Below are 72089 nucleotides of genomic sequence, written 5' to 3' on the forward strand. Positions count from 1 at the left end.
ATGGTTCTGAGATCAGTCATCTCTCTTTTTTTCAAAATGAAAAGCTTATGCAAAGGAAGTGGAGAGAAACTACTCATGTTATTGTTGAAGATGTGAAGAAAAACAATACTTCACTAATAAAAAATAGGGATAAGGGTGATACATTTGAAGACTATTACACATTAAGAAATTTATCACATTCCAACCTTGATGACAAGGTTGTTTTCGAGGGATGTGTTTTTTAGGATATAGTAAAGGCTGATTAGAGTAGTTTAAGTAGTTAAGAAGAACTTTTTTTAGGATATAGTAAAGAACAAACTAAGAGTTACTAACTCTACGATACCATTCAGCATTTTCCACATTTTTTAGGCTAATATGTTTAAATATAAAGGATTCTCATATAAAGCTAATATTTTTTCTTTCTCTTCAACGTGCACACATATGCATGCAAATGTGTTAATATTAATTTTGTGACTTTACATTTAATATGCAGATCTGTGTATCGGAGACGATGACTTGAAGAACCTGTGTTTGATTCAAATTGAAATGCTGCTTCAGGAAAACGGACGGTCGCTTACTGACTTCAAATCTATGCCCAGGCCAAACGCAGCAGACATGCCAACTTTAACAAACAAGCTTATCGTTGATGAGCTAAATTACAACTAAGATTAACTGGAAAAGACACACACTGATATGCTACTGATGTTGACTGATGAACAAAGATGTGTGCATGACAAGATTATGGAGTCTGTTGGTTCTGACGACGGTGGTTTCTTTTTCTTATATGGTTACGGTGGTACTGAAAAAACTTTTATATGGAAAACATTGTTGGCTGTTGTTAGAACGATGGGATTAATTGTATTGAATGCTGCATCCAGCGGTATAACGGCTCTTCTATTACCAGGTGGAAGAACCGCGCACTCGATGCTGACAGTCCGTATTGAAATTATGGTGCGTGCTGCAAAGTTGATAATTTGGGATGAGGCTCCAATGATGCACCGATGGTGTTTTGAGGCAGTTGACCGATCAATGCGTGATATCATGTCCAAGAATGATCCCTTAAACGAGTTTAGACCTTTTGGTGGAATGACAGCAGTTTTAGGTGGTGATTTCAGGCAGATATTGGCTGTTGTCCAAAAAGGAACGAGGCAAGATATTTTTGATGCCCCAATCAATTCATCAAAGATACGGGCTTATTGTAATGTGTTGAGGCTTACTGTTAATATGAGATTGGGTGCATCTTCGGTACCTGTAGAGCAGGAAGAAATTGCTAATTTTGGCAAGTGGATACTCTCAATTGGAGACGACAACGACGCTTCGGATGAGAATGGTGAAATGAAGGTAGAAATTCCTAAAGATTTGCTCATATCGGACACAACAAATATGTTGATGTCACTTATAGACTTTGTGTATCCCGATTTGAATGATACCCTTCAAATTCAGGCGCATGCAATTTCCATTGACGCTTTGTTTTGCAATGACGATAAATAAAAGTCAGGGTCAATCTTTATCTCGAGTGGGAGTTTGTCTTCCTAAGCCCGTGTTCACGCATGGACAACTCTATGTCGCTGTCTCTCGAGTTACTTCTAGAAAATGTTTGAAGCTGCTCATCTTGGATGAAGATAATAATGTTTGGAAGGAGACCACAAATGTTCTGTATTGTGAAGTTTTTCAAAAAGAATGATTGTTGGTTATGTTTTAGAATTTGTTGTTGCTATAATTTAGAAAACTAAAGTTGTGTATTGTTTGGAAGTCGTTTTTTTTAATTTCTTTGTAAGGCGTACATGACATGCAATTTCTATATAAGCAGGTCCTCCTGCCATTGACTTTTAATTGATGCACTTTTCAGTTATAACAATACGCGAAACTTTCTTTTTTACATCGTTCTTACCCTAAAATACAATATTTACATTAGACCATTGGTTTTGTAAAAAATAAAAACAAATAACAATCGGCGTTTCTGTAGCCCAAACTATATTTATACACAGCCGCAAAAAAAAATTAACGATTGCATTCACAGACTAGGTGTATACATCTGACACTGACTATTATATATAAAAAATACAAATTTTTTAGTTTAGTTTTTATGATTAATAAAATACATTATGTCAACAAATAATAATATACAGTACGTCGGCGTATTTTTGCAAAACTATTACATATGCTAAGTTTAACAATGAGTACATCTTATACTACAAATAATTAGTATAAGTATAAATCCAAATATTTTAATCGTTATGTGCAATGTTTAGATATTTCAAAATATATACAAAATTAACAAAATTAAGATGATATTTTTTTTCCATATCAAATTTAAAATATAACCACATTTATAACTTTAAGATAACATAATATAAAATCTATACATTTGATCAAAAAAGTTTTTTATTTTCCCGTGCTTGGCACGGGTCACTATACTAGTTTTAAAATTTAATTAGCACTTCTCATTTGCATAACACTATAGGAAAAAGACAACTTTTTTAGTGCTAACATAACCAACAAGTGACTTGTTTTTCCCATTGAACCTTTTACATGGGATCTCCAATCATAAAGGTTGGGTTCCCATCACTTGTCGTTTTCGAATGGCGTAGTCTTATTTCCTTCTCTTTCTTCCCGGGATTTTTGTCTATGAATTTGTTAAATTCACAAATATTGACTAAGACGTCTCTAAGTCAATTAATCTCATATTTCGTCGAGTCTATAAAAATAAACTCGGTTTTCACAATAAATTTATACAAATTTGCTTATACGAAGTAAGCAACAACACATTCATCAATAAAATAAATCTATTTATTTTATTGGATCATATCCAATTATCATCAATGTATTATTTTAATACAATGGTTTGTCATCTTAATTTGTTTCCAAAAGGTACAAGTATGATGTTACATATGAAGATAAGTTTATCAATTAAGAGTATGCATGTAGGTAATTGATTCTCACGTGTTTGGTTGTTCTCGAGCAGAATTGATTCTACATGCATAATTGATTTTATTTGAAGTATTTGTAGTTTTTAATTCAAAAATTGATTTTAACACGTTAATTTATAATCTAACTCATTTTTACATGAATGTGTCTAAACACGAATCACTTTCGATCAAAATAAATTTTAACGAAAAATCAATTTTACATAATTCTTTTCATCATAATCAATTATTTCCACCGCACAACCAAACAGACTTTTATGTGAAGTTTTGTTTTTTTTCCTAAATAAATCTAAACATCATTGATTTAATTCAACATAGCAATAGAGCACTAGTACCAACTTAAAAGGACGAGCAGTTTTGCACATATAAGATCCCCGCGTCCAATCATCCATCCATCACAAGTCAATAATACATCTTTCAAATGGATTTTGTGGGCAAATGATATCAATCCCCAGCGTAATTTTAGGTCTCTCCTTAGACCATGTCCAATGGCAAAAATTATTCAATAACCTTCAACACCCACTTTTTCAATTCCCAACACTCCACATCATTTTCTCTCTCTTAATTCAACACCCATTCAATTTTTACCACTCCAATAGTTTTCATTCAACACCCTACCCCACCACTTTTTATTTCTTATTCTTATTTAATTTTTGTTTTTATAATTGCATAAAATTATAATTATCGATTATAATTAAATTAAAATAATACAAATAATTTTTTTAAAAAAACAATATTTTTTTAAATAATTTATTTTTATTTTCTTAACTTAAAATGCAATACAACAAACTAAGCGCGCGACACACGATTAGCTTAAAATGCAAGACAACAAACAAGCACACAACACACACGTAATTTATTTAGTACGATACAAATGATCTTCAAACTCAAAACATTCCAAACTTTGTCCATATGTGCTTCACTAGATCTGCCTGCAATGCGTGGTGAACATTTGGATCACGCAACTCGGATCTAGCACGCACATGATTTGCAAAAGTGGGTAACACCTCGGTCGAGTATGGTTGCGGTGTACTAGATCCACTTCCCTCAGATTGCTCAAAATCGCTCCAACGTTGAGCATATGTATCTCGTTCATCCTCAACAATCATATTGTGTAATATGATGCATGACCTCATGATGATACCCAAATCGGCTATGTCCCACAAGCGAGCTGGTTCACGGATGATTTTAAATCGAGCTTGAAGCACTCCAAAAGCACGTTCGATGTCCTTCCTACAGCTCTCCTGTTGTTTTGCAAATAACTTATCGGGTTCACTTTGAGGAAGTCTAATTGATTTGACGAAAGTTGGATAAGAAGGGTAGATACCATCAGCTAGATAGTATGTCATATTATAGGGACGTTGATTCACGAAGAAATTCACCCTTGGAGTCTTTCCCTGTTCCACATCATCAAACACTGGTGACCGGTCTAGAACGTTTATATCGTTCAACGTTCCCGGACATCCAAAAAAGGCATGCCAGATCCATAGATCATGAGATGCAACTGCTTCAAGAATAACTGTGGTGGTTCCCTTATCCCCCCTGGTAAATTGACCTTCCCATGCTTTAGGACAATTTTTCCACTCCCAGTGCATACAGTCAATACTCCCGATCATCCCTGGGAACCCCCGCATTTCACTAACATGTAGTATTTTTTGCAGGTCATCTTCGGTTGGTGCTCTCAAGTACACTTGCTCATACAGTCGTATGATTCCTTTGCAGAATCTAAGTAAGCACTCTAATGCTGTACTACTTCCAATTTTGATGTATTCATCGACCGCATCTGTTGCCACACCATATGCTAACATTCGCATTGCTGTGGTACATTTTGCTAATGGTGATATACCTTCTTTGTTGGTGGCATCAACTCGCTGGGTGAAGTAGTTATCACTACTTGAAAGGTCTCCAACGATTCGAAGGAAAACGTGTTTTTGCATCCGGAACCGACGACGAAACATTGCATCGTCATATGTAGGCTCATTGGCAAAGTAGTCGTCAATGAGTCTTTGGTTAGCTGCTGCATGATCTCTATTTAAATATTTTTTTTTACGAGATCCACTACCTGATCCACTACCTTCCTCTAGTTTTTTTCGACGCTGAATAAATCGGTTGACCATATACGTGTCTTCAGCATCACGTTTTTCGAAGTAGGCTTTCATATCAAAACCAAAAGGATCCATTGATAGTGTTTGGAAGTAGATATTGGAAGTAGATATTGGAATGCAATTTGAGAAAGGAAATAGTTTAAACAATATTCAAGCTGGAAGTAGATATGAATGTTATTCAAGTCCCTATATATATAAGCAAATAGGTGAAGCACGGGGAGTGAAGCAATACCATGGGTTTGTAGCAATACCATGGGCTAGTAAAGTAAAGCAATACCATGGGTTTGTAGCAATACCATCACGATATATATTGGAATGCATAATTAAAGCAATACCATGTGATGTAACACTGACAAAATAGTGAAAAAAGTTTGTGAAATTAAAGCAATACCATGGGCTAGTGAGGAATACCATGGGCTGTGAAATTAAAGTTTGTGAAAAAAGTCACGGGACAAATATTATGCATAATTATTTAAAGCAACATTGAGGACTAGACAACACTGACAATTATTTAAAGCAACATTGAGGACTACACAACACTGACAATTATTTAAAGCAACATTGAGGACTACACAACACTGACAATTATTTAAAGTAAACATTGGGGACTAGACAACACTGACAATTATTTAAAGTAAACATTGGGGACTAGACAACACTGACAATTTTGACCGAATACAAACAAATATTAGTGAATTAATTTCCAAACAGCTCACGCTCCAAGTTTTCCACCATTTTTTTTTCCTGTCATCGAGATGCTCTTGGGAAGTTAACTTTATGTACATGTCCATTTTCTTCAATTTGTTTTTCTCTTGTTGCACTGCGGTGTACTTTTCCATTTTTTCGGTGTACTCTTTAAAGTGTTCCATCTCTTGCACCTTCATTTCTTTGAATTGAACCCACTCCTGTTCCACCTCCTCGAAGCCAGCGTCCTTGCTTTTCTTTTTTCCTTTTCCTTTTTTTTTAGCTGCCTCCCTACCCATTGGACGAGCACTAGATCCTACAGAGTCATCGTGAGATCTCTTAGATCCACTACTTCCTGAGCCAACACTTCCTCCCACTTGACTGCCATAACGAGGTTGATCACGGAGAGCACGCCATTCTTCCTTTAAAGTAAATTGAACATTCTTCCCACCTGCATATATTTCTTGGGCTTTTGCCAAAACATCATCTTCCGACCAACCGCTTGCTTGCTGACGCTTAGCGGTATCATAAGCACCAACCCATTTATTTATTAATTTGCTCATATAATTAAAACGGTTTCGGCATGCAATGACATCGCGTGGAGAATCGAATGAGCAATGGTCATTACAATACTCAGCAATTTTACCCCAATATGATTCACTTGTCTGGTTTCTCCCGACAACACTGCATGTTCCATATTTTATCCACCCACTAATTAACACCAAATTTTGTTCGGTGTTCCATGATGGTTGCTGGTTTCTCTTGCTCTTAGGAGTTGTATCCTCTGGAGTGACTTCATTAGATCTTGTCATTCCACCACGATTTATTTGTGATGAAAATTCGGGATATTCACCAAGACTCTGAGAATTTTCATTCATCATCGGCATATAACCATTATATGGGGGTGTTTGAGATGGATATCCCATCATAGATCTATAATATGGATGAAAGTTGTTTGGAACAGAGGATGGGTGATTGAAATTTGAGGCAAAACCAAAATTAGGCATGTTTTGAGGAGTTTGGTTGAGAAATTGATTTGGGTTTTGAGGATGTTGGTTTGGAAATTGATTTGGGTTTTGAGGATGTTGGTTGGGAAATTGATTTGGGTGTTGATAATTGTTGGGATTTTGGTAGTTAAGTGGGTAATCAGAAGAATTTTGGGTGTTGAATTGATTGTTATTGGGATCCATTTCACTAATCAAAGACTAAAACTTCAAAAGAAATGCTAATAATAAGATTAAGAGAGTGAAAAACTTGATTTTTTTTCTGTGTCCAAATCAAATGATCCAAGTCTCTATTTATAGAGAAAAAAAAATCATGAATTTTGGTAAAAAAAAAAAAAAAAAAAATTATTTCCATCGAAATAATTGAGGACAAAAAATGAAGATAATTAAAATCCAGCCAGCCAATACAAACGCGCCACCTGTCCCTTATCCAACCAAAAGTCTTTCTCTCTCCCACCTCCCTGCAGCTGACGCGCCCTGTCGGCGCGTGTACTGCACGCGCCAATTTTCTCACAATGACAGCGCGCCGCGTGGCTCCCTTGTGCAGAATTCAACTTGTTGAATGAATTAATCACCCAACTCCTCCATGTCACTCTCAACAAGCAATTCTCCAATGGTTCAATAGCTTTCAATAGGCATTCAATAACCCCATTGGGGATGGTCTTAGAAAATATACTACACACTTTCGTTTATTCAAAAAAAAAAAAAATACCAACCCTTTCGTGTTAAAAAAAAAGTAAATTTTAATATTATTATCAATGTTATATTAATATTTTTTCTTGCTCAAAAAAATATTAATATTTTTTCAAGATATTTTTTCAAGAAGCTAAATTTTTTTCAAGAAGCTAAATTAGCATAATCGAACCTGAGACCTCAAGAAGAAGCACACTCATAAGTCTCAAGTCATTACCACCAAATCAATCCAAGTGGATTAATATTGTATCAATATTAATTTTTATAATAAAGAGAATAACTGATTTTTTAATTTTTATCTATACCCTTAAATAAATTTGACTATTAATTTTTTTTTGTTGATAACATTCAAAAACATAGTAATTTATATTATATTTATAATATTGGTAAAATCATTAAGAACTATATTTATTACAAAGATGTATAGATCTTATAATTTGCGGGGGTTTCAAACCTCCTCTTATATTGTTGTGTCAACTTTTTTTTTTGGTGGTGGCCGGGGTTCGAACCTCGGACCTTGCATATTTTATGCATTGTCCATATCAACTGAGCTAAGCTCACGAGGACATATTGTTGTGTCAACTAAATAAATATCTATAATTAATAGTCTTACTATAAAAAAAGCAATTAATTCATAATTATAGCATATGTAAAGAGAAATGATACTTGTAAAATCATTTATGACAGTTTTTTTAGACAATTTTGTATTTGAAATTCACATTATGTTTTCACTCTTTCAATCACTCTCTCTTTTCCTCTTTCTCTTTTCTCTCTATTATTTTTGTCTCAAAAGAACAAGAAAGAAATGGTTATCATAAATGTTGTCTAAAAAATGTTAAACAAATATCATTCTTCTATAGTAAAAGGTTGGAGAGAATTCGTTATTATGAAGTATCTAGATTTCACCTGTATTTGATTTCACATTTAAAGTATCTAGAATTGATTCTCAAAGAGTAAACTTAAATTTTACATTATTGAATGTTTTCAAGAATAATTGATTTTTCCGCTAAAATTGTTTATGATTTATGTCTTTTACATATACACATTTTTAAACATTAACCACGTTACATTCAAGTTCAATCCACTTTTAAATGAAATTAATTTTACAAACTCAATTAATTTAAAATCAATTTTTATTATCCACAACCAAAAACATACACTTTAGGGTGTTTGAAAAGAAGAAAAAAGGTAAATGATATTTGAACATCCATTTAATGAGAATTTTTGTGACAACTTTCTTTCTCATATTCACATTATTTTTTACTTTATCTCTCTATTGCTATGGTTTTTATGTCAATACTACTTTTTCTTTGTAAATTATAGCTGTCAAATAAGTTGTCACCAAATTGATTGTTCAAATAACACTCATCAAGAAAAAAAAAAACATGAAAATTTTGACATGATGAAAAAGGATGAATATACTAAAAAATTCCTTATCTGCATCATAAAGACAGAGCGCCGTATGTTCAGAAAGCAGCGACAACACAATAGAGATAAAGATGAGACAAAGTAAAGTATTGGACCACTCACTCACTATCACTCACTACCTCCTTATTTCCAGCGTACCCCCCACACCCCCTCCCTTACGTACGCTTCCTAAATAAGAGACTTCACCTTTGCCTCCATCAATTCCTAGGATATACCTACCTCTTAACCTTTCCTATGTAACCCATCCATCTAATCTATCACAAAATATTTACATTACTATTTCAAATATACTCACATATAGTAGTATATTATTTGTGTATAAATTCATCCTCTAGCTATCACTTGCTCTCACTTTGTTTTCATCTTCTATATTCTATCTTTTGTTTTTGGTTTGAAAAGTGAACAAGAAATTTAGTAGAATAATGAGGTGCTTCTGCTGCTTTGAGCCACGAGTGGTGTTTGTGCATGGGAAGAGAAAGTTGAGGAGCTTGTTTTGGAGGGTTAGGGCTGATTTTAAGAGGCAAATAATGAAGAACAAGAAGAACAAGAATTTCAACTATGACCCTTTTAGTTATTCACTCAACTTTGATGATGGAAACTTTGGCTTCTTTTGTTGAACAAGTTGCGTTACATTGCACCATTTACATCACAATATGTTATGCTGAAATGAAATGAAAAACTAGCTAGCTACATGGTCACTTTTTATTTTTTATTTTTTTTATAATTTATGGCTTTTGATTATGTAATATGTAGTCTTAATTCCTTGTCATGCTTGTGATGAATGATGATGTATCAAACCAAATTAATGAAGAGAATGATATTTATGTTTTGCTATCTTATTTGTGTTATGTTAAACAAGAATGTCCTCGGTTCTAGCAGTGTTTTGAGATTCTCACATTCTTCCAATGAATGCCATTAATTCTATTGTTTCATTACTATTATTCTTCAGAATGAAGCTTTGGTCAATAGGATAATAATGAATCTACAGTATACACAGAGGAAGTTGCAGCAAACGGTCCGTTCTAGCACATAGCAGAAACAGAAATGCAAGAGAGTCTTGAGATGCGGGAGTAAGTTAAGTCCATTGACACTGACCAGTCATAACCTACTAACCCTAAGAAAATTAACAGCCTTTTCAAGTCAGTATGCTTCAACGGGTATAATGATGTAGCGTTTTTAGCTTCTCATTTGTGATGATGTTTCAATTCAATTGATAATATATGTTTTTTAATTGCAATTTAGAAATCTTTTGGTATACACTAAAAAAATACTGTTGATCTTATAGGTATTAGCCAGGTACTAAAACTGAATTGGAGGTATTTGGATTGGATATTAATATTCATACAAGAGAGTTGCTTTTCTGACAAAGAATACTTCCAATTGACACATGGAAATGGCCTTAATACCCCCAGCGGTAGTTAACAACCGCTGGAAAACACGCCGGTAGTTAACTACCGTTGAGTGCCAGCGGTTGTTAACAACCGCCGAAGTTGAGTGTAGCGGTTGTTAACTGCCGCTACGTGCTTAACATTTTTCCAGGAGCTCATTTCCATCTTCCTTATTTTGTGTTTTTCCTAACCAATTTTAACTTTCATTTTCATCTAAAATTTTTATCAAATAACCAATTGAAAAATCTTCTAAAATTTTCATCTAATAATACATAAACATATTCATCCAATATTTAACAGGAACATGGTTAAATTAAAACGCAAGAAATAATATATAACGAACGAACGTACGTATATGGCATAAAAATAGGAAAATGTACGGAACATGTCATAATAATACATCATGGTCATCATACTCAAAAAATACATAAAAAAATCCTAATACTAATCAGCTCTGCCTAGCCTGCCTCTGCTGCCCCCTGCGCCGCCTGGAAATCTGATAAGTAAGGACAGGCTCAGTAGCACTAACTATCCGCAAGACCTCCTGGACAACCTCCTCTTTGGTCATCTCGCCATGCCTAGCCGCAATATCTCGGGCTATGTGCGCCACATCCCGGACGATCGTCAATGTGTCAGGCATCCCCCTGGCATGCTCCTCCTCAATCAGCTGCTCCACATTCGCCGGCCTGGGAGGGGATCCATCATCAGGTGGGAGAATGCGAGGGTGAGAGACTGTGGCATACCAAGCCATGTAGCCAGGAACATGATGTCATGGTGTCTGACACCCATCTACCCAACCACCTACTAACCATGCAGCAGCGTCCATCAACACAGTAGTCAACATCTGTGTAGGCACCTGAGGGACAGCTGAAGGATGTCTGGGAATGTCCTGCACAAAGGAGGCCAGACCCCTCCACAGGCTCCCAAAACCATCTCAAAGCCTCATCCGGCTTATCAAGCTCCTTCAACCTCTTCCCTGCGTTTACGCACTTATAACCCGCTTGATCATGCCACATCTGAAATTCAAGTTAAATAAGACATTGTCACTATTTTAAATGATTCAAAAACTTACGCTACGTTATATTAATTAATTAAATCACTTACGCTACGTTATATTAATTAATTAAATCACTTACGCTACTTTATATTAATTAATTAAATCACTTATGCTACGTTATATTAATTAATTAAACAACTTACGCTACGTTATATTATTTAATTAAATCACTTACGCTACCTAATATAATTAATTAAAACATTTAAAGAATAAAAAACAATTTAAACACTTACATTATTGTGGTTCACCCAAAGAGGGTTCGCCACGTGTCTCGCGTAGTCGGACAACAATGCCAAGGTCTGAGGTCCTCCAGGAAAGGGAGCCTCTCCAGCAGGATAGGGCGGTATCCGCCGAACACGACCACCTCGTCGTGGCTGACGCTGACGCTCAGGCTCACCCTCGGGAATAACATTTTGTGCCTCCATATAATCTGCCACTACATCCTCTGGCACCCTCTCATCATCTCCCATCTCCTCATCCTGTGCCTCGGCCTCCGGCGGCGGCTGATAAAACATCCTCTCCTCCTCCATCCGATCATATCCAGCAAAACCCTCATCCGCATACCCAGCATAATCATGCACTGGTGTCGGATCAACCACCTGGGAGGAGTCATCCACATGTGCCTGTGAGCCCTCTCCATGTATCATCGGGTCCCTGCGCCTCCGAGTCTTAGGGACATACGGGTCATCAGCCCTCCTTTCTCTCCGAGCACTAGCGGTACTTGCCTCTTTACCTCTCAGCATCCTATCCTCTCTAATAACCCGCTGCTGCTCCTCCGTATCCCTAGCCATATCTGTACAAAACAAATTTTAAAAAACATAATTACGTGGAACAATGGTTCTAATCTAATCTAACTTATGCATTCATCAAACCTAATCTAACGACATTATCACATATGATTATTCTACATTATGATTATCATTATGCCAAATTTATGGAACAATGGTTCTAACCATTACATTATCACACATTAAACTTAAGCATATGAAAAATTAAACTTAGGCACATTATGTCATTCATCATTACGTCATTCATCAAACTTGCCAAAAAAGCAAAAAAAAAAAAAACAAACTTATAAACACCATAACATATATACATTACATAATTTAACATTTTTGCAAAAAAAATTACACAAAAAAACAAGATTCTCTCATTTAGGCATTTCATCAAACACCTTAAGTGCTATTCAAAATACTAACACAATTGGTGTTATTTCAACATCAAATTCAACTACATTGTACCTACATTGTTTCTAAACATCAATTCCAGCATAAACAATCCATCAAAGCAACTAAATCATGCATAATTTGCAATTTTCTAACCCAACCTAAAACTACCTAAAATTAACATTTTGCTCAAAATTATCAAAACTAACACCCTAAACATACTACATTACATGTAAATAAGAAGAAGAGAACTTACTTGTAATCTAATTGAAGAAATTGGGCTCAAATTCGTGCAATTGAAGTTTGGAGAAATTTGGAAGAGAGTTTGATAGTGTTTGTGTTGCTGGAAAATGAAGAAATGAGGGTTCTGGAGTTGATTAATCGCAGAACACAGCGGTTGTTAACTACCGCCAGGGGTATTAAGGTCATTTCCATGTGTCAATTGGAAGTATTCGTTGTCAAAAAAGCAACTCTCTTCATACAAGGTGACAGCTTTTGGAACGATTTTTTTTTGTTGATAAAAAAACAACAGAGAGATCGGAAGAAAGATAGAGTAAGAACACAATGAAAGTATGAGACACAAAATTGGCTGAAAATTGTTCCAAATTAGTTGCATAAATATTATTTTTCATTTGCATAATTGTATTACAATCAACTGAAACCCTAATTATAACAGGTTAATCGAATGAGGTAACTCAAAACCTCAACCTAATCCACCTAAAATATCGGGTTAAATAAGTTGATTATGCTATTCGGATCTGTTCTGTCACCCTAATTGTAATGTTTAATAGGAGGTCAAATGGCTATATCATAGAATTTACCAACTACTTTTCTAGATACGTGATATGACATAAGAGGTGGTTATCGAGAAAGGAAAGAAGATAATCTAATGCAAAAATCAATTAGAAAGACAAAAATGTGGATAGACATGTACTCGCTTCAAAATAAAAATGCGGAGAACACAGGTGAAGTTGACAACCAAACGACAACTGTAACAATACAATTTTTGCTCTTCACAAAGTCCTATGAACAATTTTTTTAGAGAAATGATGTTTGTACAACTATTTTGGTACAACTTTTGTACAACTTTCTCTCTCATACTCGCATTATGTTTTTATTCTCTCTCTTCCTTTTTCTCTCTCCATTGTTTTTGACCAATGAGAAGAGAGAACAACAAAGTTGTCTCAAAGGTTGTACCAAAATGGTTGTCAAAATATCACTAGTCTTTTTTTAAGGGTTAAATATATTTTTGGTCCCTGTAAAATTGGGACCTTTTAAGTTTAATCCTTACTTAATTTTAATAGTTATCTTAGTCCCTAATTTTTTTTCTGCACTCAGTATTAGTCCCTCATCAATTCAAATTTGTTTAATTTATGCTTAAACTCTTGAGTTGTTGAACATTTTTTTGCAGACGTGTTAAGAACATTACTTTTTTTTTTGACAAAATGTTAAGAACATTACTAAAAGCTCCTCTGCAAAAAATTGTCGCAAAATTTGATTTCTACGTCCAGATTTTGTTTATTTTATCTTTAACTTTTGCCGTTTTAAAAAATTCATATTTAATTCGTTTCATGTTAAAAAATTCTAAATTTTAGTAAATGAACCTTTCATAGTGTTATAAACTTGTCTCAAAAAAATTGTTCAAAAATTTAAGAGTTTAAGGATAATTAAACAAACTTTGTTGTAAGAGGGACTAAAATTAGAAGTAATTTTTTTTTGTAGGGACTAAAAATCCTATTAAAATTAAGTAATGATTAAAATTAGAAGTTCCCAATTTTATAGGGATCAAAAACATATTTAACCCTTTTTTTAATAGTCATATGACAAAGATGTTAGCAACTAAGTTCACATAATTGAAAACATATTTTCCTAATAATAGGGTTATGAATGGTGCATTTGACTGATATGGAAGTTAACAACTCAATCGATGAAACAATTTTCAATTGTAACTCAAATGACAAGACAATCATCAACATTAGTGATTTTTTTTACAAGAATAATCTACATTAGTGTTGTTAACCACGATTTTGTATGATGTAAAACATGAGTTAGTTGTCTAAAATATGATAAATACGTTCAAAGTAAGATTCTCAATTATTATAGTCATCAAATAAAATAACACCAAGATCCCGATACGACAGTCATCCCAATCGAAGCCTTGAATCATATAGGTCTAATGAAATTGGGAGAGGATTGCCTCAACTGACACAAGAGTCAAGTTTTTTTTAACACTTGGTTTAGCATGAGAGAGAAAGGTTGAAAAAGATAAAGGTGAAATTAAGGAGGATGATTTGTCCACGCGAAAATTATGAGATGAGACGATCTATTCGCTATAAAATCATGCCTCAATTTCCATTCGCTCTAAGAGCACATGTACAATAACTATTCAAATCACCCAAGCTCTTAATACACGATGATTCAAATAGTCATAGATGCCCAATACAATTTAATGTGTAATGTTGTTTTCTTTTAGAATAAACAATAAATTTACTCTATAAATTTTATAAATATAACAAACTATACATCAATTATATGAAATTTGTCAACTTATAGATGCCCAATACAATTTAATGTGTAATGTTGTCTTCTTTTAGAATAAACAATAAATTTACTCTATAAATTTTATAATTATAACAAACAATATATCAATTATACGAAATTTGTCAATTTATTCTTTCGCATTCTCTCAATCTACTTTTGAAGTACACTCAACTTGAAAAGCGATCAATATAACCGGGGCCGATTCTGGGCAAGTTCAACAGGGCCCTTGGTACATAACCTGAAACTTAGAGGGGAATCAAAATTCAATAAAAAGAAGAAAAAAACGGCACCTGTGGCATAAATCCGTCACTAAATGTCATTTTTCCATAGGTAAAAGTTTGAAGACAACAATTTTGCTGTCAATTATGCATTGTCCACAAAATGCTTATTTGTCTATAGGTAAAAGTCATATTTGAACCATTGCTTATATAATTAACTACAACTTAGTTGTCTATCACTATAAGTGGTGTTAGATTTTTTTTTTTTCAATTCTTTTTAAACATGAAATTGTCAAGGTTATAACGGGGCCTTCAAATTATCGGAGACGACTCTGAACATGACACAAAATTCTCTCAACCAGTAATGCCTCGACATTTTCAATGCTCTCAAATCTGTGGCGGAGCCACATACTAAAGAGGGGTTGCGTATGAATCCCCTCACCTTGTTAAATATACACCAATAATTGTATTTTTTTCACTTTGAACCCCCCACATTTAAAACTTTACACCTTTTGCCCCAACTTGTGACTTATATCGAGAGATATGTGTTCAAAAATATTGATAATGAGTTGATTATTCAAGATTTCAAAACATAAAACTGCACTAATGACAATTGTAGAGTATGTATGTAATTTCTTTAGTAGAATATAAATTGAGTACAGTACATTATTTCTATACATATTATTATAATTTTTAATTAAAATTCAAAAGTTCCAACCCTTAACTTAGAAATCCTGGCTAAGCCACACAGTCTTCAATGGCTACCGGAACACACAATTGAATTGAAGGGTACTATTTGTAACCGTCATTTCTTTACTCTGCAATGGATCCTTCCCGGGACTATAAGTACTCGCTCTTACAACAATGCAAGGTGCACAATCTTTAAACTTTAAACTCACACTCATTGCTTATTTATTACTAATTTGTGCTTGCTGAATATGCACCCTCCGCAAAATAAACACTATTACGAAGCTATAAAGTATACTGTCTGGAGGAAACAAATTTTGGGAGAAATACTCCAATTAAGCATGCTATAAATGACACCCATCTCAAAAAATCGACCTTGCTGACAGATGAATTAAAACGAGGGATAAATTGTCTGGCCTCTATAATTTTGGAGAGCAAAATGTATGATTTGCCAATCTTTTGAGCTGCTTTGACCAATTTTTATAAAATACAAAAACACACAAGAAAACAAAAACCAAAATCAAATTAAACATTTTGTTTTGTTTATCATGTACTATCACATATCATTAGAAAATGCCAACGTAGGGGAGCCTAGTTGGTAAGAAATTGACTCATAACTATGTAATGATCGGAGTTCAACTTTTGTTAAATTTTTTTTGGTGGGTAATTTGTAAGTACTCTCTAAGCCTTCAAGGTTTCTTTAGACAAGCTTTGTACACAAAAAAAAAAGACAACGATTATCGGGACATAAAAACATAGATGTCCCTCTCAACTATGAACTGACTCAAACTTTGGTTTGATGCATTGTGGTGACTAGTTCATTTGCCGCAGAACTAATTATTGAATGGACAAATTAAATAAAACAAGAGAAATGCTAACAAGTGCCCTATAATTTTTCTTAAGGGCACTTGTTAGCACAACCCATAAAATAAACATTGAAAATATTTACATTTTCTTAACACGTCAAATTTTGTTTTAAGATTAACAATTGATTAATTCAAAAAAGACTGTTTCTTTTCCCACCCTATGAGCTTCTCACGCATTCTACGCAGTTTGAATTATAAAATATGAATCGCATAAAAACCTCATAAAACCTCAAAAAACACACGTTGAAATATTTCGGATTTTAGAATCCGAATAAGGCGCGCAAGAAGCTCATACGGTGGGAAAAGTAATGGCAATCAAAAAAGAAGAATAAGGAAAGGCCCAACAGTAAAATGGGAGTATTGGCCCAACAAACTGAGCCCATTTATGAAAAATGGAACAAATCCGCTCGCGCGCGTTTAAATCGAAAAACGCAAAAAAAAAGGAAAAACTTAAAAGGCGCTGTGATTGGCGCTTAAACCAAAACCAAAAAACAAAAACCCCAAAATTATTGAGTTTTTCCCTCCTTCCATTAAATTTCAGATCTCGACTGAACTCATATATATTCCAACACACACTTCGCTATTTCGATCCATTTGAAGAAGAAGATTAAGAAATTAGGGTTAAATCAAAGGGAACACGTTACGAAATGGCAACGAAAAGGGTTGATGCCGTCGATTCTCGTTCCGCTTCAGTTCTCGTTCGTGCCAAAGATGGCAGTGCTTTCGCTAAATGGTTCGTTATTCTCATCTTCTTCTACACCATTTCGTTTATACTCTTTTTCTCAGATTTTTTTTTTTTTTTGTTGAAAATTTTCAGTGATGAGTGTAAGAAAGATGTTCCTGTTGCACTCATTGACATGCACAATTGTAGCCTTGAAGCCAAAATCAAAATGAATCTCGGTAATCATCATTATTACTCATAAACCCTAATTAGTACTAAATATTATCAAAATCTAAATAATCGTGCTTGTTTATTTTCGTATTTGATTTTATTTAATTTGGTTGTTCAGAATCTCATGCTGTTGAGCAAGCTGCTGAAGTGAAGAAACCCGAGAGGTGAAAAATTTCCCCCAATTTTAGTTTGTGATTTTTTGACTCTGGTTTTTATTAGTATTTAGGTTTATTTATTTATTTATTTTTTGAAATATTGTAGGAAGAAGCCAAATTCAAAAGAACCAAATGCAAAAAGGGCTAAAGTTGGGAAAGGGAAAAAGGTTAAGGATCCTAATGCGCCGAAGCGTCCACCAACTGCTTTCTTTGTTTTCATGTAAGGGTTTGGTTTGGTTTGTTTGTTCTGTTTTGTAATGTTTTGGTTCTATAGTTTGAGGGGTTTAGTTGATTGGTTTGATTTGTTTCAGGGATGAGTTTAGAAAGATTTTTAAGGAAGCTAACCCTGATTCAAAGGATGTTAAGAGGGTAATGAAAAATTGTTTAGTTGTATTGTGTTTGACATTGTTTGATTAAGTTATCCAAGGGTTTATTATTGACCATGTTACTTATATTGTGAAAAATAGGTTGGTAAGGAAGCTGGTGAGAAGTGGAGGTCTCTGACTGAGGAAGTAAGTTTGATTATGATGTTTTGTTCTGTTTTGATTTGTTTTGATTTGGTGCGAATATGTTGTTAATGTGATGCTGATATAATGTTATGATATGGTTAAAATTGTTTAGGAGAAGAAGCCTTATTTGGATAAGGTTGTTGAACTGAAGGCAGAATATGAGAAGGCCATGGAATTGTATAATGCTGCTACTGCTGAAAGTGAAGTATGTTTTCCTTTGGGCTTCTAATTTTGTTTCACAATAAGCTGTTGTTTATTTTGCTTTCTTTACTTAAGCTGGTGCTGTATGCATAGGGAGTGAAGCATGTTTTATTTTGGGCTTCTAATTCTGTTTCACAATATGCTGTTGTTTATTTTGCTCTCTTTACTTAAGCTGGTGCTGTATGTATAGGATCAAGAGGGTTCTGATAAGGAAGATAAGGAAGGCCAGTCTGATGACAAGGAAGCTGCTGCTGCAGGAGAGGTGGAGGAGTTAACTGATGAAGAGTAGTGGTGACATTTTGGTGGTTTTCAAACTTGATTACTCTTTTGAAATGACCATTGCCTTAGTCTAAAGTTGTATAGTTTGGAACATGTCTTAGTTATGTTTAGGGAGTTACTGTTTTGATGAGTTTGAAGTTTCTGTGCAATATCTTTTTGCATTGTCCTCTTGGAATATTGTTAATGCCAGTTACATTATTTTCTGCTAGTTAAAGTGTTGTGTTGCCTTCCATATCTTGTGATCATGTATTCTGGTCCAAAAGCATTTACTGGTTTCAGTCTCAGTTTTCTATTTTTTCTTGACACTTTTGAAATTACAGCTTATGAATATCAGCTTCTTTTTTAAAACACAATTTTAGTCAATTCATTTGTCATGAAATCTAATGATAATTTAGCATCAAGTATGCAAAATGTTTATCGAAATATGAACTTTGAGGGATTGTTAACTGAGTATTGAGGCAATCCACTGAAATAAAGTTTCACATATGTGCCAGTGGCCAGTTTGCTGCAGTTCAGTGTGACCATGCATTATACAAAGTATGAATAATCAAACATGGGTGTAGGACTATCTTTACTGCAAATAAATCATGTAAAAATAAAAATGATTACATTATTATTCAAAATAATATTGAATTGTGAATAAATTGAACTAAACAATAAGCATTGTGCTGCTCAAGCTGGAAATGAAAGATATTAATATAGGTGGAGCCTAATCTATCTCGTGTAACAATGGTCATAAGGCATGAAAATATATTATAGTTTAGTCAGCATCTCACTGACCAATTGTCCCTTATTTCTATCCCTTGCATGGCCCCAAAGGTTTGCCACATAAGCACAAGTTGTGGGCATAAGCAACTGGTGGAAAAATGTTGAATGGTCTAGTTTGTGGTATTTCTCCACATAGCCTGTTTGCCCTGAAACTTGCATGCTTTAGATTAGTTATCTGTGATAAGCTACCTGGGATTTGTCCTGTTATTCCATTTATTGATACATCAAGCCACTGCAGTTTCTGCAACTGACCTAGACTCGAAGGGATTTTTCCCAATATGTGATTTCTTGAAATATCCAACCTCTCAAGTTCAATCAAATTTGAAATAGAAACTGGGATTGGACCTGAGATATTGTTGCTTCCCAAGTTTAGCACCTTCAAGCTTGACCCTTCTACAAATTCTGGAATGTGACCGGAAATGAAATTATTTGATACATCAATTACCTCCAAAGAGCTGCTTGTCATATCATTTATGATTGTTGATAGTGAACCGATCAATAGATTTCCATGCAAATCTATTGAAGACAACTCAGATGGCAATTTTATTTTAGAAATGTCAAACCTCAACTGGTTGTTTGAGAGCTTGACCTCTTGCAAACTTGACATATTTGTGAAGAAGTTTGAAATACCATCAACCAGGCAGTTCTCAGATAGGTCTATGGAGCTCAAAGAATCAGGTCTGGTGAATTGTGGAAGATCTCCCTTCAATTTACACCCGGCTAGACGCACGTCTTTAAGTTCCTTGCTTCTGATCCAATCAGGTACACTTCCCAGGCTGAGGTTATTATAAGACAGGTCTATGGACAAAAGGGCAGGAATGCCCTTGATAGGAATTGCTGGTAAGGGACCTGAGAGTCCATTTCTTGATACATTAAGGTTCCAAAGTTTCTGCAATTTTGATATGGATAGTGGAACATTCCCTGTGAGCTGATTGCCACTAAGTTGAAGAGTTGTTAGGGATTTCAGGCCTCCTATCTGATCTGGAATGTATCCTGTGAGCTTGTTATAGCTCAAGGACAAGTCCAAAAGGTTGACAAGGCTGAACAAGGAAATTGGAATTTTTCCTGTTAGTAGGTTATAGGATAGGTCTAGATTAGTCAAATTTTGAAACTCCCCAACAAAATCAGGGATAGACCCTGATAACAAATTGTAACTGAGGTCAAGGTAATTCAAATTTCTAAGGGTTTTGAAACTTAGTGGGATAGGACCTGACAGAAAATTTCTTGCTATATTAATTTGAGCAAGGTTTTTCATATTCCCTATTGTTGGAGGGATCTGTCCTTTCAGATGGTTACCACTCAATGAAATTGTTTGAAGCAAGGACAAACGACCTAAGCTTGGAGGAATGCACCCTCCAAGTGAATTATCATCAAGAACAAGATGTGTGAGGTGGGTTAAATTTGAGAAACTAGAAGGAATTGGTCCTGTAATATGCTTCATCCCACTTATCATCAATACCTCTAAGAAATGCAAATTGCCAAGTGCTGGAGAAAGAGTGCCCTTCATATAAGTGCCACTATCTCTAACATTAGAACTTTGTATCTGCAACACATTAACTCTACCTGTGGATGGATTACATTGAACTCCTTCCCACCCTCCGTCGCAGCAATCTCGGCCTACCCATGTAGATAAAGTATCTGTTGTGTCGCTCAAAATGCTTGCTTTAAAGCTGAGAAGAGAAGCTCTATCTTCTTCTGAACAAATTGGAGGAGTCTCTGGTGATGAAGCACTTTCTGTGAAAAAGTTGCTGAGTAATGAAAATATCAGAACAAGGTGGAAAACCCATGTGAAAAATTGCATTTTGAAAGGTGGGTCTTGATCAATTAAGTTTTTTCTTTGAAGTTGGGATCTGACAAGAGAAACTTTGAGTTAGTAAAAGAAAATCTGACAAAAAAAGAAAGATGAAGTAAATAATTTAGTAAAGAAAAAGTGTAGAAAAAGTACCAATCCGACATTGATTTATTCCAATGTTTCACGTAGACAGCAAGGTAAGATATGATGATGAAGTGTGTGTGTGTGTGTGTTGTCTCAAAATTATAATTCTGTTAGAAATCTCTGCATGCAAGATTGTGATGTATGCAATCTCTTATTTATAGTTACATAGGAAAAACAAAGCTTGTTAGAAATATTATGATGATGATGAAGGGTTGGATTAATTTAAAGAAGTTCACATGGTAAAATTGTGACCGTTTGATGAATCACGAGGATTCTTGGTGTATTCGAACGTTGGAGCGCACTAGATTCAAAATCTGTCAAATGTTATATAAAATTCACCTCCTCTCTATTATTTATACTGTCCACATGTTGCTTGTTTATGAGTAAAAAGGACTAGTATCATATTTTCTTGTCTGCCTTGTAGAATCTTTACACATAGTTTTCATTCATTGTTACTTTTTAAGGTTGAATTAACCTTTACGACATTGTAATATATCCTAATATTTTTACTGCCTAGCTAGTTAATTAGAGATTACTGTATTCTTTACTTCGAGTTATGTTTTTCTTTCTTTCCATTTCTTGGAGGTTTATATTTAATTGTGAAAATTATGTCGGCGGTTTTTTAAGTTTGACTTTTGAATTAGTTGTTTAAGTTTATTATCTTGGAGTTGGTTCTTTATGTTACTTCTCTTTGCATCGTTAATCTTTTAGTTATGTTCTTACTGCTTTGTTATATGCTTTGTTAAGTTCCGTGAATGTGTAAATCACAATTTTTGCTCTACAACTAGAGATAAACGACTTGCTGTTTTGAATTCATAAATTCAAAGCTCTTTAATGAAGATATTTTCACAAAAAATTTAATATTGTGTTTATAAGGTTTTTGGATTTGTTAATTTAAATTTAACGAAGTGACGAGAGAAAGAAAATGGACAAATTAGACATGTCTATTGGAGTGATCTCAATATTAAAATGGCATGTTTATTTATTTTTAACAAAACATGTTTAAAAGCTACCGCACAAAAGATCAATTTGGAAAAGAAAATACTTCAATGATCAATCGAAAAAATAATGTCGAACTTGAAAGATCACATACATACTTTTCCCTTTAACTTATACATAGTTATAGAAGAAATTATCAATTTTAGCAAGAGAAAGGTTAAAGAAAGAAGTATTTTGGAAATATCTTTGAAGGCAAGAAGAGAGAAATAGGTAAAAAGTAAAAACCAAGTAAAGTGGAATGGCCCATGGTAAACCAATTGGAAGGACAATACATTAGATGTTTGGTAGGTTTCCACTTTTTCCATGTACATATACTTATAAATTATTAATACTACATTTAAATATGGAAAAATAAGTTGCCCCACAATTATGAAATTGTTAAATAATTTTCATTTTGTTTTCTATTTTTTTAATCGTTTTTTTTCTAAAGATATTTTTTTAATGGTTTTGATTTCTAATTCTAAGACAAGTCTATAAAAGTATAAATCAAATAAAGTGACACTTTTATAACTATTATTTAATAAAAATGGAAAAATACATTTTTTTTTTCAAACCAAACCCGATTAGAAAATGTAAAAGCTTGATAAATTCAAATTTTTAGGACGTTTTACATTTTTATTGAAAATGACATGTACGAATATTATGCCGATGTTCGAATTCTAGACTACCCATTTCTCCGCATTTAAATCATGAGCTCAAACCATTACACTACTTAAAAAAAATAAAAAATAATGTATACAAATAAGTTCATTCTTTTTACATTTATAACATTAAAATAGGAATGATTTCTTCTAATAATACTTTTTTTTGAAAGGAGTTACTTCTACTATACAGTAGTTCTAGATTTCTAAACACACACGTTGAAACTTTTAAATAACCTAAGAATTATTATAAAAGTGAGAAACTTAAACTTAAAGGGTGGCACTTTGGTGCCATTAATGGCACCATGCCATTAGATCTCCACCACACATCACACACACATCCACAATGTTTGGGTGCCATCAATGGCCAGGATGTAATGGCACGGTGCCATTAATGGCACCCAAGTATTTCCCAGAAAAAAATCACTATTTTGTATCAAAAAGAAAAAGAAAAAAAATCACCACCATCACGATTTGAGATAGATAAATAAAGCATATTGTTAAGTAGCTATCCTACAGTGACATCAATATCAGATTTAGTGTAAATACTCAGTTTTGGTGCATGATAGCAATAAGTCTAGCAAGGTATAGTAACAACTCGATTGGCAAGTAGGGTCATTTTATTTGGATAGAAACAAACAGTACATTAATAATAACAATAATCACTTGTTCAAGTCAAAATAACAATAATCACGTATTGCTGATTTTGCTTTTCCAACATGAATTGAAAGGGAAGTTTTTTGCAGTATAAGTAACGGTTCTAGGCGGCTTATGTAATATGACAACTGTAAGCAGCAGTGATTATTGAAACCATATTAGTCCATTTTCATTAGGTGTGAGTGTCACATCAAAAGGAATTATCCACATTATTTTGTATATTCATTTTTCAATAATAAATAAAATAACATAAAAAATCAAATGATTAGACTTAAGTGGTCAATAAACTCTACTAAAAGCCAGATCGTTAAAGAGAATCCAAATTTCATTTTTTAGTGGAACAATTCTTGATCCGACTATATTTTTTTTACGACCGAACTTCTAACTATCACCTCGAAATCGGATGGTTAAAAAAGAAACATAAAAACAATTATCACAGTTTGTTTTTCTGAAAGCATGATGAATATTAACTTTTCCTTCTCAGTAAGTATGCTTAGCTTGCTAATCACTTCCTTTACAGCAGTGTAATTCTTTGTTGGCTTATCATTTAAGAATAATTAAAAATGGGCCCCCTTTATACTTGATTCGAGAACGATGCTTATACATTGTCCATTTAATCTGGAATTTGTCATGCATTGACTTCTATTTTTTGGGGCAAAAGTTATATGCTTAATTTTGATTTAACATTTTTCTCCAAACTATCTAAAATATGTAATGAATTTACATAAGGTTTTATTATATACTGCAAATGGAAATCATAGAAAAATAAATTGAGAGTGCAGAGAATTTAAGCCAAACCATTTGAATTTAACTTGATTATTTGCTAAATTAAATTATAACTACAACAATTGTTAGAAAAAAATTATAACTACAAGTTTACTAAAAACAAAACTACAACAAATCTTGTAAAAATAACAATACTAACAACAATTAACATCCCCTTAGATGAGATGACGCGAGTCTCTTATACGTTAAAACTCTTACGAGAGTTTGCCGTCCATTTGAGTTTCACAAGACTCGATAAATTAGTCTTTGCAGTTGCGTGCGGAGATACCTATTTATGCAAAAAAAAAAAGAACAAGAATAAATTATTATTTTATTTGTATTTAATTTTTTAAAATTGAATTCATAGGCGTGTTTGCTTGGTGATACTTTAGCCGTTATTTGTGTTTTTTGGACAAGAACCGTTGTTCGCTCTCGAGTGTAATTTTCCTTTTTGTCTTTCTTGTCGATCAAAAAGAATAAACAACTATCATAGAAAAATGAATATCTTTTTATTCATAAGTATTCATCCTCATGGTTCCTTATATAAACAATTGTGTTCTATTTCAAACTACTCACATTGTCAGCTTCATCTAGATGTAATTTAATGTACAGAAAGAAAGTAACGATAACTTAACCCTGCACATGCCGCAGTTACACAGTTCAATTAATCACATTAAAAATTGGACAACTACTAATTTTGGAAGTTATTTTTTGAAATGTAAGTCATCCAATCTTTTTGTATATTGATGTGACATCTTGTTAACCACGTTAAAAATTATGATTAATTGATTTAAATAGTTGATTAATTAAAATCATAGTAAAAAATTATGATTAATTCAATTCATCAATATAGCCACAAATTTTAACTTGAATTGAAATAATCATTTACTTAACTGAATTAACCATATTTTTGTATGTGATTAACCAGATGACACAAATGTTTATAAAACCTTTTTGAAAATACAATAGCCACCACGATACAATTTAAAAATAAATTTTGTTATTCTATACTTGATTTAGTAAGTCTCTTTTAACTTTTTAGGTAACTCACTCATATTACTAAACAAAGTTAGGTAAATTTTCAACAATGAAAAAAACATCGAAAAACATCATGTTTAAATTTTTTACATTGAATAGGATATGATCGAAAGTAAGAACGTACATCATGGAATATATATAATAAAGTTGGATCAATAAAAATATGATCCAAACTCTTGACCTAAATCTAATTGGAAGTCAAACCGTGTGGTAAAATCAGGACCCAATTTGCAACAAAGAAGAAAAAGTTATTAATTTTCTAAAAAAAGAAAAAAATTTAACGTGAGGAATTTGGGTCCCCAGTGAGAAGAAATTGAAGTAGTGGGGGCAGCTATTTGAAATTGAAAAGAAAAGTCCTAAACATACTATTTCGGTTAATGACTCCTTAATCACAAAATTAAATTGTCTTATTACCAGTCTAATCACATATTATCATAAATCCAAACAATCAATTTCAACTTGTACCAGTTGGTGTCCCACTGGCCAATAAGAGAGTAGTGTTTGGTGAATAAATAGTGAACTCATGGGCCATGCATATAGTGACGGTCCAATGGCCATATTTGGAATAGCATTAATAATTTTTGTTATGTACTATACGGAGTAGTATTGTAATTATTAAAATTTAAAAAATTATACTCCCTCCGTTTCAAAATGAGTGTCGCTTTAGCCAAAAAAATTTGTTTCAAAATGAATGTCACTTTACATTTCTAATACAACTTTAATTTTTTTCTTCCAACTTTACCCTCAATAAATACTCCAACTTTCCTGTCACACAATTTTCAATGCAACTTTGATTTTGTCTTTTTCTTATAAAGTAAGGGCAGTTTAGTAAAAGTGTTATATCCAATGATTATTTCATTCTATTTCTTAATCTGTGTGCCAAAGCCTAAAGCGACACTCATTTTGAAACGGAGGGAGTACTTAAATATTCAAATAAAAGAGAAAGAAATTGAAATCCAGTTAGTTTTAAAAACACAGGAAAATTAAAGAATGAAGTATGATAAATTGGATCACTATAGTCTCTTCACGCTTGATATTAATTACTAGAAGTTTTTCTTGTGATATTGTAGCGCAACAGGTAATAAGAGAACCCCTCCAAAAAAAAAAAGCAATATCAATAGAAATTTGAAATATAAGATGTTACTTTTGAAATTGGAAATATAAGATGTTACTTTTGATCAAGTAATAATTACACAACTCTTTCATAAAAATTTACTTTGTTTCGGATACTTAACCAATGCCCTTAGAATACTAGTTAACATTCTCCATGGAAATTTTATGCATTCATATGATAAAACCTTGATTATGCTAAAGATACTTTTGTGGTTCATTATTTTTATGCTTTATACATCAAACAATTTTATTTTTTGATGGGTATCTTTGCATCCAACAAGAGAGGATTGTTTTGTTCTTAACGTGGACAGAAACTACCTTGGTGACGGTAGAGCTGGAGCTGATGGTTTAATTAGAAGAGGGGATGATAGTTGGATAACTGGGTTCAACGGTTTTCTGGGTATTGCCAATAATACCTATGCGGAACTTATGGCATTGTTTCTTGGTCTGAAGCTTGCTAATAATATGGGTTGCAATCAAGTTTGTTGCTATTCAGACTCAAAAACTATTATTGATATTGTTACTAAGCCAGTTAACAAGTACCATCGATATGCTTCTGTCATTGCTTGTGTTCAGGAGACATTGAGAATGGATTGAGAGGAATAGTTATGCCACTTTCTCAGAGAAAGGAATGCTAGTGCATATTTTTTTTTTGGCTAAACTGAGTGTTGCCAACGATGACAAGTTCGAAATTTGCGACTCCCCACCGGAAGCCTTGAATTCTTTTCTATTAAGTGACTCCTTGAGGGTTCTTTATCCTCGGGGCTAATTTTTTTTAAGCACATGTACAAATAAAAAAAAACCCGATACCACTAGTTCATCGAATGGAACATCTATACTAATGTGCACTAAGAATACAAATTAATGAGCTAAAAAAGGACTTTAAAAAAGAAATTTTCTATTGAAAATATAAATATTTAAATTTATAAGATACTAAATACATGATTTTTTTTCATGGTGATTTGGAATTCTATGCTATTGTTTCTAGTATTATTTATCGGTTATCTTTACATTCCAACTTCGAGGTGAATTTTGTTAGGAGATAAGCGAACATGGTCGCTCATACTTTATCTAGGGGGCCTATTCTTGGGCTAGTCACTGTAATTTTTATTCTCATCATTCTTGTATTAAACACTGATTGATTAATGATAATAGTTAACGTTTTTTTTTTTTTTGAGAGGTGATAATAGTTAACGTTGATTTGATAAAATAAAAATACATGATTTCTAAGATTCTATTTTTACAATTGATTTCTTAATTTTCTATTTAACACTTTACTACTTTAGACTATTCCCTCCAGTTTTAATTATAAACAATTTTTTATTTTTTTGATTTGTTGAATAAATAATATATATATATATATATATATATATATATATATATATATATATATATATATATATATATATATATAACATATACCATATACATCATTTATTTAATACATCTAAAAAGTGAAAATTTATTTATAATTAAGATCAAACGGGAGTAAATAGGAAACAAAATTGCTAGCGTGAACCCTGCCATAAAATTGGGTCAAAATATTACCGACTTGCTTTTCTTCCTTCTTTTAAATGGTAAAGTTTGAAATTGAAGTCATGATTTACGACTTAATTATATCCCACTTGGGTCATGAGATTGGCTAAAAGGCAGTGTGCTTTCAACAAGTTAGTGGATATCTGAACTGTGTATGCGCTGTACTCTCTACTTATCTGTTTGTGCTTCACGTAGGACAACGATTTATGTTTTTTTGTTATTAATAAACTATCAATTTTCGCACATAATTGTAGAGACCAATTTTTCGAACATGATGAATTCATATTGGCTGCAAAATTCATCTCCACCAATTTTAATATTGTTGTATTTCCATACCTCAAATTCAAATGGAAGAGTCGAAAACACTAATTACCTCGAAAGAGATTTGTACCATCTCATTAAAATGTTTTCAGGTGGACAATGTTTTTCTATTTATTAATGAACTATCAATTGCCAAATTCATCTTTGACAATTTTATCATTGCTTCATTTCTATGATTCAAATTCGAACTCAAGATTTGAGATCACTAAATACGGCAAAAAGAAATTTTTATCATCTTATCAAAACGTTATTAGGTTGACAATGATGATAAATGTTAGTTTTTTTTTTTTTTTTTGACAAAAATGATAAATGCTAGTTGTTTTTATTTATTTGGAATTGAAAAATGGTTTGTCCATAAGTGATTCAAAATTGATGGGTGTATGGACTTAGATTGCGCTGATTGCGCCATCAACAACATTGGTCCATGTGGGGTGATTGTTGTTTGTTATTAAACTGAAATTTGGATTTTCCAAACTGAATAAAAGTCTTTTAGGGCAATGGTCCCAAATTTCTTAAAAGCTAGTGACATTATAGTCCAAACCTGTGTTTGATATTAAGGGGTCCTACGTAACATTTGCTATTTCACTAATTTACAATGTTGACGCATACAAATCTTTTCTAGGAAAGACAGTGAGACTAGTTGCAGGTAGGAAACATTGTAATGTTTCTTAAAAAATAGAATGCCAAACGTGTTTCAATTTCAAATCTTTACTCTATCTATGAACACCATGATGCTGTTGGTGTAGAGTGTAGACTATTCCCGTGAGGTTTGTGTGTTTTTATTTATTTCAATCTCTGGCTCCCACTTTGTTTTGTTTTGAAGACATTGCATTGAACCCACACATTACATGAATAATTTTTAGGTCATGCTAAACTTGTGCCATAATGCATTAGTTAAGGAGCTAAAAGAAGAATTGAAAGATAAATTTTATATTATATTTTAAGCTTGTAAGATATTTAATGCACAATGCCTAAAATTAAATTTTTATATTTAGTTTTTTAACTTGTGACTTTGGGACACAAGATATCACTTTTCATAATTTTAATTCAGAAAAAAATAAAAGTACACTCCCTTTGGTCTCAAATGTAACCAATTTTTCATTTTTTAGGTTCATTCAATAAATGATGTATGTGATCTATATTATAAACCACATACACCATTAACCTAAAAAGTGAAAAATTGCTTACATTTGAGACCGGAGGGAGTATTATTTTTTAAGAATGTTTTAGAATTATGATGCATATGTCAATAATTAATTTGAATTTATCTACTTAGGCATGCTAATTCTTTCTTACATCCTCCTTGAACATAGTTCTAGGCATGCTAATTCTTTCTTACATCCTCCTTGAACATAGTTCAAGAAAGTAGCATTGAACAAGTTAGCAAATCAAAGTCACTAGACGACTCACATTATAAATTTGTGTTTTGAAAATTATGTGGACTGTCCAATTTTTATTTTTGGTTCAACTACTATTACAACAAATACAAGATTCACAATTTGTCAAAAATATAAGATTCATTTAATGATGCAGCTATAGGTGAATGAACCCTATGCCGCAGACCGTTGTGGCAGAATGCATTGCATCAATCCAGTGAGTTATCTTTTTTTTTTTTTGAAACGGCAAAATATTATTAACCGACAAGCCCGTGCAAGAAGCACTAATAAGCTCGGGTGGAAAAAAAATACAATAAGGGGAAATCGGTTGCCATACAATCACCAGGCTCGAACAAAAACCCCTTTAAAAACCACCCAAATACAAAAGGATCAACCCAAATAGTAATGACGCAAGAATATACATTTGACAAAACATTTGCATACCCCTGCGTCAACACCAAAAAACCACCAAAACAAAATAAAACTAGGTGATCCTATGCTGATAGCACTGACGCTAAACCAGCTAAAAATCCTCCCAATAAAACCAGAACCTGCAAAGAGGCAAACTCCACACAACAGCCAAAACCAATGACCCCAAAACAAACAGCCCACCAACACAAACAGCAGGCCAGCAAGCAGACCCCAGTCCCACTACAAAGATATACCAGCACGCCTAAGCAAAGGCCACAAGCAAACACACCCGCAGCAGCTGCTGCACAATCCCAACTCAGCAAAGAACACAGCCGCACCAGAAGCTTGAAAGCAGACCTCAGCCAAGCAAACCGCTCTCACTGCCAAAGGCACTATCTGTCAAGGCAATATGTCGGGTTCCAACACCACTCATAGAAAAGACAACACGGAGTAAGAGTCCTTTCCAACAGCCACCTCCACGACAACACTTTAATCTCTTCGACTAACTCATCCACCTCAAAATGACACCCATTAAAAATCTTGTCATTCCTCTTTTTCCAAATAACCCAAATTGTTGTGTGCCAAATTAACCAAAGACCCTTCGTAACCTTGTTCACCCTCCCACCATCACTCCAACACTCCCAAAGGACAAACAAATTTGGTGGAATAATAAAACGACGATCCAACCATAGCATAAGCTTCAACCACACCAAGTGCGCAACGTCACAATGCAATAAGAGATGAGTGGCCGTTTCTTCGTACCTATTACACATCACACAAAACGTCGACCCTTCCGGTGGTAACACGTTCCTTAAAGCAAGATTATCTCTAGTTGGAGCTCTATTGAGGAGAACTCTCCAACCAAAGGCTATCACTTTTGACGGGGCCGGGCTCTTCCACATATTCTCAAAAACACCTTTTTCCGCCTCTCCCCACATATCCTCACTCAACACAATTCCTTCTAACTTTAAATAAGCCGATTTAACGGAATACACCCCACTATCTTCAAGCCCCCATCTCCACTCATCAACCGCATTTGACAATCTCATACCCTCCAAATCCTCCAAAAGACTAGTCAATAATTCATCCTCCCACACAAAAAGTCTTCTTCTCCAAACAAAATTCCAACTCACATCCTCCTCCGAGGCAACCCCAACCTCCCCCAACAAAGCCTCCGTTTGATCTAATTAAACAAAATAGTGAGTTATCTTCATTATTAATGATGAGAAGGAAAGCTACAATTTTAATTAAACAAGTTCCTCTGCTTTTTCTTTTTCTCAATATAAATACCAAGCTGAAAAATACTTCTCTAAAGCGAGCAATTCACTTTAGAGAGTAAAAATGGATGCCATTAAAAAGGAAAAGAGAAATAGGCGATATCTACCATTGATATAAAATAAATCAATAGTTGATAGTATACGCACATGCATAACAAATCATGTCTGATTAAAATATTAACCGTTAATTTTCTCATTTTACTAACTATTCATTTTATTCAAGTCAAACCAACCAAACTAGTTTTTTTGTTTTGTTTTTTTAATCTAATTTTAAAATAAAATTACACAACATTTTTGAATAAAAGTTGCAATCAAATAGGACCACAATAGCAAAATAAGAAAAAGGACTACCATAATTTCGGATAGCCTGACAATTATGAAATCGGTGACCTTTTTCTATCATAAAATGTTGAAAGTGAAAGATTTTTCCAATCACTAAAGCTTTGTATATGTTGAAAATGTTTTCTATTTTAACATTTAATTATCTGCACACCACCTTATTTGTATTTTATTTGGAGACTTGATATAGAAAACAAGAAAAAGAAATATTTATATATAAAAAAAGTTTTCCGACTAAATAAGAAATTTGAGAAATAGTGCCGTTATTAGTGCATAATTTTACATTACATTCCAAGCAATTTGAAGTTCACATGCAAATTTTAGAGCTTTTGAAACTGGAAACATCCCGTGGGAAAGGCTGAGCACTCCATCCTCGTGCTGCCAAACTAGGAAATTCCTCAAATTGTGTGTAAACCTCTAAATTGCCTAGGAAATAAGAATTACATCCCCACCGTAAAAAATGTAAACCTCTTAATTTATGCATATATTTGAATTTTAAATATATATTTTTTCGTTTGTCAAAAAAAAAAAAAATATATATATATATATATATATATATATATATATATATATATATATATATATATATATATATTTTCCTTAAAGCATTTTAAATTATATTCTTAATGATAGATAGTGATATATAAAATTTATTGTAAACCGTATGTCAGACTAAAAATATTTTTTGTTCCAACACCTTGCTGCACTCGCTAGGGTCACAAGGTTGCGTAACTAAGTCCGGTTGAGCTCAATGTTGGACAAATGCAGGCATTTTTTAAAAAAAAAAAAAAAATCAGATCAAAACAAGCACAAAGTGCGGTCCTTTATTGCCATATACTCAATGAGTAAAATGCATTGCCAAGGTAATTTCAGATTTTCTCCAGGAAATTCCTGAAATTGATGGCAATGTAACTCTCCATACCATCAAGTATCTCACATCATAGGCTTAGAAGTTAGAACCAGGGTATATGCTGCTGGTTTCACTTAAGCTATGGATTAACTAATCATCGGAAATATAGTCTAGCTTTTTTCTAACTCATCCTTAGCTGTAGAAGTCCATAACACATGCTCACTATAAATCACATTCTACACTTTGAACGACGAACTTAGAGAGTGACAAAATCCACATAGTACCTTCATTAAACTAAAATTTTCAATTTCTCCCACCGTAACCAAAACAAGAGAACAGAGACATAAATGTAAAACACCCCAAATACTAAACAAGTTTAAAAACAAACAACGGTAAGTTATGCTTTACCTTCCTGACTTCGAAAAAAGTCCAGCCCCAAGCTCACATTTAAACAACAGTATGTTATCATCAGTTTTCATATCCCTCAATTTTGCCACGAACTTTGCAGGTTCAGAATACAAAACACGTGGGTCTACAGCATGTACAAGCAGAGATGATAAGATACTAATATTACATGTAAAATCAAAATACAGTTTTCCAACCAAATTATTAGTGACCACTAAATAATAGAATGTTTTAGCTTTACATATCAAAAAAGAATAGTTCAGTGCCAAGAATCAGGTATGCTTACCATTTAATCCAGCTGTAACAAGAATATGTGGGTAATTCTGTGCCTTGACCTGCATAGAACGAGAAATAGAAAAGCAAAAAGAAAGCATGATTCCTAGTAACCATTCCTTACAGGAGAGAATAAAAATTATGCTCAGACAAAAAATAAATAGGCGGTGAAGGTTAGAGGCCAGAGGCCATTAAGTGCAGTATTTGTTCTTACATTATCAACAAGGGAATAGGACTTCATGTAGAAGTAGAATTCCTCCTTCCTAGGATCACCCCATTCCTACAGTAACATAAGGAAATCATCTCAATTACCAAAAGAAAAGCAAAAGAAATCATTCCATACGATATCATGTGGAGTTGCTTAAATAATGAAATTCAAGAGCTTTGATTGATGACACACAAAATAAAACTCACATACTTATCTCGGAAGGAATATAAGCGGCCATATGTTAAGTGCAGTGCCTCTTCTTAATACCAGTTTAAAAGACAAACAAATTATAACAGCTCGTCTGTATTAACCGAGACATTTGCTTGTTTACTTTCATGGCAAAAATACTTTTAATGCATCAAGTTGGAAGCTACTATTTGTAGCTTCATGGAAATCATGTTGAAATTGTTTCGGGAAATGAGAAATGGAAGCTGACCCACACATCCAAACCAGTATGTGCACAAAATTATATGACACAGCAGCAAGGACTCAGTTTATTTATCAATTTGGTTGTGCAAAAATAATACAGAAGTAACATGCCAGGGATGTTTTACCAAAAAAAAAACATGCCAGGGATGTAGCTGTGATTTGGAAATTTTACCCTATACCCCGACACATGTACTTTCACCCCTACAAATCTTTTAAAATTCCAATTTTACCCCTTGTGCTATTTAACCTTTTATACATTAATTTTTTATCTTTACTTTTAACATTTCTCAATTAAATATGAGTTCACCCCCACATGATATTCTTCCAGGTATGTATTTCTAAATTTTTTTCCACTATAAACCTTTTCCGAATTTTTTTTGGAAAACTCATTGTTACATTTCCGAAAATTATTCGGAAGACTCGTGTTTAACATTTCTAGTATACATACCGGAAATCACAATAAATCCTTTCCGGTTCAAGATTTTCGTGAAATTCTCACAACACTTTATAGCAGCTAGCTACATATATATAATCTAAGTTTGATCTGGTTCCTAAAATCCTCCTATAGAATTTCTTAAAAAAAAAAAAAATCCTCCAATAGAATGTTAAAACATTACTATAAATTTTTTTTCTTCATTTTTCTATACAAAAAAAAAAAATAAAAGCACAAGAATAAAGCATGAGATTAAGGTCTGCTTCTTCTTCAACGAGAGAAGTGGTTGAATTTGTAAGTGTCTTTTGAATGCCTCGTTGAAAAGAATACGATCATGGACAACTTTAATAATTGTTAATTTTAGTAATAGTTTCTTATTCAAAAAATTATATTAATTTTTTTGGAAACAAATTGGAGAATAATCAATAATTGATGTTCATCAAAGAAAGCTTACTGTTTGTTAGGAGTGGGAGTTTTCTTTTCCCAGCGACCATTTTTTTCAGAAAATGTGGGGGTGAAAGGGTAAATTGTGTTTTATTTTATATAAAGGGTAAATTTGGAAGTTGGGGTCAAGGTATAATAGTAGGGGTGTAGGGTATAACTTCCCTGTGATTTCTTCTAAACGGAAAATCAATTAAAACTAGAGAGGATGGGCCAGTGTCATGAGAGAAAAAAAATAAGGAAGGTTAAAGGTCAATTAAAACTAGAGAGGTGTGCAGGTTATAACATATTTTCCTTCTCTTTCAAGTTATAAAATGTCTTCAATTGATTCATTAAAAATTAATAATGCGCACAATACAAATGCATGCTGTTAGGGGAGTATTCATTCGGAAAATGTCAGCCAATGCATCTCACAGTGACATCTACACTGAAAGCGACGTTTTCTTATGCTTCCTAAAGGCAACATAAAACACGTTAACTTCATAAATTAAGACTATATCTCCCATTTTAAAAGACACCATGAGAGAAAGTCAAACAGAAACATCTAGTCTAGTTATTGAATTTGAATCATTTTCATACGTTGGTATGGAGTGGCAGATTAAGAGAAAGAAATTTACCTCCCAGTCGGAAGTAGTGAGAGGAATAGTTGGATCAAGCATTGTTGTCACAACATCCACCAAAGGTACTCTGGCAACAGCAGCCTTGAATAAATCTGGTCTCATATTAAGAACTCCACCAATTAGCAAACCCCCAGCACTTCTGCCATTTATGCAAAATCTTTCCTTGGAACAGAATTTTTTTCAATTAAATGTTCAGCACATGCAATAAAATCAGTGAAAGTGTTCTTTTTCTTCAGCAGCTTCCCATTCTCATACCACTGCCTCCCCATTTCACCACCTCCGCGTATATGAGCTATAACATATATGAAACCTCGATCTAACAATGAAAGCCTTGATGACTTGAAACTGGGAGCTATGCATACCTGTGGACAATTTGAGGTCACTGGATTATAGAATCAAGAAGAAATAGGATACATGTTCAAGGTATAAACAGATTCATGAATGTAATATATGCTCCTTAGACTGCAAAACTTCTGCAACCAAAGGAACGGGCTGACTAAAAAATAGCACCCATATACCACAGAGGGAACATAAATATATAAATAGACAAATAAATAACCAGCTTTGCCTGTCTAACAATTAAAGGCAGAAAAGAAAATCAGAAATCTATTAATGGAACGGTCTTTAAAAGCCAAAAGTAATATAAATATGGATGTTCATGAACAAAGGCATCTTGCATACAACAAAACAGGCTCCTAAGACAAAGAAAGCTTTACCTTTGTTCCAATAAGACAAGAAAGTATTCAAAAAGTTCAATTAAATTTAGAATTCAAGTAATAAACATTGATGTGGTGCATTAGCCAATATAAAACCAAAGCATAGAATTCAAAATTCGCACTGTGCAATTTAATTCATATAAAATGTTACTCTTCTTTTACCTCAAGACCCGTAGCCATAAAGTAGTAATGGATCTGATCCATCGAGCTTCACAAGATCTTTTCGGTATACAAGTGACATGAGAATCAAAGTTCCATCTGAAGCATGTGCCCACTGCCTTTCAGTGACGTATTTTGTTGCATCAAAACCTCCGAGAACCTGAGAACAATAGGAGACAAATAATACAGGTATAGAGAGCAATTGAACATAACTCAAGGAAACGAGGAAAACCTATAATAATTATAATAGTAATTAGATTAAATTACTCCACAAGTCCTTTGGGAAAAAAAGAAGCAATTTAATGATATCAATTTTTGGATCCTTCATTCTTTTTTGTAGCTGCTATTTTTTGGCTTACAAGAAAAGCATTAAAACAACTTTGTTTGAGAGTTTTGCTTATTTCTGAAAAAACTTACTGAATTACTATAAAACTTATTAAGATTTTTTTTTAATTAAGGTGCAATTTTTCCTTAAAAAAGCTCAAGTAGATAATCAGTCAGAAACTTATGTCCGGCTTTGAATTAAGCAGAAAACATCCAGTTTCGGTTGCAGGTTGAAACACACACTGTAACCACAAATCTCATCTTCTAATTTTCAGCATCTTTATATCTGGCTAAATTAGGTTCTAATTCAATTCGGCAAGTTTCGCTCCTAAACAAATTGAAATTGAAAACATTGCCCAAGGGCTTTGAATATGCGAGAAGACGTTAGGATCATGAATCGATTGTTTGGACATAGGAGAAAGGAAAAAAAGTTTTCGTAGTTGTTAAAAAAGTTGATAAGATGGAGGATACAAAGTTGAATCATGAAAGACTCTTAGTCAAATCATGAAAAGCTTTGGCTGTTGTTATTGTTTCTGAATAAAGAAGTGCTGATTAGATCCGAACAATTAAATACTGGGTTGAAAGGAGAATTTCCCACCTTGTCAGGTCTAAGAATATTATCCATTGTTACATAAACTAGAGCATCACCACCAGCCCATTCAAGGTTTGATGTTACACTGGCAAGAGGCTCTCCAATTGCAGCTTGAGTCTCGATATCCATGACATAAACAGTATATATTTCATCTCCTTTGGTGTCTTCTGCATATGCTACTAACTTGTTATTTGGGCTAACCTGAAAAGAAATAAAATTTTAAATAAAATAAAAACAGGGCAGAAATCAAGAAACAAAAGAGAATAAAACAAAATTAAAATCCCATGATAATGATATGATCTAACCTTAAAAGTACCGATACTGTAGTATTCGTGCTGTTGTGCCTTGATATTCTCATCCAAAATAACATGCTCAGGAGGAGCATCAGGTCCTGTAGGCATGGTGTCATTAACAGATGGATCATGGAACCTTTTGGTTATCGGATATACGGCGTCTACAATGTTGAACATACTCCTTCCCTTCCAAATTTTTCGTATAATAGTAATACGACCCTTTGCGTACAGGTGCAGTTATATCTTCCTCCTTTATCCTTCCTCTTATCTCAGCAAAAAGCCTATCTTCAATTTGCTTGGTTCCTAGAAAATGAAAAATGTGTATAATAGTATGCTAGTGATTTGAATTAATCTCCTTCAAATTTCAAAAGCCTTCTGAAGCGTGTGTATATATAGCAATAGGATTTCCTAGTCAGCATGTTACAGTCATTGAGTCTCTACGTCATTGAGTCTCTACCCATTTGTACAATGAGTTCAAACATATGCTTGATCAGTTTAGTTGTGTCTAATCTATAGTGTTTACTTAACAATGCCATATTGAACCTATTTAGATCGACTTTTTTGAGCTTATCTACTGAAATACGGCCCGTTTGTTATAGTTTTTCTAAAAAGATTTTTATAGTGTATCATGCTTTGCTATAATTTTTTAAGAAAGCTTCAAATGAGACGTTCATGAGCTGTTTTCAGCTTATTTCCATAAGCTCTTCATGATCGTTCGTGAAAACAACTTATAGAATATACGTAAGCAATATGACTTTATTTTATAGAAATAACTTATGCATAAGCGCTTGCGCTTATACAAAATAAGCTGTTTAATCGAAACAGATTATTAAAACCATTGGCGAGTTCATTTGTGAGTAGAAGCAGTTGAGTTCTTAAAACGAAAACTAGTTACTGTTAGGTTCTAGAAGCTGAACCAGTTCGGTTCGGAAATTCTGAAACCAAACCTGTGCATTGAATTACACATTCGTTCACAGTGTTGCAAGTTGCGTGGATCGTATTTTATAAATAATTAATAATAAATGAAAGAGCAGTGAAAGCGAAAGAGGATAAGATAATGAAATAGAATTATTGATACCTGACATGACCGAATCGGTGTAAGCATTTTCCTGACGGAGATACGAAAGCACATCCGGATCGGAGCGATTCCGAGAGCCGTAAAAATTCAATTATGAGTCTTATAACATTTCCTTCAAGTGTTTAATTCAATGTTTTGCAAATTGTGTGGATCCATTTCGCTACAGAGGTCAATTAAGTTTATCACATCTTCTTCAAAGTTTAATTATATTTTCAACTCATTCAAGATGACTCGAAGAAAACCGTGTTTACTATTTAGTTATCCAGGTCCAGGCAGAGCAAGTGTATGTATGTAGTTTTCTTTTCCCCTTCTTTAAATAAAACAATTCCATTTTTCTGAAGTTCAAAGTGGTTGGGGCAATTAATAGAAACCATGCTCATCATGATAGCAGCTAAATATTCTGTGTGAAGACTTTTCGAAAAATAATAATGAAATTGGTCCAATTTTATTATTAGATTTTAGTAAATATAAATATACTTGCATTGCAAATACAAATATGATGATGTACTTATAAAACTTGGTAAACGTGAAAGAGAATGAAGTAGAGAATGGTATACATCATATGGCTTAATCATGATACAAACCAGAAATCATACATGTGTCCCATAATAATAATTAACAATAATAGATGTTTTTACAACTTATTTTTAAAATATAAATATAGCCCATATACTCAGGAAATGTACTTATACCGTTTGGCAACGACGATGAAGTACATTAAATTCAGGATGTTCAAAACAGCTAAAAAACCATAATAATAATCTATATGGGACGCATTAATGTCGTCTTGAACCCACCCTCGCTGACCATGTGCCCTTGATGTTACATGTGAAATTGTTGACATGAAAAATGTACTCAAGAAACTTCCGACTGCTGTAGTGCTTAGAGAATAAGCTGAACCCAAGCTTTTCATGTTTTGTTGAGCTTGGTCATAGAAAAATTCCATTTTTGCTGCCTCCAATATAGCATCAGCCAATCCCATTAACATATATTGAGGCACTAAAATCAGAATATTTGCACTACCCCCATTGTCAACCACTGCAAGCCTATGCTTCTCGATGAAAGAAGCATTTAACATGATGATTACGTGGATTGCAACACCAGTTCCCATATCCTGTATAGAAGGGTAATTCCTCTGGACCTCCGGATCAGCTTGACAACCAAATGCTCATATACGATGTAATAAACCAGCATGGTAAAAGCCGCTAAGCTAACCGGGGGAATGGTAAAGTTCCCAATGGATCTGTAAAGCATTGACCCTTGCTTAACAAATAAGGTGTTTAATTGACTCACCATTGCGCTCGGAATAAACGTAGCAACAAAGAAAGGTATTAATCTAAGCATCTGTTTTGTCTCCTCGACTTGTGTAACAGGACATAATGACAACTCGGTGCTTGCACTTGACCACGTGCCAACAGAGGCCTTGTTAAGGAAGTTGTTGCATTTGTAAACATAAAAATTAAAATTACAAATACAATATACACAATCAATCAATGTTGGTAAGCGTATCTATACCTCAATGTTTGTGTGGGGTCCATTCTCAACTGTTTTCAAATGCAACAGGGTGTTTTCAATTAAACACCCTATTATAATCTTCACCATCAAGCTCATACAAACATTGATGGAAGGGGAAATTGAGGATGAACCCCACGCAAACATTGAGGTATAGATACGTTACCAACATTCATTGATTGTGTATAACAATTATTTTATTTTATTTGTAATTTTAATTTATATGTTTACAAATGCAACAACTTCCTTAACAAGGCCTCCGTTGGCATGTGGTCAAGTGCGAGCACTGAGTGGACATTATGTCCTGTTACCCAAGTCGAGGAGACAAAACAAATGCTTAGATTAATACCTATCTTTATTGCTACGTTTATTCCGAGTGTAATGGTGCGTCAATTAAACACCCTATATGTTAAGCAAGGGTTAATGCTTAACAGATCCATTGGGAACTTTACCATTCCCCCGGCTAGCTTAGCGGCATTTACCATGTTGGTTTATTACATCGTATATGAGCATGTGGTTGTCAAGCTAATCCGGAGGTCCAGAGGAATTACCCTTCTACAAAGGATGGGAACTGGTGTTGCAATCCATGTAATCATCATGTTAATTGCTTCTTTCATCGAGAAGCATAGGCTTGCAGTGGTTGACAATGGGGGTAGTGCAAGTATTCTGATTTTAGTGCCTCAGTATGTGTTAATGGGATTGACTGTTGTTATATTGGAGGCAGCAAAAATGAAATTTTTCTATGACCAAACTCCACAAAACATGAAAAGCTTGGGTTCAACTTATTCTCTAAGCACTACAGCAGTCGGAAGTTTCTTAAGTACATTTTTCATGTCAACAATTTCACATGTAACATCAAGGACACATGGACAGCGAGGGTGGGTTCAAGACAACATTAATGCGTCTCATATAGATTATTATTATGCTTTTTTAGCCGTTTTGAACATCTGAATTTAATGTACTTCATCGTGGTTGCCAAACGGTATAAGTACATTCCCTAAGTATATGGGCTATATTTATATTTTAAAAATAAGTTGTAAAAACATTTATTATTTTTAATTATTATTATGGGACACATATATGATTTCTAGTTTGTATCATGATTAAGCCATATGATGTATATCATACTCTACTTCATTCTATTTCATGTTTACCAAGTTTTATAAGTACATCATCATACTTATATTTGCAATGCAAGTATATTTATATTTACTAAAATCTAATAATAAAATCGGACCAATTTCATTATTATTTTTCGAAAAGTCTTCACATAGAATATATAGCTACTATCATGATGAGCATGGTTTCTATTAATTGCGCCAACCACTTTCAACTTCACAAAAATGGAATTGTTTTATTTAAAGAAGGGGAAAGAAAACTACATACATACACTTGCTCTGCCTGGACCGAGTTCAGGTATGCTCCATTCACATATTGCTCCATTTAGTCCATTTAGGCTACGGATCTGTGACATGTGGCAAAAAGGATCTAAGGGTTGAGATTTAAAATAATAAAAAAAAAAAACAGTTTGTGTAATAAAAAAAGGTACAAAACAAAATACCCTCTGTGTTCCTTCCTCTGCCCTCTCCTCTCATGGCCGTCAATCCTCCCTGACAGCCGCCAATCGCCGCCACTCTGTTATGCTTTCATTGTCTCTTTCCTCTCACCGTGGTATTACCCCCACCGTGTACACCGCCGTTTCAACATTTGTTGCCCAATTTCCCCATTTCCTTCAATCTGTCCCGTCAGAATACATGAAAACAAATCAGAGTTGCAACAAGAGAGAATTGCAGTTTTGAGATGGTTGAACAACCACAGTTGAAAAGCAATACACTACAAGAAAATGGTGTTTTAGATTCAGCTGAAAAATGGATGCTAAAAGGCCAATTGTGGATGCCAACAGCCTTTTAGCGTCAATATAGAGTCCAAAAAATTGACGACAATAAAAGCTTGGATGCTGAACACTAGCATCCAGCTGACGCTAAAACGTAAGAAAACAAAGCCTGGCGAAAATCAAAACTATGATATATCACAGTCATCTTTTATCATGTATTATATGTGAACATTTCATACGCGTGGAGTACAGAAAATCAAAACCAAAAGACAAAAACTATGATATATCTTCACACGAAACTGCGGCTATTCAAAAAGACATCACAGAGTTCAGATTCTACTTATAAATTACACAAATAATGTCTCAAAATTCAAAGCATAGAAAGTTATGCTCCAAAACAGCTCACTGCTACTATCATTGTGGGTTTTGACAAGGAGACTAAGGTCATTTCATATGCTTCATTGCAATTCAAAGCTACTGCTAAGTGGTACTAAAAGTTAGAGGGTGTAGAATGATTTGGTGAAATGTACTCTTCTCATCTCCCTGTACTGATTGAGTGGTACTAAATCTTTCTTCTTACTATTTATTTGAATTCCTCCAAATGACCTTGTTGTCTTATTTGTAATAATCAGTTAAGCTTTTCCTATTTTGTACCCTTACTTTACACTAAAGTGGAAACCATTTTCTGAGATTTATGAACACTGTGTTGTTAATTTTACTCCTGACCTTGACAGCTAACTACCAAGCCCAATTATTCATGGCTCAATCTTAATTATGTTTTTAAAGTCTAATACTTGTAAATGTATGTATTAATTAATTCCTAGCCACTTGCATGTATGAAATTTTTTCACTTCCTAACTACTTTCTTTTTTAACAGCCAAAATATTATCAAGCCAGCACAGCCTTCTCAGGAAGAGAAAACCACGCAAAAAGCAACCAAACACAGGCCCTGAACCTGAAAACACAGCAGGGAACAGGAAAAACAAAAACAAAACAGCAGCACAGTGAAGCAAACTGCCGCAGAAACTGCTGCTAACAACACCTTTAACAGGACTAAAAAAACAGAAAATGCAGAGAGGCAAACAGAACTCAGCATACTTCCTGGCCGAAAAAACACGCCTAAAAACCAACCGGATACCGCTTTCCCGAATCAACCACCAAGGAAAAAACGAGGGTTCCAACACCACTCATAAAATAAGCACGTCGCGATTTACAATCTAGCCAAACTCACGAGCAGAGATGAGCAAATGACGAGCAGAGAGATGAAGGAAATCAAAGGACAATGAACAAGTTACAACAAATCTTGATGAATTTCAAGACGAAACAAGAATGTGAAGTAAATCACTAAAATGAGGATACATCATATGAAGTAACTACCAAGCCTCATTTTCAAGACGAAACAAGAATGTGAAGTAACTACCAAGCCTAATTATTCATGGCTCAAGTGACTAGCTACTTGTTATTTCCTCCACCACTTCCTAGCTACTTGTTACTTTTCTTCATTAATTTTATTCTCCCACTTTCCTTAGGTGTCACTGTCAAGTGACAATGTGCACTTTAAGAGTAGAATTTGTGTCATTTGGGTTATCAAAGTGGAACTTGATGGACTCTGCTAAATATCTTCTCTACTTTGTTACAACTATAAATCATAAACAATACAAGTTTTCAGTGATACATAATAATGTGCTTCTTAACTATTTGATTCTACTCCTTTTCACATTCTCTCTTTGCTCTTGTTCTTCTGATACCATAACTACTCACATACTCATTGGATTTTGTTCTTTTCATTCCTAGAAAAATTATATTTCATTGGCTACAATCACATTATATTTTCTAAGCTATATTTCTAAACTCAAATTTTTCCAATTAAACACTGAATCACATCAACACTAGATAAACCTCACAAGGCAAAACAACATTTATAAATCAATAATATTCACAAACCATACACAATATGGTATCAAATTGTTCTTCCTATTAATTCATTTATTCAGAAACCATACACAATAAACATAAAAAATAAAAAAATATTCACAAACCACATACCTGTTCGAAAAAGGAATAGCGCGAAAAGGAGCGAAGCAGCAGCGAGCAACTTGAAGGAACAATTTTGGCTCCGAACAGTGAACGGCGAGAACGAAGACAACAGGAACGGCGTGAAATGAGACAACGGCGAAGCAAATCAAAAACAGTGAACCAAACAGTTGGTGAACGGTGAAGGATTTAGATTTTGGTGAACGGTGAAGCAACAGTGAAGCCATCGACGTTTTTGAGGAATTGGATTTTGGTTGGATTGAGAACTGAGCAGCAAACAGTGAAGCAACCCATTTGAATTTTGTTTAGATTTGGATTTAGGATGGATTTGGGAAAGTGATTGAAATGATTTTTTTTGTTAGTTGTTTCACGTTTTTGTTGTGTTTGTTCAGTGAGAGAAATGGTTTTTTGTGAAAAGAAAAAAGAAAAGATAATATTGGGGGGAAAATATTTTGGGAGGTGTGAAAAAAAATTGTGGGAAGAGAGAAAAAGAGAAGGGAAATGAAATATGGTAAAAAAAAATAAAGAAAAAAGAAATTGAAAAAAATGTGTAAATTTTATATGGATGCTGTTTGTAAAATTAAAAATTACAAAAATTTAGAATCAAAATTCATGGACGCTAATTCAATAATAAAAATTTAAAAATATTAGCGTCTACAATATATATTATAAACTCCACAACACTGAAGCTAAATTTCATAATAAAAAAGAATTGAAAAAAATGCATTTGCATCAGTATTTTTGGACGCTAAATACACAATATTAGCATCAGAAATGGCTTGAAACTAAAATTTCCGAAGCTAAATGGCCATTATATAATATCTGATCCATAACAGCAACTATGGCTTGAAACGACGGTGACGACACGACGGTGAGAAGAGGAGGGGAGAGGGAGATGAAAAAAAAGACTAGAGAGGGCCTATGTTGTTATTACGGGAAAGGGACGGAGATCGGCGACGATGGACGGCGGTGGGTGGAGGATCACGACGATGAAAGAAGAGAGAGAGGACTGAAATGGAAAAGACACAAAAGGGAGGAGGCGGTGCCGGTCTATTTAGTTCATTTTTATTAAACAAACTTTTTTTATTGTTTGAAATCTAAACCCTTAGATCTATCTTTGCTACATGTCACAAATCCATAGCCTAAATGGAGCATACCTGAAATCGCCTGGACCTGGATAACTAAACAGTAAACACGATTTTCTTCGAGTCATCTTGAATGAGTTGAAAATATAATTAAACTTTGACGAAGATGTGATAAACTTAATTGACCTCTGTAGCGAAATGGATCCACACAATCTGCAAAACATTGAATTAAACACTTGAAGGAAATGTTATAAGACTCATAATTGGATTTTGACGGCTCTCGGAATCGCTCCGATCCGGATGTGCTTTCGTATCTCCGTCAGGAAAATGCTTACACCGATTCGGTCATGTCAGGTATCAATAACTTAGTAGGTGCAGCTGTCTAAGTGAACGAACAATGCAAATATATACAACATCTACTAATATACAACATCTACTAACAATATATATATATATATCGAAGTCCACCAAAATTTCATAATCATCCTCAGTTAAATGCACAATCTTCTTAATTTTATGGACACATTTGTCATTTTGCAAAAAAAATTAATTTATTCAATTTTTAAAAATTAAATTTTTAGGTTTATCTTCCAAGCATAACCAAATCCCTAAATATTGCAAGTTTATCACTTCAAAGCTAACTAATTCAAGGTATTAACTTTTTTTGATCTATTATTTTTTAAGCGTAACTAATTTCCTACGAGTATGTTGGAAATTTGTTACATTCTAAAAGCCTGTTTTTTTGGGATAAGCTCTAATTCAATTTTTTTCCCCGATAAGCTCTACGAGGCCAATTAAGCCTGATTTTATTTTCCGATAAGCTCTAAAAAGTCAATTAATTATTTTTTTTTGCTTGATCGTTTAGAAGCCTAACTAATTCCTATGAGTACGAAAGAAATTTGAATTATTAACATGAGTATATATGATTTTTTTGTTAAAAGAGTATATATGAAATTTGTAACTTTATAAACATGAACACGTAAGAAATTTGTGAGAAAAACAAAATAATTTTTTTTTACATTCTGAAAAGCCAGTTTTTTAGGATAAGCTCTAATTCAATTTTTTTCCCGATAAGCTCTACGAGGCCAATTAATTAATTTGTTTGGTTTATCACCTCCAAGCCTAAAACTAATATCCTATATTTACAACTATATTAAAACTAATGTTCAACAAATTTGTTAATGGCTCATGGATCAATTTTCTAATGACCCTAATTAATGTCCAACAAATGTAACTCATACATTTGTAAAAAACAAAGTGTAACTAGCTACCCTCCGTGTGTAACTCATACACACGAAATACATTTTATTGTTTTAGGGTCATTTGTTTTGCATGATTACTAGATTTCCAAAATAGTCATGAGTGGTGCATGATTATGTGATGTGATAACACAGCTATATATATATATATATATATATATATATATATATATATATATATATATATATATATATATGGGTGGGGATATTTTGACTCCAAGAGTAAGTGTAATATGTTACTCCAAATCTTGACCTTTAATTCCAATTTTTGTTAATGGCTTAGATTAATTGATATGGTAGACTTTAATTTCATTTTTTATTGTAGTCAACATTTATCACCACAAAATAACAAAACAATAAATGTCTTTTAATTGATTGATTTTTTTTTCTTCTTCCATGCTTTTTTTTTATTTCACGCTAAAAGAATTTTTGGATTCACATGTTTATTTTTATGTTATGTTTAATTCTTGAGCTCTTTCTCAAATAACATCATCATCTATGTATGTCCATGACAACAAAAACTAATTACGTTGGAGATGGTTATTTTAATTTGTCGTTATTTATATAAGAAAATACACAAATTTATTTATATTTTATGCAATTATTGTAAATGAATTAGATATAAGAAAAGACTAGGGTTACTTCCTCTATCGTCTTTTTTATCCGTGACAGATTAGTACAAAAATGTGTGTTTACAAAAAATATAAGAAAAGATCAGGATTATAATGAAGAAACCAAAAAAAATATGTCGTATAAAAATAGTAACTGGAGAAGAATAAATATGCAATTCTTTGAATTTTACAATTGTTTTCTTTAAAAAAATATATGCAATTTTTTTAGCGTAAAAAAAGCAAAGGGAGAAGAAAAAAAATAAATGGGAGAAGAAAAAAAATTCTTTTAGCGTAAAAAAATATATGCAAATTTTTTCTTATGCAATTTTTTTTAAGGAATAGAATGAGTGAATCTTGAAATTTTTATTTCAAGGAAAGAATTTTAAGTTAATCCTCAAAAATTCTTTTAGCGTGAAACAAAAAAAAAAAAGCAATGGAAGAACAAAAATCAATCAATTAAAAGACATTTATTGTTTTGTTATTTTGTGGTGATAAGTGCTACTACAATAGAAAATGGAATTAAAGCCTACCACATCAATTAATCTAAGTCATTAACCAATATTGGAATTAAATGTCAAGATTTGGAGTAAGATATTACACTTACTCTTGGAGTCAAAATATCCCCACCCTATATATATATATATATATATATATATATATATATATATATATATATATATATATATATATATATATATATATATATAACGGGTGTGACGCAAACGTTGAATGATGTTTTGCATATAAAATAAAAAATTAATTAGCAGAAACACTACATTCATGTTTATATTTTAAAAATAGTCACGAGGTCTTCTCTAAATTTGTGTTTTTATTTATTTCAATCTTTGGCTCCCACTTTGTGTTGTTTTGCTTTGCAGACATTGCATTGATCCCACACATTACAAGAATAATTTTTGGGTAATGTTAACCGGTGCCCCTGGGCACAGGTTAAGGAAGCAAATATAGTAACATCACATTAGAACTTGTGCAGTCAACTCATTAAAAGTCTAAAAAACATTTCTTTTAATTTAAAACTTTCTTTTTTTGATTTCCTTAACCAGTGCCCCAGGGAAACCGGTTAACATAACCCATAATTTTTAGGTCATGCTAAACTTGTGCCATAATGCATTAGTTGAAGAGCTAAAAGAAGAATTGAGAGATAAATTTTATATTATATTTTAAGCTTTTAAGATATTTAATGCGCAGTGCTTAAAATTAAATTTCTATATTTAGTTTTTGGGAAATGTTAACTTGTGCCCTTAAGGCACAAGTTTAGAAGCCAAACATAGAAACTTATTTTTGAAAATTGTGCATTCAATGTCTTGAAAAGTTAAAAACTTATTTTTTCAATACATGTTTTAATTCTTTTTTTAGATTCTTAACTTGTGCCCTAAGGGCACAAGTTAACATGACCCTTAGTTTTTTAACCTGCGATTTTAGGACACAAGATATCATTTTTCATAATTCATACAGGCTAATTCTTTCTTACATCCTGCTTGAACATAGTTCAAGAAAGTAGTATTGAACAAATTATTTTCCATGAATGCTACACAGCTAGCAAATCAAAGTCATTAGACGACTCACATAATAAATTTATGTTTTGAATATTACGTGGACTGTCTAATTTTGACGTTTGGTTCAACTACTATTACAACAAATACAAGATTCACAATTTGTCAAAAAAATATAAGATTCATTTAATGATGCAGCTATAGTTGAATGAACCCTGTGCCGTAGACCGATGTGGGAGAATGTATTTCATCAATCCTGTGGGTTATCTTCATTATTAATGATGACAAGGAAAGCTACAATTTTAATTAAACAAGTTCCGCTACTTTATCTTTTTCTCAATATAAATACCAAGCTGAAAAATACTTTTTAAAGCGAGCAATTAACTTTAGAGAGTAAAAAAATGGATGCCATTAACAAAGCGTGGGTCCTTTATTGCCATATACTCAATGAGTAAAATGCATTGTTAAACATATTTGCAAACAAGGTAATTTCAGATTTTCTCTAGGAAAGTCCTGAAATTGATGGCAATGTAACTCTCCATACCATCAAGTATCTCACATCATAGGCTTAGAAGTTAGAACCAGGGTATATGCTGCTGGTTTCACTTAAGCTATGGATTAACCAATCATTCCATCTCTTCACAGCATCCACACTTTAGGCATCCCAAGACTAAAGATGATTAGTCATGTTTAGAGTCTTTAGGAAGAATGTATAAGTGAAGGCGTCTTCCTGAAGTTTCTCAAATCTACATTCACACACAAATTACCAAATTATATAAATAAAATTACAGCAAACCAAATACATTTGAGAAGAAAAAAAATGATACAACGAATTTGTCTTTAAAAAGGAAAGTAAAGGTGAAGCCATTTTAAAAATTTCATGGTTTAAAAAACACAAACATTAAATAAAGAAATGTATTATTATTTGATCACTTTATACTTTATAGAGTTAAAAAATAGTTCTACATTTAAACTCCTAGGAAGCATCTTAGAAGATGGCTCATGCAATAATCATCAGAAATATAGTCTAGCTTCTTTCTAACTCATCCTTAGCTGTAAAAGTCCATAACTTGCTCACTAATAAATCACATTCTACACTTTGAACGACAAACTTAAAGAGTGACAAAATCCACATAGTACCTTCATTAAACTAAGGGTGTGTTTGTTTCAAGTTATATTTGTAGATTCCTGGGCATAAAATCATAAAAACACATATGCCTATGTTTGTTACAAGTTTAATAAATTTTATTCCCGGGTATAAAATGTTCCTGGGAATAGAAAAGTTTTCCCAAAGAAAATGGTGGAAATAAAGTTCCCATGAAGATGGGAATAAAATTATGTGTAATTACCTATTATAATCCCTATTTTTAAGGTTCCTTGGAATATTATAATGTTAACCAAACATCTTTTTTCTAAATACCTTGGAATAAAATTCCCATCTTTATGTTCTAAGGAATGTTATTCCTTGCAATAAATTTGATAAACTTGAAACAAACACACCCTAAAACTTCCCATTTCTCCCACCGTAACCAAAACAAAAGAACAAAGTCGTAAATGTAAAATACCCCAAACACTAAACAAGTTTAAAAACAAACAGCGGTAAGTTATACTTTACCTTCCCGACTTCGAAAAATGTCCAGCACCAAGCTCACATTTAAACAACAGTATGTTATCATCAGTTTTCATATCCCTCAATTTTGCCACGAACTTTGCAGGTTCAGAATACAGAACACGTGGGTCTACAGAATGTACAGGCAGAGATGATAAGATACTAATATCACTAAATAATAAGAATGTTTTTAGCTTTACATATCAAAAAAGAATAGTTCCGAGCCAAGAATCAGGTATGCTTACCATTTAATCCAGCTGTAACAAGAATATGTGGGTAATTCTGTGCTTTGACCTGCATAGAACGAGAAATAGAAAAGCAAAAACAAAGCATGATTCCTAGTAACCATTCCTTACAGAGAGAATAAAAATTATGCTCGGACAAAAAATAAATATGCGGTGAAAGTTAGAGGCCATTAAGTGCAGTATTTGTTCTTACATTATCAACAGGGGAATATGACTTCATGTAGAAGTAGAATTCCTCCTTCCTAGGATCACCCCATTCCTACAGTAACATAAGGAAATAATCTCAATTACCAAAAGAAACACAAAAGAAATCACTCCATACGATATTATGTGGAGTTGCTTAAATAATGAAATTCAAGAGCTTTGATGGCACACACAAAATAAAACTCACATACTTAACTCGGAAGGAATATAAGCGGTTATATGTCAAGTGCAGTGCCTCTTCTTAATACCAGTTTAAAAGACAAACAAATTATCACAGCTCGTCTGTATTAACCGACACATTTGCTTGTTTACTTTCATGGCAAAAATACTTTTAATGCATCAAGTTGGAAGCTACTATTTGTAGCTTCATGGAAATCATGTTGAAATTTTTTCGGGAAATGAGAAATGGAAGCTGACGCACACATCCAACCAGTAGTGCACAAAATTATGTGATATAGCAGCAAGAATTCAGTTTATTTATCAATTTGGTTGTGCAAAAAATAATACAGCAGTAACATGCCAGGGATGTAGCTGTGATTTCTTCTAAATGGAAAATCGCCAGCAGTGTGACAGTGAATGGGCCAGTGTCATGAGAGAAAAAAAATACTCCCTCTGTCCCATATTAAGTGACACAGTTGACTCTATTACACATACCAATGCATATTTTTTATCTTTAATATCTTTAATTATCTATTAGAAAAAATTATGAAAAATTAATATTTTGAAAATATTCATTGAGACGAATCCAACAACATCTTATATGATATTATTTATCTTTGTATATTGGTAAAAAAATATGGTCAAAATATGTTAGGTCAATAGTGCACATTGTCAACCAAGTCATCTCATATGGGACGGAGGGAGTAAGGAAGGTTAAAGATCAATTAAAACAAGAGAGGAGGTGTGACATTTAACCAGAAAATCAAACAGAAGCACTTCCGTTGTCTTTTTTGTAAAGATATTTTCCTTTCTTACAGGTTCCAACATATTTTCCTTCTCTTACAAGTTATAAAATGTCTTCAATTGATTCATTAAAAATTAATCATGCGCACAATACAAATTCATGCTGTTAGGGGAGTATTCATTTGGAAAATATCAGCCAATGCATCTTTGGCAGTGACATCGACACTGAAAGTGACGTTTTCTTGTGCTTCCTAAAGGCAATCATAAAAGACATTAACTTCATAAATTAAGACTAGATCTCCAATTTTAAAAGACATAATGAGATAAAGTTAAAAAGAAACATCTGGTTATTGAATTTAAATCATTTTCATATGTTGGTATGGAATGGCAGATTAAGAGAAAGAAATTTACCTCCCATTCGGAAGTAGTGAGAGGAATAGTTGGATCAAGCATTGTTGTCACAACATCCACAAAAGGTACTCCGGCAACAGCAGCCTTGAATAAATCCGGTCTCATATTAAGAACTCCACCAATTAGCAAACCCCCAGCACTTCTGCCATTTATGCAAAGTCTTTCCTTGGAACAGAATTTTTTTTCAATTAAATGTTCAGCACATGCAATAAAATCAGTGAAAGTGTTCTTTTTCTTCAGCAGCTTCCCATTCTCATACCACTGCCTCCCCATTTCACCACCTCCGCGTATATGAGCTATAACATATATGAAACCTCGATCTAACAATGAAAGCCTTGATGACTTGAAACTGGGATCTATGCATATCTGTGGACAATTTGAGGTCACTGGATTATAGAATCAAGAAGAAATAGGATACACGTTCAACGTATAAACAGATTCATGATTGTATAGACTGCAAAACTTCTGCAACCAAAGGAACAGGCTGACTAAAAAATAGCGCCCATATACCACAGAGGGAACATAAATATATAAATAGACAAATAAATAACCAGCTTTGCTTGTCTAACAATTAAAGGCAGAAAAAAATAATCAGAAATCTATTAATGAAACGGTCTTTAAAAGCCAAAAGAAATATAAATATGGATGTTCATGAACAAAGGCATCTTGCATACAACAAAACAGGCTCCTAAGACAGAGAAAGGTTTACCTTTGTTCCAATAAGACAAGAAAGTATTCAAAAAGTTCAATTAAATTTAGAATTCAAGTAATAAACATTGATGTGGTGCATTAGCCAATATAAAACCAAAGCATAGAATTCAAAATTGGCACTGTGCAATTTAATTCATATAAAATGTTACTCTTCTTTTACCTCATAAGACCCGTAGCCATAAAGTAGTAATGGATCTGATCCATCGAGCTTCACAAGATCTTTTCGGTATACAAGTGACATGGGAATCAAAGTTCCATCTGAAGCACGTGCCCACTGCCTTTCAGTGACGTATTTTGTTGCATCAAAACCTCCGAGAACCTGAGAACAATAGGAGACAAATAATACAGGTATAGAGAGCAATTGAACAAAACTCAAGGAAATGAGGAAAACCTATAATAATTATAATAGTAATTAGATTAAATTACTCCACAAGTCCTTATAGTTTTATTAAATATTTAAACAGGTCTCTAGAATTTAATTTCATAAGGCCTGATGTAAAATTGAACAGCTTGGAGTTTAACTGCTCATTGAACTTACCGAGTCAATCTTCTTCAAAACTGAAATTCCAGCCCTCATATCATAGTCATAAACAGAGGGAGGCGTCTTCAATGAGCTATATGAAAATCGTAAAATACTTGACGAAAACTCTGACTCTGAAGAATCCACATAGTATACTGGATCAATAAAACTAACCACCTGACCACTTTCAAGACTTCTTAGCGGTTCACCAACAGATGGAAGGTGATAAACAATTATTTTTGGTAGACCATTTTCTCTCTCATATGCAACAAGATGATCGCTAAAAAGTTGTATCTCCTGAATTTTCACACTAAAGAAAATTCAGTGTAAGTTTTGGTGACAGTGAAAAACACACTCAAAGAATTTTGATTCTTCACATTTTTATTCATGTGTTAACACTTTACGGAAATAATCAAGGATGATAAGTATCATCATATGAAAATAGTGCAACAGCTAATTAGTTCACTGTATAAACTGCGTTGGTAGACGAAACTTTTAATCCTCAAAAAGGTAATTAATTATTTTGGCTTTTGAAAATGGAACATATATCTAGCATAAGAACTATTCATGAAGTTCTCCTAAACAACATTTTGGAAAGCATTTCATTAATATTGTTGTACATCGTTGAACACACAACCCAGTGACCCCACATTCAAAAGCCAAGCACGCTGTCATTATAATTTACTCAAGATTATGCTCAAAATAAAGGAAACAGCTAAGCAGTGATGCAAAATTTGCGTTACCTTTCTCTGTGGGGAATAAGAACTGTAGTTGAAGAGGTGTTGTTAACAGCACATGCTACAACTTCTGAATTGAAAAATTGATCACTTCTCCGCTTAATAAAGAAATGATCTCCACGATGGCTGACAGTAGTGTCAATACCATCCACACGTTGTGTCAAAACTTTAAGACCTTCTTCAGGCTTGGAAACATCAAGATAAAAATTGAACCTTGTAGTTTTACTTTCCGATGCAACAAACAAATATTTCTTGTTCTCGGAAGCTTCAAGGTCAAGAGAAAACGTATCATCTTTTTCCTCATAAAGACAAGTATCTTTTGATTGTTTTGTTCCTAACGCATGAAGCCATGCCTGTATCACTTAAGGCGTTAGCATAACAAGAGTTACAAGACAAATAAAATATTCCATATGCAGCAAAATACTAAACAATCTAAAACTTATATACACGTGAGGTAAATGATAATGGTTTAGAAGTGAGGCGAAAAACACAAGGAAATTGGTTATGACATACAAAATTAATTGTCAAATGAAACCTTGTATATATTCAAATATCTAAATACCATGTTGAAACAAGACAAGGTGTGCATTTGTTTCAACTTTGTGAAAAACATAAGCAATTTAATGATATCACTTTTTGTATCCTTCATTCTTTTCTGAAGCTGCTATTTTTTGGCTTACGAGAAAAGCATTAAAACAGCTTTGTTTGAGAGTTTTGCTTATTTTTGAAAAAACCTACTGAATAACTATAAACCTTGTGAATTTTTTTTTAATTAAGGTGCAATTTTTCCTTAAAAAAGCTCAATTAGATAATCAGCCAGAAACTTATGTCCGGCTTTGAATTAAGCAGAAAACATCCAGTTTCGGCTGCAGATTGAAACACACATTGTAACCACAATCTCATCTAATTTTCAGCATCTTTATATCTGGCTAAATTAGGTTCTAATTCAATTCGGCAAGTTTCGCTCCTAAACAAATTGAAATTGAAAACATTGCCCAAGTGCTGATTATATCTGAACAATTAAATACTGGGTTGAAAGGAGAATTCCCACCTTGTCAGGTCTAAGAATATTATCCATTGTTACATAAACTAGAGCATCATCACCAGCCCATTCAAGGTTTGATGTTACACTGACAAGAGGCTCTCCAATTGGAGCTTGAGTCTCGATATTCATGACATAAACAGTATATATTTCATCTCCTTTGGTGTCTTCTGCATATGCTACTAACTTGTTATTTGGGCTAACCTGAAAAGAAATAAAATTTTAAATAAAATAAAAACAGGGCAGAAATCAAGAAACAAAAGAGAATAAAACAAAATTAAAATCCCATGATAATGATATGATCTAACCTTAAAAGTACCGATACTGTAGTATTCGTGCTGTTGTGCCTTGATATTCTCATCCAAAATAACATGCTCCGGAGGAGCATCAGGTCCTGTAGGCATGGTGTCATTAACAGATGGAACCTTTTGGTTATCAGATATAAGGCGTCTACAATATTGAACATACTCCTTTCCTTCCAATGTTTTCTTATAATAGTAATAAGGCCCTTTGCGTACGGGTGCCGATATATCTTCCTCCTTTATCCTTCCTTTTATCTCAGCAAAAAGCTTATCTTCAATTTTTTTGGTTCCTAGAAATTCAAAAATATGAATAATATTATCAGACTAGTTAGAATTAATCTCCTAATTTCAAAAGCCTTCTTATGTGAGTGTGTATATAGCAATCGGATTTCCTACTCAGCACGTTACACTGTTACAGTTATTGAGCCTTTACCCATTTGCACAATGAACACTCTCCATAGTGTCCATACATTGAGTTCAAACATATGTTAGTTCTGTTTAGTTGTCTCTAATCTATAGTGTTTACTTAACAATGTCATATTGAACCTCTTTGGATTGACTTTTTTGAGCTTATCTACTGACATAAGCACCTGCGACACTGTTTAAGAGAACTTATGAAAACAGCTTATGAGTTATGACATAAGGCCTGTTTGGATTAGGTTATTTGAGACTGTTTGGATTATTTACATAAGCTGTTCTGTGAGATTGTTTGGGAGAATTTATGAAAACAGCTTATGACAATTTTCATAAGCTTTTTTCAACTTATTTCCATAAGTTCTCCAATATAGCTTATAAAAACAGCTTAAGGCATATACAAAAACAATTTTACATTGGTTTATCTTTTGCTATAATAAAAAGCGTATGCAAGCTTATACATAAACGCTTATGCTAATATATTCCATTTTTTTGTCTTCAAAAAAAAAATAAACGCTTATGCTATAACATAAGCTGCTAATAACGTGTTTATCCAAACAGACCCATTTCATAGGCTGTTTTCGTCTTATTTACATAAGCTTTCCAAGATAGCTTATGAAAACAGCTTATGGCAAGTTCATATGTCATAAGCTGATTTCGGCTTATTTCCATAAGCTCACTAGAATAGCTTATGAAAACAGCTTATAACAAGTTCATTCAGAAGATATTTTGAGGTTATTTCCATAAGCTTCATTCACAGTGTCCCACACATGCAAGTTGCGTGGATCGTATTTAATAAAAAAGAAAAAGCAGTGAAAGCGAAAGAGGACAAGATAATGAGATAGAATTATTGATACCTGACATGACGGAATCGGTGTAATCATTTTCTTGACGGAGATAGGAAAGCACATCGGGATCGGAGCGAGAATCATCACGGAGCCAGTAGTAGTTATCGATTCTAACATCATTGAAAAGCTCCATTTTGTGCTCGACCTTCTTCGCCACCGGAGGAGGAAGCGGAGAATGAGACTGTGACAGAGATTGCGGAGGTGAAGTCGTCATCGGACGGCGGTGGTGAGAGAACGCGGCGGTGGTGGAAAAAGGAAGAGAAAGAGTGAGGACGGAAACAGTTAGTGGAATGCAGCAGAATAATCGACTAATGTTTAAGCGAACAAGATTTTGATTTAGCATTCTTTTGTAATTTTTATTTTATTTATTGGGTTTCAATTTTTGAAAACAGTCCACTCCACTCCACTCACTCACTCACTTGTTTTTTTTTTTTTTTCTTTCCTAAAAAATATTCAGAAATGCATTATGACATGGTAGAATGAATGATGATACGGCACGATAAATAAATACGTACGATTTTTCTGTAGTCTTAAAAATCATCGATTTATTGTTTGAAAAATATCAATGAATGAATGGACAATATTCGTCCAGGACAAAATATAGTATCTTCATTTTTTTCCTTTGACAAAAATATAGTATAAAAAAATAGCATTTTTGTGCCTGCTTTTAAAGAAAAATTTGATTACTTGTGTGGATAATTAGGAGTCTGAATCTAATAGTGTGTTTCTCTAGGTCTCAAGTTTATATCTTATGTGTCAACAATTTCTATAGAGTTAGTCTATAAATATAATCTTACTCTCGTATCAAACATAAGTAAATGTATTTAAAGTTTACGTATTTAAGTGTAGGATGAGACTTGGATCCTTTATGGCTGAATCATCATATTAGACCCCCCTGGAGTATCCAACTTGAATCACATTGGCTTTCCTTAGTGGCTTTTTGTTGAATATTAAGGGGAGACTAATAGCAATCTCAGATGTGATTTAGGCACCACATCTTTAATCCGAAACTTTAAAACATTACAATTATACTTTGTTTGACCCAAATTTTCATCCAATGTCAGATTCTTTTAATCACACCTGACACTGCTACACGTTTCATTCCACCAATTCTACCAACAACAACAATGAAACCTAAAAACCATATTCCTCTTGCACCTTTAAAAAAAAAAAAAAAAAAACTCTTACACTATTATGTTGATATCAGGTATCTCCAATTTTTCTTTGTTTTCCAGTAAGATAAATAAAAACATTTACATTAAAGATAGCAATATTCAAGGTTCACGTGAAAAATGACATAAACATAACATAACACTACTTCCTACTACAAAATGCTGATGCCCCTGACAGTTATCACCATCAACCTCAGATAGAGCCTTCTTGATGCACACAGATTACATTACTCATAATCCCCTGCTAATCTTAAGTGAGTCCACTGCAAATAGTATATGTACTTTCTAAATATGCACAAGGCTCAAAGTCATGTTTTGATTTAACTCCAATTTGTAAATGAAGATTCATCTTCAACATTCCATTTTTCTTTTAACCCACCAAGCCAAGCCTAAGGTGATGGCTTCCACGGTCACACATCAAACAGCCCATTGCATGAATTTCTTGCAGTTATTTTATCATATTGTATGCAGTCAATGGAGCTATGCATTCATTCCCTTGCATATTTTACACAATGACAAAATGCTAGATGGAAATACTTCAGCGATATGGCTTAGTATAAACATCAAGCTCTTCAATTTTTCAGAACACTGGATTGTCAATGGTAAAAGAAGGAATGTTTTCCTGGAAATCTGGAATGTTAGTCAAACACGATGGTTTGGCTCCACGGTAGTAAAAAAATGCCATGATTTTTGACCACTCATCTGCACTGCGAATTGCTGAGAATCCACCAAATAGAAATTCGTCATGGTCAGATGGAGACGAATAAATAAATGGAAAAGACTAATTTCTTTTACTGAATTTTGTATTTGGTAACAGATCAATACCTTTATCACGATATAAAATCTTCCCTGCTTTAGTAAAGATAACTTCTGGGAAAACCGATACTTTAAGTGCAGCAACTAGTTCAGTCTCAACAACAGCGTCAAGTGCCACACACTTTCATATCATTATAATATATAATAGGATGTGAGACAAAAATAAATAAGCCAACTTTGTGATAAAATAGCTGAAACCAAAGGAATGATTGTATGACTTTATTACTTACTCTTGGTGAGGGTAATCTGCAGTTCCATATGATATGCACAGCCTTCTCTAGTTCTTCTCGAATTTTTTCATTGTCCTTTGGCCTAAGAATAAAAGTGAAAATGTTAGACAGGATTGTTTTGGACTTGCTTGACTGTAAACATGATATGGATCACTCTAACTTTAAAAGCATATTAGGAATGTCATCACTACTATAGCCAAATGCGGAAGTTATTTGCACATAAGGTTGAAAGTAAAATTGAACACCACCAGGAGCCCATTTCAAAAAAGATACAATGAAAAAAAGTACGCTGTTAGCACGAGAATCTAGCTTCTCGAATGTAACTCTAAATAGTTAGAACTTGTTTAGTTGTAAATTCTAAGCTATCATATAACTTAAATAACTGCATAACTAGCACTGTTAGTTAAGAACAGTCTCTCATGTATACACACAGGTTCTTGGTACCTGAATCATGATAGAAATCCATATATATGCATTGTATTCTATTTAAGCCAAATCTCTTATTCTCTCAGAAACATTTAGAAGTCTAAAAAATGCTCACTTTGCACACATAAAAAGGTATTCAGCAGAAAAACTAAACTAAATCAAGAAAAGGAATCTTCATTGTGATATAAGAAGAAAAAAAGGCCAGCTACAACTAGCAATCTACTCGGACTACAGTTCTCCAAAATGACCATTGAAAATCGTATCATACATCTCTGCAGCATGCTTATAAGAACAAACAACATTGTAGCACAATAAACCTAAAAAAAGAATCTTTTCTTATATATGAGACCGGAGGGAGTAGATAGTTTCAAGGAAGATGATCTTGTCTCTTATTCCAATTAGCATTCAGCCACTTAGACTAAAACAAGCTAAGCTAAAAATATGGTTTTGGATATCTTTCCATTCAGCCTTCAATGATCCATTGTCGGTTGTTGCATGAATTGCAAGAAAATGTGAACAGAATACGATAGCTCTAGCTAGCCTAGTAAAATAGAGGTAGATAAGTTGACGCACCAATTGTCAATGTCGTTCAGGTTGGTCAAGAAAAGGACCCTCTGGGCTAATGCAAGCTTATGATTCTGCTTCATAGGCACACTAACAGGTTAGGAACCTAGAATCCCAGTCTCAAGAATGACGTCGAGAGCACATTTGGGTTGGCAAAGAAAGATACCAATAGCATTCCTGGCCACTTTGACACCCAAAAAATACTTCAAGACACCCAAGTCCTTCTTATGAAAACGTGTGTTCTAGTAATTTTTCACTTTCCATATAGCTACTGGATCATTTCCTGAGACAATCAAGTCATCAACATAAACTAGGACCACAATTGTGTGATATTGCAAGTTGCAACATGAACAAGGAGTAGTCAAAATAGGACTGCTGAAAACCATAGTTCTTTAAGGCAGCAGAGAGTTTGGAAAACCAACACCTAGGGGCTCTGATACCATGTATGAAAAGGTATATGCTTTTAACATTTTATTCAACAAGTTGAACAATACATACATACTTAAAACCCCGAATACATCACTCCATCTAGGCCTAAATATACTCTACAATAACTACATGATAGTGAATACTCCTAATTATATGACAGCTAGTACTCCTAATTACCTCTTATGTGAGTGCTAAAATTAAGCTAATTACATGACAGCTAATTCATCTCAATTGACAGCAAACCAAATACACCTAATTGTCCGCTAATAGTCTCCCATGTATATAAACAGGTGGAAATCAACAGGCATCGTTTTCTCTCAAGCCAGATCTCTAATTCTGTCTGAAACACTCAAAAATCTAAAATATGCACGCTGCTTCACACGCACGAGAAAGTATTCGGCAGGAAAACTAAACAAAGAAAAGAAATATTTATTGTAATGTAAAGCTCCAAATAACAAACAACTCAGTCAGAGTTCTCCAAAACGGCCATTAATTGATAATCGACTAACGTCGAAACATTCAACCACTTCAACTAAAACAAGATAAGATAAGATAAAAAAAACAATAGTTTTGGATATCTTTCCATTCAGCTACTTACTCAAGCAACTATAGAAAAGTAGAACAAACCTTCTATAACGATTGTGGACAAGAATAATCAAGGGACTAATATCTTTGAACACAGTTTCCTCCCATTCAGCAGCCTTCATGTCTTTAATAGGACGAATGTAATTATCATCTTGCCACACTATCGGCTTATCATCATCAACATCATCGTCCTCGGCATCATCATTATCTTCCTTCTTTTTGTTTTGTATTGTAATCTTGTCGAAAAACTGTCCAAGGCTGAATCCCCAACCATCAGCATCTTGAGGCCAATTAGGATCCTCCTCTTCCACAACAAGTTGGTAATCATTAATTAGCTTTTGCATTTTCTTCTTCTTTTCCTCGGTGTCTACAACCTCTTGAATATCGGGTTTCTTATCCATAACCTGTCTGATTTTTCTTCTCCATTCTTGTCTCTCTTCAAGAGTCATAACATAAGGGTCATTTTGTTTCGGTGCCTCATCTTCATCGTCGCTATCATCACTGTCACTGTATGATTCTTTACCTCTTCTCTTCCAACCAGAACCATCAGATTTGAGTGATTGAACTCTTGTTAGTTTGGAATCATTAACCTGTAAAGTGGGGTTTGAGAAAAGGGTCTTCCGGTTGAAGAGTTTGTTGTAAAGAGAAAATGAATTGGGTTTCTCGTTGAAGTTTATATGTTTCATTGATGACAGTGGCAAATTGAGTGCCATGGTCGGAGGAGGCTGCCTAGTGTTCTCTGCTGGTTTCTTTTTTCTCTTTTTAGATAAGTTTGGTACCTTAACAATTTCTCAAAAATCTCATTTCATCTTTTTTATTTCTTTTGCCGGTTATTCGCAACTTTTTAAAAACTTGCATTTCAATTTTAGGATTATATTTACTTTTTTTCTCAATAAAAAAACAAATATACTAGTTTTCTAAAAATTTATAAAAAAAAATACAAGAATTTGATGTATCTACTAAACTAGATAGGAAAATCAATGTCCGTGGAAATTACAATTTTGCCCTTAATAAGGGCATTTTCGTAAATTAGTAAATGAACTCCCTTGCCTATATATATGTGAAAAGGAAAAAAAAAAAAAAACAAAAGAAGGGGGACGAGAGATTGGAAAGGGAGAGGAAGAAGGGGGATGAGAGAAAGAGGAAACGGGAACAGAGAAAGAAGGGTCGGCGTCTTCTTCTTCTTCATCAAAGAGGTGATTTTCTTATTCCTTCTTGAATCTAAGGCCATGCATGTCTCAGATTGAATGAGTTTTGTGCTTTTAATTCAAAAATTTAGGTTTTTGGTATGTTTCTTTGCAATTTTGGGTTTAATTCATCTATGTGAAATTAAATTTCTCAATTTGTATAGTTTTGAACTATTGCCATCAGATTGTTTAGAAAGTAGCAATTAAGTTGTTGTGGGGTATGTTTGAATTGATGTTTTAGTGTTTGGGTTAAAAAAGTCTTTATAAGTAATAAGCTGTCAATTAAGTTGTTTTGCAGAAGCTTAAGTTGGAATACAAGTTGTTGCAGGTATGGTTATGTGTTCTTTATATTACCAATGCTATATTTAAGTTACCATATGAGTAGTTGGTGGACTGACAAACTGTTTTGGGAGTTGACAGAATTGCTTAAATCATAATTGAGCTGTTTTAGAAGCTGACAGAAAGTGATTATGGAGGATTAGGGCAAGGGCAGAAGTGGATAAATTGTAATTAGGCCGTTGATTTGGATACAAGCTAGGAATAAGCTGGTTTTGGAAGAAGTTTGGTGAAACCCGTATTTGTGACAGGGCTCCACTAAAAGGGTAAGAACTCACTCCCTGTAACGTCGAATCAAGTGATTTTTGTTCTTGGTTTTTGATGATTAAACTGATTTGGGCTGTTTTTGGTTTAATTTGTGCTGAGAAGAAATATCAATGATTAGTTTCTGATGCAAATATGTCTCTGCAGAAGTTGTTTTTGTGTTTTTAAAGATGTTATAACTTTGTATAGCATATTTCTATTTTTTTTTTCTAACTTCCGTGTGATGATTCTTTGCAAAACAGAGAGACATTTCATGGTGCACTGAGTTTTGCGGCCTCACTTTCCCACTTTGGCTGAATCTATAGCTTTGAGGTGGTGACTTCAATTGCCTTTAGGTACTGACTTCAATTCAATGTCTTTAAGAAATTAAGATTAAATTTGTCATCAATCATGGTAGGAATTGGAAGTTTGTTCCATTTTTAAGGCATTTTGCTAACTTAAGAATTAAGACTTAGCGTAAAAAGTGCATCAAGTTTAAAGATTCTAATGCAGCAGAAAGCTCTTAAAATCAGGTTTTGCATCTCTCTCCCAGACACACAAACGAAAGCGCACACACTGACACACTATGTATATCTTAAATTTGTCGATATAATTCTGAGTTGTTAGTGAGTGTGATTTTCATTTGAAATTTTAGTGTTTGAACTTTTGTGTTGATAACTAATTTTATAAGCTTTTCTTTTCTGAATTATTGACATGCAGCCTTCGGTAGCTCCGCTTATGGTGCATAAGACGTCCTGATTGAGTTGGTGTGGCCTGTTTGATGTTCTCGGTCATCTTGCACAAATTATTTGAAGATGAAATAGTTGAAAATGCAAGAAGTCTATTGGATAAATATCACTTGATGAGGGATGGATTCAAGCCTGTAAAAATAAAATCAGAGTGATTCTGGTGGAAGCCTTCATCCTATGAAAAATTAGAGAAAATTGGTGGTTCTGATTTCAGTGCTTGGACAAGTGAGTATGTACCTGCATATCGGTTAGAGATTGACCCCAAGATAATGGGAGATTGAAAGTTTCAGGGCTGGAAGAAGTCTTCAGAGAATAGGTGGGAAGTTCTTTTGACTCACTCTCAAATGGTACTTTATGTCTTCCTTTTGTATCGACCTTTATATTTTTAGTGATGTTTTTTTGTTATTTTATTATTATTAGTTGTGGTTCAACTATTTAAGTAAGCCAAGTAGTGGACTTCATCTTTTGTCCGTAGTTTTATTAAAAAATAGAAGGAAAAGAATATAATTAGAAGAGATAAATAATGCTTATTACAAAACTCATTCAAAATCTGTGTTGAATAATTTCAGTACTTGGTATTTGACATTCAGACAATCTTTTCATTGTTAAGAAGTCTTGTGCGAAACTTGTGGCTGATGCGAAGGTTAGTTTCAAGATCAAATGTGTGTGCCAAGTAAAGTAGTGTAATCAAGTAAATTTATGTGTATGTTTAACACTTATATGTCATGTTTAACGATTTCAAATGTGCAGGGTGAAAATGCTGGTTTTTATCCATCTGAGCTGAAAAATCTCATTGGTCACAAGATGCTTTTTGTTGTTGATCATTCATCCAATGCAGTTTCCAGGTCTGATGGATCTTATCGTGTTGGGAGGGTCTGTATGGATGCTAAAATTATTGAAGTGTTTGAGGATGGGGATGCAAATTTTTCAAATGTCAAGGTTGGGCAGTGATTGCTGTGTGAAGATATTATTTTAGATTTATATAGAAAAATAATGTATATCTCATTTTTGTTTTCCAGGGAAATGTGGAATGTTCTTCTGCATTGAATAAGGATGATAATGCTGCTGCTGGAGCGCAGTAAGGTGAAATGCTGTCTGGGGTAACTGCTGACCCTCATGATTTTGTCAAGGGTTCTGTTTTGTTGCCTAAGATGGTGCCTGCAGATTTGCTTGGCAAAAGGAAATTGACTAAGGTTGGTTCATGACATAATTGTGTTTTTTGGTTTAAAACTGTCATATATAGGTGTGAGAAAAAGACTTTGGGGAAAATATGCAGCAGAGATCAGAGACACAACAAGAAAAGGAAGAAGTGTTTGGCTTGGAACATCTGACAGTGCTGAGGATGCTGCTTTAGCTTACGATCTAGCTGCATTTTCAATGAGGTAATAATCTTGTGCTCAATTTTTCTGTTCAAAGGGTCAAAGGATATTTGCAAGAGATTCAATGTGATTGCAGAAAGGGTTTTCACCTGCACTTGCATTCAAAATTCAAATTAAAGTATTGAATTTTAAAGCAAATATACGACATTAGTTAGTAGGATTATGTTACACTAACATTCTTGAAATGTATTGTTGTCTGAATTGAATAATTTTTGTCAGGGTTCTCTACGTGACAAGGCAAGCAGATGAATATGTAATTCGTCGCGATGATTGGTTTTAAATCGTTTCTTCTCCACACTATCTCTCTGAAATTGTACTCCCTTTCGTTCTGTCTCTATAATTTATACTTTTCTATTGCTTATACTGCAATGATTCATCTAACTAAGCCTATATTTGATATTGTTGAAGGTTATATACGCCAGTTTTGTGGTTTGCTACTGCTGGATCAAATCTAACAATCTGGCTACTTATATTTCTGTTCTCCGCCTGTTTTTCTTTTAAATTTAAAATATATCTTGATTGTGTTATAACAGTCCTTAACTGCTCATAGTGGTTTCAGTTAAGGTGATATCATTGATTTAGATGGTTTCATTTTCATGTCTTCATTCCTTTTCCTCCTCTTATTTGGATTGCTGAACCGCCTGTTTTAGCAATATGCAGATGATTCGGACATTACTTGTGTTCAGCATCATCGTAAATTCTTAAAGGACCATGTTGTTTTTAAGGAGGTATTTTTCACTCTATATTCCATTTTTAGAGAGCTGCAAGGTTGTGTGTAGATCTAAAGATGTGGAAGAATTTTTTGCTTATAATTCGGCTGCAAATGTTGCATGTTCGGATAGTTGGAAGCTGTTGTTTGCACTTGCATTTTATTCATGTTTTTTTATTTTTTTTTTATCATGAGAGGAATTCATGAGGTGAACCATAATCAGTGATGGCTTTCTAATCAGTTGGAGTCACGGGACATTGCTGGTTGAATCAAAGTTGTCCTCATATCTAAGAACCTGACCTTTGTATTCCACCTCTTTGCTAGGGTTGCATTTTGAGGGGACTGACAGTTTGAATCCCTGTCCATTGTATGGTAGGAGGTCTGTATTTGTCTTTGGTTTTCCAAACACATTGGCTGCAATGGAATCACTAAATTATTTTGATAAATTAGCATTGCTAAGTTCTTTATGCAATGATGATAGCATTTGCTGTAGTGATATACATTGGTGATCACAAAAATCCAATTAATCCTTAGGTAGTTGCTCTGTTACGTTGCACTGCTCCATTCTTCAAATAACTATTTAAACTATGATATTACATTGTTTGTGGTTGAGAAAAGTGTGCCTCACCCCTTTGTAGTGACCAGCATTTTCACATACCTATTCATAAAGTTTGCAACTATACTTTTCAGTGATGCTAGAAACTTAAACTTAGATTGCTGTCAAAATGAAAACCTTGAACTTAGATTGATGATGAATTAATTTGGACTTCCAATGGGCAAAGAGTATATTCTAGGTTGGATAAAAATGAGATATATTTCAAATTAAAAAGTTTCTTTGTGCACCAATATGATCCTCAAATGATTGCAAGGACTGATAAATGGCATGGTTCTCTTGGAAATGAGGGATCATATTGTGATTCCTAAGTATCTGTTTTAGAACTTTCATGCATGTGATTAGATTATATATTCTTCAGAGGTGACAACCAAAAATTTGAATGCCTATAAAAAGAAGTTAAAGAGTTTTGATGGGCACTGTCACTGTGATCATGGTTTCAACTTTTATTAATCAAGGTAAAGTTAATATCTTTCTAAAGAAAATCATATGTTCTTATGAGCAATTAAGTTATAAAGATCACAAATTCTAAGGAAACAAAAATGAAGTCAGTTTTACGTAACCTTTGTTTTGATTATTAGTTCAAGCCTGAGGAGATAAATGCTATCAACAAAGACTTTGATGAGCCTGGAACGCTTGCTCCAACTGGATACGCTTGCTCCAACTGGATTACATATTGGTGGTACTAAATATATGGTGATTCAAGGTGAAGCTGGAGTTGTCATTCGAGGGAAGAAGGTATAGACTGTTGCTTCTGTTTTCATTTGATTTAATTTGCATAAATTCATAATGTAGTGTAATGAATCATCTATGCTATGCTATGCTTTAGTAAAGATAATCGTATATCGTTCCATTGAATGAATCATCTATGCTATGCTATGCTTTAGTAAAGATAATCGTATATCATTCCATTGAATCTCAAAATTTGTCAATTTAATTGTAGGGTGTTGGCATGTTAGTCTTTGAAATTAAGGAATTGACAAAAACATAATTGTAATTGTAAATTTCATTTCATCATCATTTACATGTTATATTTGGTTAACAGATATTTCAAGCTATTCTATAAAGTTGAATATTTCTAATCAAGTTGCTACTGATAAGCTAAAACTCGAAGTGTTTACCATATAATGTGTGACTAAAATGAACGTCATTTTACTATTTTAGGGATGTTGTTGTCAATTTAGGAATTTCAGGAACTATTCTTAGAGAAACTTACAATTTCAGAAATCACAATGGGTTTTAACTCTTTACCATTTTCTCTATCAAATTAAAATTGAAAATCTATTTGCAAAGTGTTTGACACCCCAAACCTGCCAGAGGCTGAAGCAATATCCTTTATCAGACTTTTCCATGCGGTGACTTTATTAGCTGATGCAAATTTTTCTTATAATGTTTATTTATAAACCAGGATCAGACTGAAGGAGGCTGCTTAAACGGCAACGATGACACTTCTCAGACATCTGAAACTCAGACTAGCAAGAACTTGGGAAAGAGGCCAGTCCAGGGTTTGAAAGGGTTGTGGAGGCATCAACCACTAACAAGCGAACATTGCGCTGCCTGAAGATTGAAGACTGAAGATGAATGCATGGTTGTTCTTTGGATTTAGTTGTCATGTATTATGTCATTTTGTTTTGTAACTTATTTTGGTGTGTTTTTTGTTTTACCATGGGATATAGTAACTCCCATTGATTGTCGTATTTAGCGTCTTCGCCACTTATGTTTTCATGTTCTCTGTCTTATGTATGCCTTTGTTTCCTATCCTTTTGCTTTTCTGTGCACTCCCTTATGGTTTGCAATGACTGTTAATGAAATTTGGATGGGGTTTTTGTTTGTTAGTCTACATTGATTACTCATACTTCCATTTCATCATGCCTATATTTTTTCCATTACTGTTGTGCCACTCTTTCCTCCATTATATGTTGTGAATGAGATGTAACTTATAACTTATATGATTATATATTCTCGGGCTGCTGTAAGATACGTCATTATAAATGATGCATCGAAAAAAAACTAGAGATTTTAGTTTAAATGTGTCTAAAATATACCACATGGATTAGCCTGGCCACTTCTCTGTGTAGATGAAGTATAGAAGTTCAGATCATAAGACTGGATATGAAATAATTAGGTTGCCATCGTTACATTATCAGGTATAGTTTTTTATGTCAAGAAACCATCATGAAGTGATTACTTGGGCAAGTAGTTTACTTTGTTCTAATTTACTTCCAAATCACCTTACTGATATGCTCTTGTGTAACATTTTCCGAAAACCCACATATGCTCAAATATGAATAAGAGTATTCCTTAAATTTTATTTACACAAAGATGTTCATATCTTAGCTTTTTCTCATATGCTTTTAACCGTATTTTTAGACCTTCCTTTGAAAGCCCGTAATAGGACATGATTATTAATATGCATATAAGGTTTTTTTTAAGTCAGAACTATGATTCGATTAAGATGTTTCTCTTTTTTTTTTTAAGTTAAGAATTGATGGGTATTGAATTATGATTGTGCGTAGCATATATTACAATCTTTTTAAGTCAAAACTAATTCGGCATAAGTTCTTTTTGTATTAGGATGTTTGTTTTTTAACTGAAATGGGACTCATCATCAAATCTAAAAGTAAAGTAGACAATGTTGCATTAGAATCTCTATCTTGTGCGTGTTAATGTTATTAGTTTTCCCTTTCACATGTGTACAATGTACTTAACCCTTTATTTTATGCCGTTTTTTATAGTACTTGAACAAATAGAGTTGCATCATTATTCGTATATAACAAAGTCTTTAGAAATCTTGTGCAATATCCATTAATTTGATTGTAGCATTTTTCTAATCAAATATCCAAAAGAGTCTTGAAGAGGAAGTATCTAAGGATGACTTTAGAGAATGTGAAGACACACAAGACATATAATTGCAGGGTAACAACAGCTGACAGGAGGAATGCTGAGAAATCTTTAGGTGGTGAATGATTTGACTTCGTCATAGACCGCGACTTACAAGAGAGTGACAATTTGATCTTTGATTTGGAAGATCCACCAACCAAAATGTATGTCAGACACATCCGCGGCCAGTAAACAACGAAAGGTAGTGGTTACTTTTGGAATTGAAGATGATGGGGCTATTTTGGAAATTTAACTTTGTAATCCATCAAACACAACTACTTTAGAATCTATGTTATATAACTTCTGTTTTGGTTTCGCTTATGGTAGACCTATCTAGGATTTGATATGTTATAGATCATGGTTTTTTATATTTATATGCATGTAATATCTAAATTTCGAATCAGTTTACTTTTAAACGTATTAACAAATATCTATTTGCCAACAAAATTATCCGAAAAAAAGCAATCCACCCCGTGCGAAGCACGGGTTTGTAGCTAGTTTATAGGAAGAAAAAAAAACTTATTTAACTCAATAATTTATTAATAAAATCTGTACAAAAAAAAAATTATTAATAAAATTGATCTTGACTAAATAAGTTGATTGTTGATGGACCCGACAATTTTTTTTAATGACAAGTTTTAATTGTTATGCAAGTATTTATGCTCTAAAAATTTAACTTTTTAACTCTTTTAACCTGATAACTCAACTAAATGAGCTATTCAGGGACGGACCCAGGATTTTTAAGTAGTGTAGGCCAACATTTCATTCTTAAAAACATAAATATACATTATAATTTTGTGAGAGGAATATACATTTTTTTTGAAAGAGTTTTTCAGATTTTAAAAACATTGAATGAATTTCTCACATTTAATTCATCTCTCATACGATTTCACGTAAAATTCTTGATGAGACTCATAACAGAGAAAATTATTTTAATTAACGGTTACACTTGCGATAGTTAATATCAAAGACAACTCTAAAAACAAATATACCAATTAAAAAATAAACACTTCCAAAATAATAATCAAAACTCAAACAATAGTACTAAATAATAACTACCCCTCAATAACAAAAAAAAAAAAAAAACTACCCATCTTACTTCTCTCTTTGTGGTGCCTTTTGTATATATAATATATAATATATATACTCTTTTATTGTTGGTAAGTTGACTAAGTTCTAGTCATGAAACTACACATGCACACAAAAGTTAATACAGAATAATCATATATTACCATATCAGTACAATAGATGAGTAGTATTTTAGTATTTTATTATGCAAATGTAGTGAGGGCCCAGGCCCACATGGAGCTATACGTGGGTCCGTCCCTGGAGCTATTTATCCCTTAACTTAACTCACGTTAACCCTTGACAACATTAATTCATTTTTTTGTGTTAATCCTCCGATTTTTAGGGGAAGAGACTAATTCAGAGTTTATGTTGAGAAAATAAGTAAAGTTTAGTAAAAAAATGTTCTAGAACTAGAATAGAACAAAACCAAATAGTCCAATAAAAAATCTTAAACTATTTATCATTTGATGAAGTTAATTATCCACCGAGTCCAATCACTTGGTTTTAATTATTTTCTATTTTCCGACAATCATCACTTGGTTTTATTTACAAACATTTAAATATGTCAAAATGCACTTCTAAAATCAATTTTAACTCTCCCCAAATGGAACAAAACATGCATGCATAGCTAAAAATTAAAAGCGTATTGAAGAGTATCGATATGTGCTACATGTACAAACGGATGTGTTCCCTATTTGGACTTCATAGATAATGGGATAATGATCTGGTTATGGCCTAAGGTTGTCCTGACAGAAAACCTGCAATATGCATCTACATGCAGCTGGAATAGATAAAGCAGAATTTGATAGCACAATTGAAAAAAAACAAATGCAGTAGAGGTGAGACTAATTGAAAGGAATTTTTTTTGAAAGACTATGAAAGTAAATTGTTACAAGTACCACCAACATTGAGAAAAAGGTTCAAATTGCGGTCGTGGCAAAAACACTGGCTGATGAGATTAGCACTCTGCCGGATGAAGTCATCTGTCATATTCTCTCACGTGTAGAATGCAACATCTTTACAAAAGATAACAATAGAAAGTATGTCTTCCATGAATCCTGAGGAAAAGCCGAATTATTGTCGTTCCCAAAGACCTCTACAACTTGTCAAATTTATCTTAAATGACGCTAGCTGCAAAATAATTCTCAATTGCTTAGCGGTAGCTGCAACTTCCGGTTCTGTTTGTTTAGGATTTTGTGTCTCATTTTACAAAATGATTGTTGTTTTGTTACTCTTCATAACTATTATACTCCCTCTGACCCAAATCATGTGTATAGTTGGTATTTCGGACAAAGTATTTTACAAGTAAATCTTATTGATTATTGGTATATTGACCATTATCATAAATGTTAGAGGTGTAAAGTTTGGATTAAAAATAGAAGAAAAATGAATGATTAGTAAAAGAAGCCAAATTACTACCGTATATACCAGCCAAACTTGTGTTTATAAGTGAATACTGCTTGAAAGCTGAAATTGTTGTCTTCCTCATGAAAGACTTGTTTGAAAACTGATACGGCATATATATATGCCACATGAAAGATAAGCCATTTATTCATATGATACAGGTTATATTTATTCTCATAAAAAATATCTTATGTATCATATTACCATTTTATGATAAGATCACAATTCTTGAGCTACTTTTAAAAAGCCGAGTTATAATGCATTTTATTATATATTGCAGAGAAGTTGTAAACTTTGTCTCTATACAGAACATTCTTTAACCAATTGCAGTCACTTATAAATTGGAACGCATACGGAGACAGGTCTATTTTATTATGTAAAATGTAAAATCCTTTTTTAAGAAATCGGACTCACGAGAGATAAGATTATCTTCAAGATGTCTTTCGGAAACAATGCGGCGATAATACCAACATTGTTACATCAGAAGAAACGTAAAAAGAATTTGAAATATCTTTAGAGCTCGATTTATCAAAGGCCATATTTGTAGGATTTTCTATTGTTTGTCCAACGCCACTAAGAACGCACTGCAAATATTGTGCACTGATAATCAATTAAGTCGATCGCTTAATCGATTAAGTTGTAAACCTAATAGATTAGGGCATTTGAATAATCAATTAGATATGTTTGGGAAAACACAAAATCAACCTGTTTCTAACCTAGAAACGATCAT

General features: G+C 33.3%; 5 protein-coding genes, 2 long non-coding RNA genes and 3 pseudogenes across 33 annotated transcripts; 3 read left to right on the forward strand and 7 right to left on the reverse strand.

The window, feature by feature from the left end:
• Window positions 1-3741: 3741 nt before the first annotated feature.
• LOC146959321 (uncharacterized) lies at window positions 3742-7305 on the reverse strand (annotated as a pseudogene).
• Window positions 7306-10670: 3365 nt separating this feature from the next.
• On the reverse strand, window positions 10671-12056 carry LOC146959322 (uncharacterized). Its single transcript, XM_085753505.1, has 2 exons — window positions 11499-12056; window positions 10671-11224 (listed from the first exon to the last, which is right to left on the reverse strand). Exons 1-2 carry the CDS (start codon window positions 12054-12056, stop codon window positions 10913-10915), a joined length of 870 nt encoding a protein of 289 aa, XP_085609631.1. The 3' UTR covers window positions 10671-10912.
• A 5108-nt stretch (window positions 12057-17164) lies between these two features.
• HMGB6 (high-mobility group box 6) lies at window positions 17165-19011 on the forward strand. Its single transcript, XM_085740880.1, has 8 exons — window positions 17165-17476; window positions 17561-17643; window positions 17754-17799; window positions 17897-18010; window positions 18102-18159; window positions 18258-18302; window positions 18412-18504; window positions 18691-19011. The coding sequence occupies exons 1-8, from the start codon at window positions 17391-17393 to the stop codon at window positions 18787-18789; spliced, it is 624 nt and encodes a 207-aa protein (XP_085597006.1). The 5' UTR covers window positions 17165-17390; the 3' UTR covers window positions 18790-19011.
• A 358-nt stretch (window positions 19012-19369) lies between these two features.
• Window positions 19370-21609, reverse strand: LOC146959324 (Leucine-rich repeat (LRR) family protein). Its single transcript, XM_085740879.1, has 2 exons — window positions 21493-21609; window positions 19370-21397 (listed from the first exon to the last, which is right to left on the reverse strand). The coding sequence occupies exon 2, from the start codon at window positions 21346-21348 to the stop codon at window positions 19576-19578; it is 1773 nt and encodes a 590-aa protein (XP_085597005.1). The 5' UTR covers window positions 21349-21397; window positions 21493-21609; the 3' UTR covers window positions 19370-19575.
• An 11601-nt stretch (window positions 21610-33210) lies between these two features.
• Window positions 33211-39888, reverse strand: LOC146959325 (uncharacterized; annotated as a pseudogene). The gene is made up of 9 exons (XR_015031836.1): window positions 39470-39888; window positions 38778-38899; window positions 37712-38002; window positions 37413-37607; window positions 36498-36650; window positions 35613-35977; window positions 33699-33764; window positions 33498-33546; window positions 33211-33338 (listed from the first exon to the last, which is right to left on the reverse strand). The product of XR_015031836.1 is annotated as an uncharacterized LOC146959325 (transcript).
• A 782-nt stretch (window positions 39889-40670) lies between these two features.
• LOC146959326 (protein NRT1/ PTR FAMILY 5.2 pseudogene) lies at window positions 40671-41240 on the forward strand (annotated as a pseudogene).
• Window positions 41241-41593: 353 nt separating this feature from the next.
• On the reverse strand, window positions 41594-44517 carry LOC146959327 (uncharacterized). Its single transcript, XR_015024898.1, has 3 exons — window positions 44170-44517; window positions 41851-42026; window positions 41594-41754 (listed from the first exon to the last, which is right to left on the reverse strand). It is a non-coding gene; the product is annotated as an uncharacterized LOC146959327 (long non-coding RNA).
• Window positions 44518-49034: 4517 nt separating this feature from the next.
• LOC146959328 (Prolyl oligopeptidase family protein) lies at window positions 49035-57045 on the reverse strand. The gene is made up of 11 exons (XM_085740881.1): window positions 56579-57045; window positions 55314-55597; window positions 55015-55209; window positions 53970-54316; window positions 53245-53536; window positions 52867-53025; window positions 51996-52361; window positions 50671-50736; window positions 50478-50526; window positions 50239-50362; window positions 49035-49369 (listed from the first exon to the last, which is right to left on the reverse strand). Exons 1-11 carry the CDS (start codon window positions 56910-56912, stop codon window positions 49294-49296), a joined length of 2292 nt encoding a protein of 763 aa, XP_085597007.1. The 5' UTR covers window positions 56913-57045; the 3' UTR covers window positions 49035-49293.
• Window positions 57046-57777: 732 nt separating this feature from the next.
• On the reverse strand, window positions 57778-61573 carry MRL7-L (Thioredoxin superfamily protein). Its single transcript, XM_085740882.1, has 4 exons — window positions 60834-61573; window positions 58788-58869; window positions 58567-58678; window positions 57778-58458 (listed from the first exon to the last, which is right to left on the reverse strand). The coding sequence occupies exons 1-4, from the start codon at window positions 61502-61504 to the stop codon at window positions 58322-58324; spliced, it is 1002 nt and encodes a 333-aa protein (XP_085597008.1). The 5' UTR covers window positions 61505-61573; the 3' UTR covers window positions 57778-58321.
• A 258-nt stretch (window positions 61574-61831) lies between these two features.
• On the forward strand, window positions 61832-67842 carry LOC146959330 (uncharacterized). 26 transcript variants are annotated; one of them, XR_015024906.1, is made up of 13 exons: window positions 61865-61987; window positions 62277-62306; window positions 62399-62580; window positions 62821-62913; window positions 63278-63653; window positions 63876-63949; window positions 64057-64245; window positions 64326-64688; window positions 64905-64998; window positions 65094-65773; window positions 66369-66465; window positions 66589-66745; window positions 67416-67842. It is a non-coding gene; the product is annotated as an uncharacterized LOC146959330 (long non-coding RNA). The 26 variants fall into 26 exon arrangements; XR_015024907.1 differs by having other exon boundaries at window positions 65094-65413; XR_015024910.1 differs by having other exon boundaries at window positions 65336-65413.
• Window positions 67843-72089: the final 4247 nt, after the last annotated feature.

Source organism: Medicago sativa, chromosome 1 (genome assembly GCF_051527215.1).
Source record: "Medicago sativa cultivar Bolivia chromosome 1, Bolivia_mono, whole genome shotgun sequence".
Classification (NCBI taxonomy): domain Eukaryota; kingdom Viridiplantae; phylum Streptophyta; class Magnoliopsida; order Fabales; family Fabaceae; genus Medicago; species Medicago sativa.

Bases quoted from the DNA above. Each gene is read 5' to 3' on its own strand.
- HMGB6 (XM_085740880.1), top strand. From the start codon at position 17,391: ATGGCAACGAAAAGGGTTGATGCCGTCGATTCTCGTTCCGCTTCAGTT. The intron at 17,800-17,896 runs GTGAAAAATTTC...GAAATATTGTAG, and splicing joins GAAGTGAAGAAACCCGAGAG to GAAGAAGCCAAATTCAAAAG. The intron at 18,011-18,101 runs GTAAGGGTTTGG...GATTTGTTTCAG, and splicing joins ACTGCTTTCTTTGTTTTCAT to GGATGAGTTTAGAAAGATTT.
- MRL7-L (XM_085740882.1), bottom strand. From the start codon at position 61,504: ATGGCACTCAATTTGCCACTGTCATCAATGAAACATATAAACTTCAAC. The intron at 58,679-58,787 runs GTAAGTAATAAA...ATGATATGAAAG, and splicing joins GCAGATTACCCTCACCAAGA to TGTGTGGCACTTGACGCTGT. The intron at 58,459-58,566 runs GTATTGATCTGT...GTGGATTCTCAG, and splicing joins GATTTTATATCGTGATAAAG to CAATTCGCAGTGCAGATGAG.
- LOC146959328 (XM_085740881.1), bottom strand. From the start codon at position 56,912: ATGCTAAATCAAAATCTTGTTCGCTTAAACATTAGTCGATTATTCTGC. The intron at 53,537-53,969 runs GTAACGCAAATT...AATTTTCTTTAG, and splicing joins CTTATTCCCCACAGAGAAAG to TGTGAAAATTCAGGAGATAC. The intron at 50,363-50,477 runs GTAAGCATACCT...TACATTCTGTAG, and splicing joins TGTTACAGCTGGATTAAATG to ACCCACGTGTTCTGTATTCT.
- LOC146959324 (XM_085740879.1), bottom strand. From the start codon at position 21,348: ATGCAATTTTTCACATGGGTTTTCCACCTTGTTCTGATATTTTCATTA.
- LOC146959322 (XM_085753505.1), bottom strand. From the start codon at position 12,056: ATGGCTAGGGATACGGAGGAGCAGCAGCGGGTTATTAGAGAGGATAGG. The intron at 11,225-11,498 runs GTAAGTGTTTAA...CTTGAATTTCAG, and splicing joins TTTGGGTGAACCACAATAAT to ATGTGGCATGATCAAGCGGG.